At 33.1% G+C, this 72,089-nt stretch overlaps 2 protein-coding genes and 1 pseudogene across 7 annotated transcripts; 1 reads left to right on the top strand and 2 right to left on the bottom strand.

Annotated features, from left to right (window-relative positions):
- Positions 1-2,367: 2,367 nt before the first annotated feature.
- On the bottom strand, positions 2,368-3,800 carry LOC114756379 (transcription factor TCP9-like; annotated as a pseudogene).
- Positions 3,801-29,101: 25,301 nt separating this feature from the next.
- Positions 29,102-37,860, bottom strand: LOC114756384 (ATPase ARSA2-like). Its single transcript, XM_028945325.1, has 7 exons — positions 37,508-37,860; positions 36,905-37,026; positions 35,707-35,857; positions 34,979-35,089; positions 32,522-32,660; positions 32,314-32,429; positions 29,102-29,609 (listed from the first exon to the last, which is right to left on the bottom strand). The coding sequence occupies exons 1-7, from the start codon at positions 37,766-37,768 to the stop codon at positions 29,451-29,453; spliced, it is 1,059 nt and encodes a 352-aa protein (XP_028801158.1). The 5' UTR covers positions 37,769-37,860; the 3' UTR covers positions 29,102-29,450.
- A 1,851-nt stretch (positions 37,861-39,711) lies between these two features.
- LOC114756352 (lysine--tRNA ligase, cytoplasmic-like) lies at positions 39,712-66,072 on the top strand. Of its 6 annotated transcripts, XM_028945292.1 has the most exons (19): positions 39,712-39,722; positions 51,784-51,788; positions 60,448-60,573; positions 60,652-60,727; positions 61,037-61,105; positions 61,184-61,349; positions 61,442-61,535; positions 62,279-62,364; positions 63,008-63,126; positions 63,206-63,265; positions 63,438-63,563; positions 63,650-63,932; positions 64,033-64,132; positions 64,221-64,377; positions 64,945-65,088; positions 65,177-65,245; positions 65,363-65,506; positions 65,586-65,637; positions 65,805-66,072. In XM_028945292.1, the coding sequence occupies exons 3-18, from the start codon at positions 60,518-60,520 to the stop codon at positions 65,622-65,624; spliced, it is 1,788 nt and encodes a 595-aa protein (XP_028801125.1). In that variant the 5' UTR covers positions 39,712-39,722; positions 51,784-51,788; positions 60,448-60,517; the 3' UTR covers positions 65,625-65,637; positions 65,805-66,072. The 6 variants fall into 6 exon arrangements, with proteins under 6 accessions (XP_028801125.1, XP_028801121.1, XP_028801124.1 ...); XM_028945288.1 differs by lacking the exons at positions 39,712-39,722; positions 51,784-51,788 and adding an exon at positions 58,168-58,389 and having other exon boundaries at positions 60,399-60,573; XM_028945291.1 differs by lacking the exons at positions 39,712-39,722; positions 51,784-51,788 and adding an exon at positions 58,168-58,393 and having other exon boundaries at positions 60,443-60,573.
- Positions 66,073-72,089: the final 6,017 nt, after the last annotated feature.

Raw genomic sequence — 72,089 nt, 5'->3', positions numbered from 1 at the left:
CCTCCCAAAAATTGCATTGCATTTATTTAGTTTAATTTAATTTTCATATAGATTTTAGGATATTTGCATTTTCCATTTAGAATTAGAATTTTGCATTTTAGTCTAGGTCCAATTTATTGCATTTTTTATCACCTGAATTTTTACCTAAAGAAACCCATAACTTGCTCCTTGGAAGTAATGACCTAGGTCGACCCTAAACTAAAAATTAGTTGGGACCTAGTTTAATTGAGTGCTTTAACGACAGAGGCATCATCAATAATTGTATCACAAATATTGAAAAAAAATTCAATTTAAAAACCTGAAAAACACTTAGTAAATGGCATTAATGATATCGAGAGATTTATTAAAAGAACTGTCAATTACATTACAAGTGTTGAAAAAATCTTATAAGATTAGGCACTCACTAATTTCTCTAAGTTTAAAAACCAGTCATATAATGTGACTAATGACAATAATGAAGATGTGAATGTTGTTATAAAAGTTGGCAACCATGTTATAGATGTTAAAAAAATCTCAGTTTAAAACTTGAAAAATAAATAATAATGGCATTAATAGAGTTGCAAGACTCATTAAAAAGTTATCAATAACGTTACAAAATTTTAAGAAAATCGTTAAAAAAAATTGCCATCATCGACAAAGATTTGATAATCATTCAGCCAATAAAAATGACTTGAGTTTTTTTTTTTTGGAAAAAAATTAAAGGGCAACAAATAAAAGGTAACACTGTAAATCCATCAACATTTTAAAATTTTAATTAATTTATTTGAAATTTTGCAAATTCAAGTGGCTTTTGGGATTTTTGAAATTCAAATGTTATTTTTGTGAAATTTTCCATTTTGAAAAATAAGTTATATTTGTTTACATACTTTAATTAATTTTTTCTTTACTTAGTACGATTATTTGTATCTTGCAATACTGAGGAAATTGTAACCCTTATATGAAAACGTTGTCATGAGATCTTGCACTAATACTTTGATGGAAAAATACGGGTCATTAATATAAAAGTAGATAATTAATTTGGGAATATTAGGAAATTAATTAAGCTGGTTATTTGTCATAAATTAATGTTGATCTTCCTAAGCTATCTTCTTCAATTATGTGCATTGGATTATTAGAATTATTCCTTAGTAGGAATTCTTTGTATTTTGGGATAAGATAAGAGACAAAATAGATTTAGGTCATATATTTAAGACTAAATTTAACCCTCCAACCAATTCTTATATTAGAAACCGAAGGAGCTAATACTTTTCTTGTGAGCAAGTAGGTAAACATCTTAATGGAAAAATATATTACTACTTCCTGTTGTTAATATAATGTAAAAGATAATTAAGAACTAAATTTGATTATAAATATAAGATTTAATTCATTTTGTTTTTTAAATTTATAATTCATTATCTAAAATATCCATTTTGATTACACATATCAAGGAGTTTTCATCCAATGATAGTCAACTAGTCATGATTAAAATGATACTTAAAAAAATCAACTTATATTGTTTATAAATAACTAAGTTAACTAACTTTCTTAATATATGCAAATTAGTTAGGTACTCCCATCCTATTCTATAAGCGCTAACTGAAAATTAGATTTAGTTCTAAATATAAGAATTTAATCCATTTTGTATATCAAATTATAATACTACTTACCATCATTAATATATATAAGAGCTAGTTTGACTTCCAATTTGATTATAAATATAAGACTCCAATTCACTTTGTCTCCCATATATTTTTTTGAAATAATTCTTTTAGTAGTTGAGCATGTTAAATGTTTCATCAAATGGTATTCTTAATAATATACATTATGAATAAGAGTATTTTAAAAAATAATACATATTTATTATAAATAACTAAGTTAATTAATCTTATTAATTTATATAAATTGGTCAACTAGCTTTTATTTTAAGAATCAAATGTAATATTTTCTTTAAAATATCCATATTAATTTTAAAGGGTTTCCATCAACAGAGAGTTTTAATGCATATGATTAAAAAATATAGTTTAGAAAAGTCAAATTTTTTTAATTTTTGTAAATTAATTATCTAGTTTTTATATTAAACTAAGAGGTAGTAGCTTTTATGTTTTTTTTGGGGGGGCCAAAGTAGCTTTTATTTTAATTGTTAACAATCTAGAATATAGTCTTTAAAAAGAAAAAAAATAAAAATGTAATACACACACAGCTCTCTCATGGTCCACAAATCTAAATCACTTACATTATAACATGAAATTAATTTATTGCCAATCAGTCAGAAACATTTTAAGAAAATTAAAATAAAACCTCATATACAGTTTCTCCTCCTCTTATGAATCCCACTTTCCGCGGTCGACGCAGAAGCGAGCAAGAGTGTGTCCCCACCTTCGCGGGCCCCACCCTACCTTGCAATCCACTTCTCTACACGTGCACACGTGATCTCCTCTCCCCTACCCCCGCCCCCACCTCAAGTTGTTCCAGCTCCACAGTCGGCAAATCCTTCACTCACGTCATCAATGGCGAATTCCATGGTCACGAGAAACCCATCAACTACCCCCTTTGGTCTGGGAAATTCTCTTCCTGAGGGAACCGTTTCTACATGCTTCTCATTTCCTCTTCGTTTTCCTCACTGCTTTGAACAGCTGGACTTGAGCTGAAGCTTCTCCTTATCGTGAATCTCTAATGAGAATTTTCTCAGCCTCTGGGTTGTGCTTGTGGTAGGAGCAACAGATGTTGAGCTCGGTGCCGGAATCTTCGCTTCTTTCGGAGGTTTCAAGGACGGAGCAGTTGAACACCGAGGTATTGTTGTCGCTGCTTGGAACTGAACAGGGGCTACAATGTTCTCCATTAATGAAACAAAAGCCGATATAGGTCTCGCCGGAATGTTGATCAGAGGCGTAGCATTCACGGGGATGGCCAAAATCTGCGGCTGGCTTGTCGAAGTTCCGGCTATGGAATCCATCGGAGGGACTAAGAAGCACGTGCCCGCCGGAACGACGGCGTTTGACTGTATAGCCCACATGGGGACCAATCCTTGTGCTGACTGTACTTTTGCTTGTTGGGTATTAACTGTCGTGATGCTTGGCTTTGTCGTCACCGCCGTTGTTGATAGCGGGGCAAGGCCGACGGAAACCGAAACACCGTCGCTCAGCTCTGTGTACGAACTGTTCGTTGATCGCTTTTGCTTCTTCCTTTCAGGTGGGTCATCGGGTTCGGGCTTGTTGCGGGTGGATGGGGTAGTTGGAATTTGAGGGTGCCGTTAACGGACATGGCTATGGCGGGAACGGTGCCGGTGCCAGTGGCCGCGATGATGGCTGGCTCCGCATGTTCGAGAAGCCATCGGATGGTTTCACCGTCAGACTTGTGACCCAATTCACGGGTCAACTGGAAGATCCGAGCGGCGCACGTTGCGGGCATTCGGATCCTCCGGCCTCGCCCCTCGACCTTCGTGTGACGATCCTTCGTCAAAGCCTTCTTTCGCGGCACGTGCACCGCCACTGGCATAACCTGCATCGCCTCCGGAGAGACCTCCTCCGAAGCCGGCTCTTCTTTGGGTCCGTCTATCAGCGCCGTTGTGGGTTCTTCTTCTCCGCTGGCATAGCAACCACTGTGAAGCCTGAGATCAACGCTTCGTGGATCCTCCTTGAATTCGACAGCGTGTTTCTGAAGAGCAGCCATGTTTGAACGAAAAGAGAACCCAGAAGAATATATATGTCTAGAATCGGAAAACAAGGGAGAAGAATTCACGGTGGAAGTTTATGGAGGAAGAGAAGGAACTACGAACGAAGAAAGGAGGGGGAAGCTCGAACAGCTTTAGAAGAAGCCAACGGCAAGTTTAAAGCGGAAGAACGAGGAGAAATCCTTCGAACTTATGTTATTCATATTTTATAAATACTAAAATTAAAGAGCATTAAAAAAAAATTTTTTAAAAAAAATTAAACTAGTGAGGCTTATCATTTTTAAAGAAAAAATTAATCCTTAAATTCTTATAATTTTCCTTATGACGTAGTAATTCAGAATCAAAAGGGCTTTAGAATTAGTTTCTTAATACAACTTAGAAAAGGCTTTCTCTTTTTAAAACTCAACATATTTCCTTGCTTAGGCTTTGAAAAAATAACTCATACTCCTCCGATCCTTAATATAAGATCCATTTAACTGGTTTGATTAAATTAAGGAAGTTAGGTAAGTTAGTTAATTATAAGAAATATGACACATTTTTCTTAAAATACCATAATTGTCTTTGTTAATATCTCTCTCCTTTTTCTGTTTGATTATAGTTGAAGGAGTATTCATATGAGTAATTTAGAAAAAATTGATAAATAGAAGAAATGGGTCTTATATTTATGACTAAAACCAACTCAATAATTGAGTCCTATATTAAGAATTGGAAAAATATCATTTATGATTGAAATTAGGGTAAGCTACCCAGTTCTATTTCTCAGGTACATCTAACATTATTTTTTTTTTATACATTCAATAGCTGATGTTATTATTATTTTTTTTGGGGCCAACATTTGATTTTTTTTTCTAATTCATCCAACACTTTAATTTTTAAGATATTTAATACACTAAAAATAATATTAAGGTGTTAGATGCTTAAAAAATAATATGAAAATGCTGAACACACTATAAAAAATCATAATATTAATTACATTTAAAATAAAATTAGAATATCAGATGTAACTTATCTTTAAAAAATAAGATCTAAGGAAAAAAAGATAGTTTTCTGATAGAAAGAAAAGGGAGAAAAAGGAACAAAAGAGCGTTTGTAAGGTATGGCAGGTGGGGCCCGCATTCGGGTTGATGGAGTGGATTATTATACCACCTGCGGTTCTTTATACCTTATATGATTTTTATTTTGATATTTAATATAAGATCCTAATTTATTTTATTATAGTATTTCTAATAATAATAGTTTTAACTAATATACTTAATTAGTAAGAATATTTTAAGAAAGATAATATTTATTTATTATAAATAACTAATTTAATTTTTTTTAATTTATTTAAATTATTCAATTATTTTTATATGTAGACAAAAGAAGTATATATCATGAAGGAAATGGACGTGGAAGTTGCGGGAGCCATAGGAGACTCTTAACACGTGAGTGGTGTGGGTCCCCTTTGATTCCCATCTCAAGGTCCCCACCAGCACCAACGTTTGGAATTTTGAATTACTTTTAAGTCAACCTTGTAAATATTCATAATTACATCGTTTTTACTTATTAGTTAAATTTTTTAGAAACTCTATGCAGCTATGTATATTGTAAATATATGAAATGATTTTTTCAACAGCACCATATACTGACATGAATGGACGTTGTTGAGTATCTTTGAAGGACTGGATAAATGATTGAGATTAATTTAAAACTTAATTATATTCAATTAAGGATCTTTTGAAATAATAGGATGATTTTAAAAATATCAACTAATTTTTTTAATTTAAAGAAACTAATTAAAGATGATATGAAAAATTAGTAAGATTTTTTTTTTTTACTTATACCGACGTATTTTATTTGGTTAATAGCTCTTTCTTATTAAAAGGCGCATGTTATTCAACATAAGAAAACATATAGGCTTATAGGGCTAAAGTGCTGGATAAAACACCAAAACATTGACATGCGTTATGAAGCCTTTTCCCAGCACAGTAGGTGTAAGTGTGAATTGTCTTCTCCCGAACATTGGTCGTTGGCTTTAGTCCATAGCCATTTCTTAAATTCAAGAGAAAAAAGACATAAAAAATGTCTTCTGTTGACAAAGGAAAGAGTTAATAACATTTTCCTGCAAAAAGATGATGAGACAGCAGGAGATATAACCTCTTCTCTTGCCTTCTTTTTTCTCATTTAAATTGATAAATCTTGTATTGGCAAGCTACTAGCCATGGGAGGCTTTGAATGGAGAGTTTTAGAACCTCATAATGAATTGAACATCATTCGAAGATATAAAGATTTACCTTAAATTTGTTGAATGACTTTTTCCAGACTTAAAATTGTGCCTTCATGTACCAAATAGTATTCATAAAAATTATAATTTTCTTGACTGGTGAGGAAAGTAAATAAATAGGAAAAATAACAAATTTACCTGTTAAATTTCAAAATGACAATAAGTGATTTTGGTTGATTTTGATATGTCAAAACCATTATAAGAGTAGTCAAAGTTGTTATAAAAGTAGTAAGCATAATCTATTTATCTTTTCAAAATTTAACAGGTATTTTTTTTTGTCATTTTTCAATAAATATCTTTGTATTATTCAGTAAAATATCTAATTATTTTTAAATAATACGCTATAATAAAAACATGTTATTTAAAAATTATAAATGTTCGATGGCGTGGCTAATTAATGCAGTCGGAATTTTCAGCAAAGCGCATACGCTTCACGTTTTTTTTAAAAAAAAAAATTATATTCCTCGAAACTTGAGCTCATCAGCGCGTGCGCATTTAATCTTTTAATTTCATTTTGATTTTAAATGTTGACAAAAGACTCGTTAATACTAATACCTCCTATGCTTAATATAATACTTAGTTAACTAATTTAAAAAGATAAAAAAAATAGTTAAGTTAATTATTTGTTATAAATATGTGTTTTTTTCTAAAATTTTCTTATTAATCATGTATATTAGCTAGAATTATTATTTGAAACCTTTAATATGTGAAATTATTACAAGGACTACTTAAAAAAAGGAATAAATAAGAAAAACAAAATGGATTGGGATTTTATATTAAAAATCAGATTAAAAATCAAGCTCTTATATTAAGGACCAGAGGTAATAATATATTAATAATAAAAATTATCACTTGAAATTTATGATGTTAGAGAACTGAAATGCAAGATTAAAAGGCCAAATTAAAATCTTAAATAAAACTAAGACACTAAATGTAATATTTTTGACATAAACTAAATTAAAAGTCTTTTTGAATTCAGTCGAGCTACGCCCTAACGAGCCTGGCCTCTATGGGTTTAATCCATTAGGACTCATATCTAAAAACTTTGTTTCCTTGATTTCTCATTCTTGTGACCCTAAGGGTATGTTTGGCTCAATGAGAGGAAGGGGAGGGGAGGGATTTTAATGGAAGGAAGGGGAGGGGAGGGGAGTGGAAGGATTTTAATATTATCTTGTTTGGATTTATAAAAAAAGAGGGGAGGGGAGGGAAAAAAAACATTTTAATATGGATAATTTTGCTCTTATTTATTTAAGGTGTGGGCATAATGGTCACAACATGACAAAATATAGACATAATGGTTACAACATGACAAAATATGGGCATAATGGTCATAATATGACAAAATATTGCCCTTTCCCTCCAAATCCTCCCAATTTTGGAGGGGAGGTTAGGGAGGGGAGGGGAGGGGAAATTTTAAAAAATTTTCCCTCCCCTCCTAAAATTTGTGTGTTGCCAAACAAGGGAAAATGATTAAAACCCCTCCCCTTCCCTCCCCTCCCTCCCAAATCCCTCATACCAAACACACCCTAACTGCTAGCCTCGTAAGTTTGGATAACTTTTTTTTTTAAATTTATGTTTCACATTATTACATAATAAAAGTTCGAATGATCAAATGTTTGTTCTAAAGTCAAAATTATAATTCTTTAAAGAATAAATAATAATTCAACTCATCACAATTATTTTAAAATTTGATAACTTATATTTAAAAAATTACATAAGATAAATAAACTTATAAATTCATAAGAGTTCGGACTTCTTCGGCCTGAAATAAGAGTTCGGACTTAAAAGCCCCATATACCATTTTTGAATTGATTATTGAAGTACGGACCTTAACAACAATGGGGTCCGCCTAGAGGGTGGCCTGCGAAGGGGCTTCATACATTACTTTGTTTTTTAGCTGGTTATTTAATACTTAGGCGGTTCCCCCTCTTCCATGGTGCCACGTGTTCAGATCGTAGGATTCCCGGTCCCACAGGTAATGGCCCCATCTCTTTGCGTGGGTGCATAGCCAGGGGGGCCCACTTTATCTTGAAGGATCTCTTAACTGTGCAGCCGCACAACACAACTTGCAAAGTACGGCCAGGGGTAGGGGCCGGCCATATGTCAATCTGATGGTTGGTATTGCACTATCCCATTATTCTTAGTAGGCCCAACCCACTGGGCCCACTCTGGCAATCCCTAACTTTCCTAGTGGGTCCCACGCATGCCCTGCCCTCCCCTGGGGTGGACCGACCAGCGGCTTGTGGGAAGCATGCCGTGGGACCCACCATTTGCTTATCACAAGACGTTGATGTTGGGCTCCTGGGCCCCCCACATTAGGGTGGGCCATGCCGATCATGTGGAAAAATGGCATGACCATTAATACTTTTTGAATAGTTGGTCCTCATTCGTTTTTTTTAAGTAAGATTTTTTTTATAAAAAAAAAAAAAATCAAAGGTCCCTACTTGCCTTGTGAGTTGTGAGTGGAAGTTTCTAGATGGGGACCCTAAATCAGTGGGGCTTTAGTCTGGAGGGGGGAGGGCACCCCTGACCCCCACGGGGTGACGTTGCCCACGCCACAAGTTGTGTTTTCAAACTCGGTATTGATTAACAAACCAACCTTTCATTGTCATCGCGTGTTTTTTAATGCTTTTAGAATCAGATAAATTAGCTATAGAGGCAAAGCTAGTCAAGTCTCTCTCCTTAGTGGGAGCTTTTTCTCTCTCCTTTAGTGGGAGTTAGTTACGACGGTTATCGTCGCTTTTTGTGCCTTGCTGCTCCGTCGTTGTCTACGACGGTGAGGAGGGAGTTGAGTGACCTCTGTCGCCCACTGCGGCAGAGTTAAAGAGTGTGATCCTTTATTATTCCTTGTAATAAAGGATCAGGTGAGTGAGAAGTTGTGGAGGTTAGGATGGATCGGGGAGGAAAGAATGATGAAGGTGGATCGGGGAGAGGTCTGGAAGATTTGAATGTAGATTTGATTTGGAATGAATCAGAGGTAAAGAGATTGAATGGCGGAACTCTAGCCGGAAAGATGATAACAGAGAAGAACTTAAACTCCGCTACAGTGATCCAGATGATACGTAAAGGCTGGAATCTGGTGAACAGAGAAGATTTGGAGATTGTGGAAATTGATCGCAAGGCTTTTATCTTTAATTTCCGACGAAGAGATGAATTTTTAAGAATTTTACGCGGACGACCATGGTCAATCAATGGATGCCTGCTGAATGTGCAATGCTGGAATGAAAATATACTGTTTGATGAAATCGACTTTAATTTCTGTCCTTTTTGGATCCAGTTCCACGGTTTACCTCCTGCAGCAATTGAGGTAGAGAATGCGATACGACTAGGAGAGAAGATTGGTGAGGTGAAGCTGGTTGAGGATCCAAGGAGAAACAACTTGCTCGTTAGAAGTTTCTTAAGGGTAAGGGCTGTAGTGGATCTGAGGAAGCCATTGATTTCTGGTTTAAGAACTCCTAGGCCAGGAAAGGATCCAATCAAAATTAAAGTTAGATATGAGAGGCTACAGAATTTCTGTTTTGCTTGTGGTGTTATTGGACATGACCTTAGATCCTGTCTGGAGAAAAAGGAGGAAGAAACTGAGATAGAAATAGAATATGGTAGTTGGCTTGGTGTCCAAGCTGCGAGATGGATGGATGAATTAGTCAAAGTTTGTAAAGAAGACTGGGAGGAGCTAGGGGGAAACAGAGCAGGGAGAACTTATAAAAGAGTGGAAGCAATTGAAAATAAAAGTAGTAGAGAAGAAGTACTGAATAAAAACTCCAAGCCAGACTGTAACAATGAAAAAGCGGGTAAGGTGGAAGTAACTAATGGAAAAAGTCAGCAAGAAAGCAATAGTGAGGGCAATAAAAAACTGGATGTTCCTGTTGAAGAAAAACATGAAGGAAATGGAAAAGAACTTGTGATTGTGAATAGTTCTGATGGGAAGATGAAGGAAAATGAGGAAATTGTGGGGAAAGTTTGGAAAGAAGGAAAAAGAAAGACCACTGTGGATGAAAATCTTTCTAAAGCAGTCATAGTTTATGGTAGTATTTCCCCTATGTCTGAAGTAACGAAGGGTTTGGAGAAGGTTGGTCTAAAAAGAAGATTGGAGGAAAGTGGTTCTGATGTAGAAGTGAAGAAAAGAAGACTCGATTTTGACAATCTGGTAGAGGCTAATACAGGTCAACAAGAAACACTGAGTAAGGAAGGTAGCAGAAATGTTCGAATGGCTAAAAGACAGATAAGAAGAAAAGGCAGAATGAAAAAGGAAGGTCAACTAAAGGCAGTTGCTGAACTAAACTATTGCTTCGAGATAAACAATTTAGGCATGAATGAAGGTAACATGGTTGAATCTGATGAAATTACTGAGGGTTTTGGTGGCTGGCCTCAAACAGCCACCAAAACGCCATGAGTATATTATGCTGGAACTGTCAAGGGTTAGGGGTTCCCTTGACAGTTAGAAATCTTAAGCAAGTAGTGAAGAATAAAAAACCCCATATAATCTACTTAATGGAAACTAAACAGAAAAAGAAAGTGGTGGATAGATTGAAGAGACGCTGTGGAATGGAAAGTGGGTTGGAAGTTGATCCTGTGGGAAGAAGTGGAGGCCTATGTGTCTGGTGGTGTAAAGATATTATAGTGAAGGTGCTGTATGTTTCCAAAAATGTCATTCACCTGAAGGTGGATTCTGGGGTGATTGAAGTACCAGATTTCGTGACTTTTGTGTATGGTGCAGTGAAGGAGAAAGAGAGAGGCAGAATTTGGAATGTTATAAGGGAACTCTCTCAGGATATAAATGGTTCTTGGCTTTGCACAGGTGATTTCAATGATCTTGCTACTCAGGAGGAGAAGTGGGGAGGACGTCCAAGGGCAGTGAGGAAAATCCTGAACTTTCAGAATTTTATGACAGATTGTGAACTGATTGACATGGGGTTCCAAGGTCAGAATTTCACTTGGTGTAACAAGAGAAGGAATGAGGATCATATAAAAGAAAGAATCGATAGAGCTCTTGGTAATATTGAATTGAAAGAGCATTTTCCTAAGGCTCAGGTTTTCCACTTAGAACCAATTGGCTCTGATCATTGCCCTTTGGTGATTGACCTGTGCTTTAATGGAATAAAAACTCCTTGGAGTTTTAAATTTGAGAACAACTGGATTTCTCACCCAGATTATGAAGCAACTGTTATAAAAGGTTGGAAGGGGGTGGTAGATTTGGAGGATGATGGTATTAAAGATGTAATAAGAAGGTTGAAAAATTGTGAAAAAGAATTGATGATCTGGAAGAAGAAGGCTTTCCCAAACAGCAAAAAATTAATAGAGAAACTAGTTGATCAGTTGGCAGATTGTTACAAGGGCAATTTCACTGAAGAAGTGGCATTAAGGGTAAGGGAGATAGAGGTTGAACTAGACAAGCTTTGGCAGAACGAAGAGCAGTACTGGTGGCAGAGATCTAGAATCTCATGGCTACAAACTGGTGACATGAATTCCAGATTCTTTCATCTATCCACAGTTCAAAGAAGACAAAGGAATGCAATTCTGAAGATAAAAGGGAGTGAAGGACAGTGGCTAGAATCTGAAAGTGATATTGCCAAATGCTTTGCTGATTATTACTTGAATCTCTTTACACCATCTAATAAGAGAAACTTTGAGAAGGTGTTAGGAAGTGTGGATGGCTGTATTTCTGAGGACATAAATGGCGCACTGATCCGTCCTGTGACTAGATTGGAGGTCAAAGAGGCAGCTTTTCAATTAGGAGGTAGCAAGGCACCGGGACCTGATGGATTCAATGGTAAATTCTATCACTCATCATGGCAGGTGGTAGAAAATGAAATCTGGTTAATGGTTAAAGATTTCTTTGAAGGAAAAGGATGTATTGAGGAACTAAATGGGACTAATATTACTTTGATTCCGAAGGTTGATAAACCGAAGGATGTTAGTCAATTTAGACCCATTGGTTTATGTAATTTTGGTTACAAGATCATTTCTAAGGTGCTTGCAAATAGACTGAAACCTTGGTTGAATACTTGTATCTCTAAGAACCAGGGTGCTTTGTTCCGGAAGACTGATTCATGATAATGTAATAGTTGCACATGAAGTATTCCATTTTTTAAAAGGAAGAAAGAAAGCTAAAAGGGTTGATTTTGCCTTAAAAATGGATATGAGCAAGGCCTATGACAGAGTTGAGTGGGATTTTGTAGAAGCTGTGTGATGTTGAAATTTGGTTTCTGTGAAAGATGGGTAAGATTAGTGATGAGATGTATCAGCACGGTGACACTGAATCTGTGTCTTTCGGGAAGAAAGGTAGCTGTGATCAAACCCGGGAGGGGCCTAAGACAAGGAGACCCATTATCTCCTTATATATTCATTCTGGTTGTTGAAGTGATGTCAAGAATGATTTCTAAGAATGCTGAGGCTGGTCTATTGAAGGGGATTAGAATCACTAATAATTGTCCTATGTTAACACATAGCTTCTTTGCAGATGATGTGATGTTCTTCATGAATGCAACAGAAAATAATTGTAGAAACTTGGCAGCTATCCTAAAAGACTATTGTGAGGCTTCTGGTCAACAAGCCAACTTGGCAAAATCTGGAATTCTGTTTTCTAAAAATTCCAATGCAGAAGTTAGAGACTGGGTCTGCAGAATTCTAAATGTTAAGGATATTGATGAGCCAGGGAAATACTTGGGAGTTCCGAATGTGTGGGGGAAAAATAAACAACAAGCCTTAGCTTATATAAAAGAGAGGGTAGGGAGAAAGGTAGAAGGTTGGAGTAGCAAACTATTGACTCAAGCTGGTAGAGAAGTGATGATTAAGGCAGTTATCAGTGCAGTTCCTGTTTACCCCATGCATTGTTTTAAATTCCCAAGGAAACGTGCAGAGAATTGGATAGCATCATTGCTCGGTTCTGGTGGAATGGTGGGAAGGAAGGTAGAAAGATTCATTGGAGAAGTTGGAAGAGCATGACTAAGGCTAAATCTGATGGAGGAATGGGATTTAGAGATTTCGAAGTTATGAATGATGCCTTGCTAGCAAAGACTGCTTGGAGAGTCCTGAACAATCCTGATGATTTGTGGGTAAGGGTCTTGAAAGGAATTTACTTTCCAAATTCAAGTTTTCTTGAAGCAAAGAAGGGGGGAAAGCTTCCTGGATCTGGAGTAGCATTTTGACTGGGAGAGATTTGTTGAAAAAGGAAGTGTTTTGGAGAGTTGGGAATGGAGAAGTGGTAAATGTTTGGAAGGACAATTGGATTCAAGAAGCTAAGGGTTGCCTTGCAGAGTTGGTTAATGTGCCTGAACAGTGCAAACAATGGCATGTAGCTGATCTGATTCATAATGGCTATTGGAATCTGGAAGGAATGAGGGGGTTGGTCAGTGAGGAGATTATGGGATGGATCGTGAAAATCCCTCTGAACTTCATCAACAGAAGAGATGAACCAGTTTGGAAAGTTGCAAGAAGTGGTAAATATGAAGTCAAGAAAGGATACTATGCTGTCAAAAATATGGCAGCTACTACGGTTGACAGAGCAAGCTCGTCTATGATTCTAACTGGGGACCTATGGAAGAAGGTTTGGAGGATTAAAGTTCTACCAAAAATCATCCATTTTATATGGAGATGCTTGGTGAGAGCAGTACCTGTTAGAGAAGAGCTTGTAAGAAGAAAGTGTAGAACTTCAGTTATGTGTCCAATCTGTAAAGAGGAAGTTGAAACAATTGAACATGCCCTCTTTACCTGCCCATGGGTTAAGAGTGTGTGGTTTGGCAGTGAATTGGCCTTGAGATTTGAAAATGGAAATTTTGGTAAGTTTGAAAGCTGGTACATGCAAATAATGGTAGAAGAAAAGCCTTTTGATGACTTCCAATTAGCTTATGTAGCATGGCTAATGTGGTTAATATGGAAGGAAAGAAACAGTGCAGTATTTGAATTTAAAGAAGTGAATCCAGTCAAAGTGATCTGTGAAGCTGGCAGAGCTGTGAGGGAATTTTGGGAAGCTAAAGGGTGGAGCAAGGTAGTGGAGGGCAACTAATAGTGTTGCAACTGAGGTTGGTTGGAAGGCTCCTGAAGGTAATATGATGAAAATAAATTCTGACGGCTCCTTTGATGAGAATTCTGGATTAGCAGCAGTGGGTGTGGTGTGTAGAGATAAAGATGGTAAGTTGCAGTGGGGCTTTGCAGATAAAGTTGTGGCTAAGTCTGCCTTCGAAGCTGAGGTATTAGCCTTACAAAGAGCCATTTGCATTGCAAAAGAGCTAGAGTTAAGAAGTGCAGTTTTGGAGACTGATTGCTCAGAGCTTTTCTGGTTTTGCAAAAAAAGATCTTCTGATAATGCTGATTGGAGATGTAGATGGGAATTGCAGACGGTTATTTCTGAAATAGAAGACTGTGGAAGGTTTGAAATTGCCTTGACTCCCAGGAAAGGCAATGAAGCAGCAAATTGGATTGCTGTGTGTTGTAGAAAAGAGGTGTGCCCTGTGGGGTGGATTTTTAATCCAGCACCTGCTTTGAAACAAGTTCTGGACGTGGATTTTGGAAATAACTGGAAGTCTGCAAGGTCTGCCTTTGGGTCTGATAAGCTGAATTTTGACAGAAGTGGCATTGGTTGATCTGCTAGAGATTTTGTTAGTGCTTTTTAATCTGTTTCTGTCTTGCTTTTGTTTCTTTTTAGTTCCTGTAGGTTGTATGTTAGGTTTGTGTTTTTTGGTTTGAGCTGTGTGGTAGGTTGTAGGTTAGGCTTTTTTGAGTGTTTTGTTAGATATGATTAGTTTTGATGATGTCAAATAATAGAGCAAAAAGTTTACATAAATTATTTATCTCATATTTTGACTACCTATCATACTTAATATCCTATGTAGTTTCCTCAAGAAAAGAAAGGAGTTATTATGTTGAACTTTGAGTTGTGAAAAATGATCAAGAGGAAGAAGAAGAAGAGAGATTGAGAAAAGAAGAACTTGCAAGATCAAATGGAAATATCAAGATTCAAGTTCATAGATTTGATGTTAAAGGTTGCATACTCAATCAGAAGTTTGGATGGCTCAGTCGGAAGCTAAAATATACAACCGGGAAGTTATACCATCATATATTGAGTCACCCTTCATATAAACATGGAAAATAAGCTTCAGAGGTGATTTTCATGGGCAATTATCGATCACTTGATCGATCATCCATTTATCGATCAAGTTATCGATAAAATGCATCCTCTGTTATGCTCTGTTCTTCGTTCAGCTCTGACATAGGTTCGGTATTTCTTCAATATCTCTCAAACCACAAATCCGTTTGAGGTGAAACTTGATTCATATGAAACTAGACTCAGAACACGGTTCATGGACACTAAAATCAACTTCAAAGAGTTTCATATGAGGGAGATATGTTGCTCGAAACATTGCAGTAAGGATTAACGCCTTGATTCCGACCTTTAGTCATTGTGATGAAGATAACTTTCAACCACAACGAATTTTGGGGTGATTCTTGTTGCATTAGAAAGTAGACTCAAAGAGCTTTCTGGGGATAGGTCATTTGCAAAATTTGGAGTTGAATTGGAAGAGTTATGATCACTCAAAGTTGACCTTCGTTTTGCTGGAATCAGACTTCGAATTTATTGAGGCAAAGACCAGAAGTTCTACACTGAACGATTAAGTTCTCAAGCAACATGCTACTCAAACATGTTATTGAGTAAAAGCTCTAGAAGAGATGAAGAAATGAAAAGCCATTATCATATGTTACTCGAGCCTGATCAAGCGACTACATACTCATCGAGTTACTGGTACTATCTCCTCAATTCTTCTCTTTTATCTTCATACATATTATTAAGGTTTCATCAGTAACATGTTGGATAAATGATTTTTGGATACGTTATAGATGAATATGTTTATCGATCACTTGATCGATAACTGTCAAGTTTTATCGATCATGTGATAGATAATTTAGTCTGCTCAATAACTTGCTAGATTGATCGATCAACTAATCGATCATTGGTATAGCTGATTAATATAAGATGTTGCAGGAAATAATCGATCACTTAATCGATCAGACCTTTATCGATAACTTGTTCGAATATTACATGTCTTCTTACTCGATATAGTGCTCTGTCAAAACCATTCGTTTAAAATCTTTTATCGAGCAATTGATCGATCAAACATTTATCAATCAAATGATCGATTATTATCTTCACTGCATTAACTTATGTTGAATCATTTTTTCGATCACCTACTCGATCATTGATTTATCGATAAAATGATCGATCATTCAATTTCCTGAAACTCCTGTTTTCACATAACGTGATCGATAATCAGTTTCTTTACCTTACAAGATTAAATCTCTGTTTTTCATTTTATCGATCACTGGATCGAATATTCATTATCGATCACCTGTTCGATTAATCCACAGTCTGTGTTTTTCGCTGAATATATTCTTACTCATTGTTTATCGATAAGGTTATCCATCATCCATTTATCGATAATGTGTTCGATCATCAATGACTAAAGTTTCATTTCTGTAACACTTGGATTATCGATAATCTGTTCGATCAACAAGTGTTCGATCACTTGTTCGATCTTGGAACGTTTTCCGTTTAAACATCAGTCGACTATGATGATTCTTAAAATCAATGATCTATTTTCTTTAAAGCTTTTCTCAGCCTTCTTTTTACACATAACTCTCTATTAAAAGGATACGAAGGCAAACATAACTTGAAAAGGTTTATTCTTGCATAAATCATTTTGGGTCACTGTATTCATGTTTCATCATTTATCGATCATTTCTTCGATCATCATATGATCCATAATCTATTCGATAATTGCATATATCTGCTATATCTTTTCTTCATATAATTAATCGATAATATGATCGATCAAAGGATTATCGATCAAGGCATCGATTAAGTAAGTTTATCTTACTTTCTGAATATCTGAAGATCTGATGATTGATTCCATGTTTTCCAACTTATTGTTTCTAAGATTATCAGATACTTATCACTTGATCTGAGGAAGATTATTTCAGGTAAAGAGCCACAACGAATTTATGATGTGAAGAATCGACTTTCGTCAGAAGCTTCCAACGGCTAGTTTCAACGGTCATATTCTTCAAGCCAAACGGGAAGAAAGTGCTCAACGGTCAAGTACCCAACATCATCTATAAATAGAAGAGCATTCAAAACAAGAAAGAAGAAGAGTCTGAGCTTACAACATCAAATGCTAAAATGCCGAATCAACATATTCTCATTTAGAGCTCCGAAAGAAAACTCCCTGTCTCTGTGCTCCATAGACGAAAACATATGTATCCGTAAGATAGAGAGGAGAGTTTCCCAAACGTGCTTAAGATTCATCTATCACTTCTTTGAGAGAAGAAATATTCAATCTTCATTATCATTATTAGATTGTATCCTTACGGTGAGTAAGGGGGAGTATTACCTCGGTGTGAGGTTGTTGTTGAATTAGACTGGTTAGTCTAAGAATTGTAAGTGGCGTCACAAGTGCCCGGATCAAACTTGTGATTGTAGTGGTTCTCAAGTACCCGTGTTAAACTTGAGGGAGATAGTCGATTGAAAATCTCAGGGGGAGCCTGGGGACTGGACGTAGGTCAGTGAGGACCGAACCAGGATAAATCACTGTTTGCATCTTCTCTTCCCTTACCTCTTTATATTTCCAGCTAAACCATTTTACTACTGTGATTATACTTATGTCGATTCATTGTTTTTATACTCAGAATTTCTTATGAATTTCATTACATTGCGAAAAGGTTTTAATTTTAATAACACCCAATTCACCCCCCCTCTTGGGTGTTCAGCCATTCCAACATTTGGTATCAGAGCAGGTCACTTGTTTAAAGGATCTAACGATCTCAAGTGCAAAGATCATGGCTGACTTTGAAGGTTTTGATTATACAATTCCACCATTTCTCAAAGATATTGATTTTTGGTATTGGAAAGCTCGTATGATACGATTTTTGAAAACTATTGATTTTGATATGAGATATGTTTTTACAAATGATTTTGTTTTTAAACGAAGAAAGGATTGGACCGAAAAAGAAAAGAAAATGTTTTCTTTGAACATTCAAGCAATGAAAATTCTGTATAGTGCTTTAACTGAAACTGATTATGAGAAAATCAGATCTTGCTCTACTGCCAAGAATATTTTAGATACTCTTGACTCTTGTTATACTTCTAACACTTGTGTTGAAGCTAAATGTGAAGACAACTCACTTGAGACCGATCAAAAAAGGGATACACAATCATCCACTCTCAGTGAACAAATGGAAGTCGAGATCGAAGAAGGTGAAATCACACAATACTTCCATAAGTCTGTCAACAGAGAAGAAGCAAGAGGAAGATGAGCATCAAGAAGAGCTCAGTATGGATGAATATGATGAATCATTATTTGGAGCTCAAGATGCACTTAAGGTAAACGGTCCCAATTCTTCTCGTACATTACTTGTGCAAAATGATTTTGAAAGTTTGCATAAAACTGTTGATCAACCAGTCATTGATTCTGTTTTCAAAAGTAAAAATGTTTTTACTCATGCTGGAAAATTTACTGGGAAGAAAGAACTTACAAGGAGAAATCATTTAAGATTACATTCTTTTGACCAACGCAATATTTGCATAAAATCTCATAATGGATATCATTCTGTTATTTGCAATTATTGTGGTAAATAGGTCACATTTCTCACGCATGCTATTTTAGAAGAAATCTTAATGTGAGAAATAAATTTGTTTGGGTTCCCAAAGGACAAGTAAAGTCCAATGCTAACACTCAAGGACCCAAAGCAAAATGGGTACCAAAATGTCCTTCTAGTATTTTAATTTTGCAGGATATTTCTAAGAACGGACATATTGGCCTAAAGAAGAAGAAAGTGCCTAAGAGAGCTACTCACATGATCAATATGAGAACTCTTAGAGCACCCATTGCTGGAACTACAAAGTCCAATCATAGGAAGCAATGGATACAAGCCAAAGGAGTACGTTGCGCCTCAAGGATGGACTACCACAGTGTAAAATTCGATTACCTTGAGGAGAACAAGAAACGGAGGATCTCTCAAGCATTAAGCAGAAGACTTCTTGAGTCTACATTTTATGAGAGAATATTGCAAGCACCAAAGCAAGGAATCAAAAGTCTCAACCTCACAGAAAGGTGCATTGGGTATGCAAAAGCAATCCTCCAAGTACCTAAGAAAGAAGGGAGAAAGCCTTTCCTCAAGATTGTGACCACAAAGGAATTGATGAACAAATCTTGAGAAAGTTGATCTGGTATGGTTTTTGGTGCTGAACGTGGAAAGAAGAAAAATCAATGCTAATCCATCAAAATCAAGCAAGCTGTCACAAGGACAAGAGAAAATATGGTGATATCTAATCTTTACCCTTTACTGTGCTGATATGAAATTCATATTTGGGTAATGAATGCTTGTTCCTTGTTGCATTCCATTAGCAATCAATCTTTTATGATCTTCAAATTATTTTCCGATTGCTAAATGGACCGAAAATAGAATTGTGCATAATTTTCTATGTGTTTGTATTTTCAAATGCACAATCCAAATTTTTTTTTTAAAACTCATTGTGAAAGTGCATACAAATGATTTCAAAGATATTCATTTTCGTTTTGCATTCAAATGATTTTTAAAATTGGAAGTTAATATTTTGAGTGCTAAAAGTCAGAAATGCTTCAAATCCTTCTAACAGAGTTTTCTCCATCTCTAATGTGTTAATTCTTGATTTTAATGTGCTATCCTATACTTGAACTCCCAAATTCTATTCTTCAACAAGTTAGACCTTCGTCTAACAAGTTAACCATCCATATGAGTTTCAAGTCTATCCTTACAAAAAGATTCCAATACGTCAAAGCCTTATGCTTAATGTGTTTATCCTTATTGACTGAGTTATTCCAAGCACGATTATGTGATTAACCATTTCAATGGAATGACTCGTATAGCTTCTGGAATCTATTTAACCTACTAGTCATCTGGACTAATGAGTTAATGTACTTCATTATTCAAAAATCCAGTATTTGAGTGTGAGCAAAGTCTTTGAACCTCCATCGTGAAAAGCCTTTCGGGTAACATCTTATCCATATGACTTTTACTCTCAGAAAAACTCTCTAATGTGTTAATATTGTCATTTGACATGTTATCCGATATGATCTTACAATTTGAAGCTATATGATATTTTCCCTCAATTTGTTGACTTCCACATTTTTTTTAAAACAAAAGTATTTACTTTTAACAAGTTTTTTAAAAAACCTTTGTTTTCAACATTCATATTTTAAACAAGTGCGTTAAAAACCTTATTTCAAAGGAAGCATTATTTATCTTCTAGCTTCATGTGCATATTTTTACATAACGCTCATGATTTGAATAAATCATCGTTTTCAAATTCATGATCATTCATGGCTAACCTGTTTTCACGCAAGCTATTAGTTTTTCATAAAGTTGATCTAATCAAATCTGATTTCAAAAGAATTTATGATTGATGATCTTTTAGTTATAAAAATCTTTTGATACCTTCCTTGCTCAGAAATCATATGGTTTAATCCATATAAGAGCATATAAGAGCATAAGAGTCATTGTAGCTAACATGGTGTGGACCCAAGAGAGTTGGGTACCGAAGAACTAATATTTGTGTTGTAGGTATCCTAAAGAATTATAAGAAAAAATTCTATTGATGGAGATGTCAATTATGGGAGAATTGAATTTCTTCCTCGGGTTGCAAATCAAACAGAAGAAGAATGGGATCTTCATATCTCGAACAAAGTATCTCAGAGAACTTCTGAAGAAATATGGTTTGGAGTAAGCCAACAGTGCAAATACACCTATAAGCTCAACCATATCGTTGGACGCGGACGAGAATGGCAAGGATGTGAACTTGACTAAATATAGAGGGATGATTGGATCACTACTCTACCTCACGGCAAGCAGACCAAACATTCAGTTTAGCGTAGGAATGTGTGCCAGAGATCAATTAGCTCCCAAGCAATCATATGAAGAAGCCGTCAAGAGAATCCTCAGATATCTTGTCGGTATACAAAGTTTGGGAATCTAGTATCCAAAGAAAGGCGCAGAATATCTAATAGGATACTCAGATGCTGATCACGGAGGATACAAAACAGACAGAAAAAGCACCAGTGGACAATGCCAATTCCTAGGAGGCTGTCTTGTTCGTGGTCTAGTGAGAAACAAAACACTGTGGCCATATCTTCTACAGAATCAGAATACATTTCCACTGCCAGCTATTGTGCTCAGATTTTATGGTTAAAACAATAATTACAAGATTTGGGAATCAAGTTGAAGGAAATCCCAATCCTGTGTGACAACACAAGCACAATCAGCCTGTTTAAGAATCCAGTCAATCATACCCGAACCAAGCATATTGATGTTCAATATCACTTCATTCGGGACCATGTTCGAAAGAAAGATGTAGAAGTAGAACTCATTCCTACTGAATATCAAATAGCAGACATTTTCACAAAGCCTCTCGACCAGCAGAAGTCCAAATACTTCAGAAGAAAATTGGGAATGGTAAATCCCAATGAGCTGTAAGAAATTCTGCATTACTTCTTTATTTTGAGTATTTCGATTTAATGTTTTGATTATTAGAAGACTGATTTAAGCATCGAAGAGGATAGAAATTTGTTGTGTAGGAAAGCTCTGTTTTGACGTTGAAAAACAGAGGTGAACAGAGTATGGAATGATCGATGAAGACATCGATAATCATGCTACAAGGAAAGGTTAATTTATCGATCACTTGATCGATAAATGAAGTATGTAAGGCGAAAGAACGAAATTGGAGGGAGAATTATCGATAAGCTTATCGATAAGTCAATTATCGGTCAACACATCGATCAGGAGCAACAAGGATTTGAGACACATCACTCAATTTGGTAAGAATTATCGATTAATTGATCAAATAACTGTTAATCGATCACATGATCGATCAACTTAGACAGGTATGACTTCTCACTACAAAAATTATTCATAACATATTCGATCAATTGCTTTAACGTGATCTATAATTATGCATTGTGTTTCTACTATTCTTATTCGATCATCCTTAGTCTCCACCTCATCAATTTTCTAATTAAAGGGTTTACATGTATCTTATATCTTAAAAGCTCATCTCCTTCGTCAAAATAGTATACTCATCTGCATTCACTGTCAATTGATTAGTTTTGATGATGAGTTGCTTTCACATTTTCCTTTCATGATCCAATTCGAAAGCAATTTATAGAAAGGATTATGTATACATTTGATATTTGATTGTACTAACTATTCTCCTTGGAAGAAGTTGTTGAATTCATAACAGGAGAATTTGTGCTATGAAAGAAACTCCTCACTGGACTACAAGGATAAATTATCAAATTTGAGGATTGATAATTTAATGCGCAATCAGGATATGGGGAAAAGAGAAAGTGATTGAAGATAGAAAGATTATTGGCATCAACCTTCTAAGCATAATCACCAATGCCAATACGAATGAGCATTAAGCTTGGCAATGGACTTCATGGATCAATTTCTCAACTTGCCGAATTCAAATGAGCATTTCTAAACCCTCTCTCTTATATTTATGAACATTGATGCATTACATGGTTTGCATGCACTAAGAGACGAGAATGATATAGGGGAAGAGATTACCTCTCACGCCAGAGCTATGTCCTTTAAACTTTTTGCTGATGTCAAATAGGGGGAGAGATAGGCATGAAAAATATGTTGCATTGATTTGCTTTCATATCATCCATATTTTTCACAAAGGATTTGCCATCATCAAAAAGGGGGAGAATGTTAGATATGATTAGTTTTGATGATGTCAAATAATAGAGCAAAAAGTTTACATAAATTATTTATCTCATATTTTGACTACCTATCATACTTAATATCCTATGTAGTTTCCTCAAGAAAAGAAAGGAGTTATTATGTTGAACTTTGAGTTGTGAAAAATGATCAAGAGGAAGAAGAAGAAGAGAGATTGAGAAAAGAAGAACTTGCAAGATCAAATGGAAATATCAAGATTCAAGTTCATAGATTTGATGTTAAAGGTTGCAATGCTCAATCAGAAGTTTGGATGGCTCAGTCGGAAGCTAAAATATACAACCGGGAAGTTATACCATCATATATTGAGTCACCCTTCATATAAACATGGAAAATAAGCTTCAGAGGTGATTTTCATGGGCAATTATCGATCACTTGATCGATCATCCATTTATCGATCAAGTTATCGATAAAATGCATCCTCTGTTATGCTCTGTTCTTCGTTCAGCTCTGACATAGGTTCGGTATTTCTTCAATATCTCTCAAACCACAAATCCGTTTGAGGTGAAACTTAATTCATATGAAACTAGACTCAGAACACGGTTCATGGACACCAAAATCAACTTCAAAGAGTTTCATATGAGGGAGATATGTTGCTCGAAACATTGCAGTAAGGATTAACGCCTTGATTCCGACCTTTAGTCATTGTGATGAAGATAAATTTTCAACCACAACGAATTTTGGGGTGATTCTTGTTGCATTAGAAAGTAGACTCAAAGAGCTTTCTGGGGATAGGTCATTTGCAAAATTTGGAGCTGAATTGGAAGAGTTATGATCACTCAAAGATTGACCTTCGTTTTGCTGGAATCAGACTTCGAATTTATTGAGGCAAAGACCAGAAGTTCTACACTGAACGATTAAGTTCTCAAGCAACATGCTACTCAAACATGTTATTGAGTAAAAGCTCTAGAAGAGATGAAGAAATGAAAAGCCATTATCATATGTTACTCGAGCCTGATCAAGCGACTACATACTCATCGAGTTACTGGTATTATCTCCTCAATTCTTCTCTTTTATCTTCATACATATTATTAAGGTTTCATCAGTAACATGTTGGATAAATGATTTTTGGATAGCGTTATAGATGAATATGTTTATCGATCACTTGATCGATAACTGTCAAGTTTTATCGATCATGTGATAGATAATTTAGTCTGCTCAATAACTTGCTAGATTGATCGATCAACTAATCGATCATTGGTATAGCTGATTAATATAAGATGTTGCAGGAAATAATCGATCACTTAATCGATCAGACCTTTATCGATAACTTGTTCGAATATTACATGTCTTCTTACTCGATATAGTGCTCTGTCAAAACCATTCGTTTAAAATCTTTTATCGAGCAATTGATCGATCAAACATTTATCAATCAAATGATCGATTATTATCTTCACTGCATTAACTTATGTTGAATCATTTTTTCGATCACCTACTCGATCATTGATTTATCGATAAAATGATCGATCATTCAATTTCCTGAAACTCCTGTTTTCACATAACGTGATCGATAATCAGTTTCTTTACCTTACAAGATTAAATCTCTGTTTTTCATTTTATCGATCACTGGATCGAATATTCATTATCGATCACCTGTTCGATTAATCCACAGTCTGTGTTTTTCGCTGAATATATTCTTACTCATTGTTTATCGATAAGGTTATCCATCATTCATTTATCGATAATGTGTTCGATCATCAATGACTAAAGTTTCATTTCTGTAACACTTGGATTATCGATAATCTGTTCGATCAACAAGTGTTCGATCACTTGTTCGATCTTGGAACGTTTTCCGTTTTAAATATCAGTCGACTATGATGATTCTTAAAATCAATGATCTATTTTCTTTAAAGCTTTTCTCAGCCTTCTTTTTACACATAACTCTCTATTAAAAGGATACGAAGGCAAACATAACTTGAAAAGGTTTATTCTTGGATAAATCATTTTGGGTCACTGTACTCATGTTTCATCATTTATCGATCATTTCTTCGATCATCACATGATCCATAACCTATTCGATAATTGCATATATCTACTATATCTTTTCCTCATATAATTAATCGATAATATGATCGATCAAAGGATTATCGATCAAGGCATCGATTAAGTAAGTTTATCTTACTTTCTGAATATCTGAAGATCTGATGATTGATTCCATGTTTTCCAACTTATTGTTTCTAAGATTATCAGATACTTATCACTTGATCTGAGGAAGATTATTTCAGGTAAAGAGCCACAACGAGTTTATGAGGTAAAGAATCGACTTTCGTCAGAAGCTTCCAACGGCTAGTTTCAACGGTCATATTCTTCAAGCCAAACGGGAAGAAAGTGCTCAACGGTCAAGTACCCAATATCATCTATAAATAGAAGAGCATTCAAAACAAGAAAGAAGAAGAGTCTAAGCTTACAACATCAAATGCTAAAATGCCGAATCAACATATTCTCATTTAGAGCTCCGAAAGAAAACTCCCTGTCTCTGTGCTCCATAGACGAAAACATATGTATCCGTAAGATAGAGAGGAGAGTTTCCCAAACGTGCTTAAGATTCAACTATCACTTCTTTGAGAGAAGAAATATTCAATCTTCATTATCATTATTAGATTGTATCCTTACCGTGAGTAAGGGGGAGTATTACCTCGGTGTGAGGTTGTTGTTGAATTAGACTGGTTAGTCTAAGAATTGTAAGTGGCGTCACAAGTGCCCGGATCAAACTTGTGATTGTAGTGGTTCTCAAGTACCCGTGTTAAACTTGAGGGAGATAGTCGATTGAAAATCTCAGGGGGAGCCTGGGGACTGGACGTAGGTCAGTGAGGACCGAACCAGGATAAATCACTGTTTGCATCTTCTCTTCCCTTACCTCTTTATATTTCCAGCTAAACCATTTTACTACTGTGATTATACTTATGTCGATACATTGTTTTTATACTCAGAATTTCTCATGAATTTCATTACATTGCGAAAAGGTTTTAATTTTAACTAACACCCAATTCACCCCCCCTCTTGGGTGTTCAACCATTCCAACATGTTTTTCCTTTCCTGGCCTTAAATGGCTATTAGTGTGTGTACCTATTTGCTTTGTTGATTAATAAAATTGACTTGCTTTTGGCCAAAAAAAAAAAAAAAAAGAATCAGATAAATTATTTGATTAATTAAATAACCAAATTCATGATTAAACGAGTTATATATATTGTTATTATTTTTTTTGGTAATATTAGAGTATATTAACTATTATCAACATGGTTTTTAAAGGATTTTTTTTATTATTCTAAACAGAAATACTTATATAAGCAAAATATTCAAATGATCAAACAAATGCCAACCGTCAAAATTGTTTGAGTAAAGCCACCGCCTTATAGCTTTTTTCCTTTTTACTTTGTTAAGTTAAAGGTTACATTTTCTATTTCGTTTGTAATCTTAGATCATTTTCACAGTTTTTATGGGGAATATTTAGACTAGTTTTTTAAAAATAATTTTACAAATTCTAAAATAAGTAAATGTGTGAAGACAAATTGTTCTGACTAGTGTGAAAATATTTTCTTAATTAATTTTTAGAGTTTCCAAACACCCAGTAATTGACAAAACAAAACCTGCTTCATTTCTGCCTGGTAGTAATAGCTCCAAAATCTCCACACAAAAAAATTTATCCGTATCGGTCAGAATTATTTTGTGCATAATAGTGCTCATCCGGTCCTTAATATAAAACCTATTTAACTAATTTGATTAAATTAAGAAAGTTAGGTATGTTAGTTAATTATAAAAAAAGTGACACATTTTTCCGAAAATACCATAATCATCTTTCTTAATACCCCATCTCCCTTTTCTACTTGATTATGGTTGAGGGAATATCCATAGGAGTAATTTAGAGAAAATTGATAAATATGAGAAATGAGTTTTATATTTAGGACGGAAACCAATTCAAAAATTGGATTCTATATTAAGAATTAGAGAAGTATTTGAAATGATGATGATAATGCTCCCCCTCGGATGAAAATAACCCTACGGTTTTTGTCCTTAACTAATGGACCAATTATTTGAAAGCCTGGCCAGTCCTCCTGCTTATCAAAGTCTTTCAGCCGCTCGCTTCATATGGTTCAATCGTATACATTGATTTTTATTTTTAAATAAAAATAATACTTCAATTAAATAGAAAGATACAGCCTAGTAATAGTGTGTCCTCATTTTTCTTTTTGAAATTTGGCCCATTTAATACTGTTTTTACTTTTTACCTGAAACTTAAAAATCAAATTCATCTAATCTTTACACTGTTTTTACCTTAAAAATAAAATCTGAAACTAAAACAGTGCCTGAGAATGGGTAAATTTTTCTAAGATAATCAAGCTCAAACTGAGAAAATTGATTCGTGAATGTGTAGAAATTTAATTTTGCGATATTAAAATATTGTTGAAAAATTCGTTTGGAATGCTATATGATTTGTGATTTATTATTCTGTGTGCTTTGTTTACTCAAGAAATTAAACTATTTTATTTTATTTTATTTTAAAGTCATTTAATATTTTTGTTTTATTTTTATATATATTTTGGAGCTACCTATACTTTTTTTCAATTTTCAATTTGATACCTAGTATTTTTTAATTAAATATTTAATTTTATACTACTAACATCATTAACCATTATATAGAGACTAAAAATGTTAATAAAATAAAGTTACAAGAGTTAATGTTGCTAAAAAAATAAAATTAAATGATTTAATTAAGAGAAAAAATACATAGGTGTCAAATTAAAAATTGAGAGAAAATATAGGTACCTTTAATATGGTTTTTCTTAAATGATATTATTTTTATTTCTAATATTGCACATATTAATATTAAAAAAAAAGTTTCAGTAGATTAAAATCCTCACTCAATTGTTAGATCCAATTGCTTGATTGCAATTTGAATCCAAAGAAAAGACAGACATTATGGCTTTGAAACAGAAGATTCTGTACTTCCTAATCTTTTTGAAGTGAACATTAGCATATTTTCTCAACGAAACAAATTGAATATCTCCTCCTTGCTTCACTTCAAATCTAAGAAAATAATGCAGCACACCTAAATAAAAAAACAAATGTACTGTATAGTCATGCAAGTGGCAGCCATCTATAAAATACATTTGTTTTTTTGCCATCATATCTATAAAATACATGAAAGCAAGGAATTACATTTTTGAACAATCTTTATATTAGTTTAATACTTTTTCTAATGCAAGTTGCTAATTTGGTCTGAATCTCATATGCTGGTGCAAGGACCAAACTTTTTTTTTTTAAAAAAAAAAAAGAAATTGAAGGCTATGAAGAACTACATAAAAAAGAGAAAATTAATATGTAAATTCTTATGATTTTACCTCATTTTTAATTAAGCTATTGTAATTTCTTTATTGGGTTTATATATTTTTATTAATTATAGGTATTTATATCTATACTTATAATTGGTTACTTTATAAACCTAAATTAATTTTGTCACGAAGATCTAAATAAAATAAAAATAAACTATATTACAAATTATATATAGATACAAGGAGACAATTATGAGCACAACAATTTTTTTATATATATATTTGTGTTAATAATAAATGAATTTATTTCAACATATCCTTTAAAAAACTCTTTTTGTATCTTCTGTTAACTTACATGTGGCTTAGTTAATATCTACATCAGCCCTAATTAATAGATTTTAATTTATAAAATTGTAGGGATTCCATAAAAAAAATTACAGGGGCTCATTAACATTTAGGTGAAATTATAAACATTAATGAGTTAATTTTCCCTATAAAAATTTAGTTCGAGTGATAATTAGTTTTTTTTTTTGGTTACAAGTTCAAGCAATAATTAGTTTGAAACTAATAACTTTGTCAACATACAAAAGCTCTTTGTATTGTAGAGATGATTAAAAAAAAAAAAAACAATACATGAGAGTTGAGACGTTTCACTTGTCAATTTGCAATTCTATTTGCTTCTCGAAATATGTCAATCTAAGTATGTGCAAAACCAAACTGCATAACCAAGTTCACTCGTAATTACTCAATGCAAGATCCCATCAAGGATTGTTCGTGAACGATACAAACTAAACTAGGACTCATTAGCTAGCTGATAATTAATACCTTGATGTCATTGCCTGATTACACCTAACAATAAGTGCAAGTTAGGCTCATAGGAGGTACTATAAGAGTTAGTTAACTAATTTGATTATATTAAAAAAATTAGTTAAGTTAATAATTTGTAATAAATAAATGTTATCTTTCTTAAAATACCCTTGCTAATCAAGTGTATTAGTTAAAACTACTATTTGATGAAACATCTAATATGTGCAGTTACTATAAAGATTATTTTGGAAAAAACGGATAAATATAACTGATAAAGTAGATTGGTGTCTTGCAACTAGGATTAAATTGAATATCAAACTAATTCTTACATTAAAAACAGGAGGTAAAAATGTTCTGTTTCTAATGTTCAGTGTCAAGAAGATGGACATGTGGATTTTTTTAATTCTAATCTATAACGAAAGAATCAGAAGAAAATAAAGTATATCATGCATATACCAATACATAATTAGTTGGAAAGCACGCTAAATAAATAATGTGAAAAAATGAAGCTAGCCTCAATCTAAAATATGCAGAAGTTAACAAGAAAAAGGGGGGGAAAAAAGAGAGAAGAGAATTAGCTTTATATTGGCATGCCTTGCCTGGTTGTAAGGTTGAAAAGAATGCGAAAAAAAGAGGCTTTGAAATTGCAGAACTGATGATAATGGAATGTCATGAGAAACTTCAATGCTTTTCACTATTTGAGTCTCTCCAATGCTGCCTCAGCTTCACTTAATTCCTGCTTTAGTGCTGAAATTCTACGCCGTAATCGTTCCACTTCATCTTTACTGACCAATGATTGATATGGTGATAAAAAATGGCTAGAAAATGATTTCAGAGCCGCAACCCCAGTAACCTATCAAATTCAAATTCACAGTAGCTATGAATCAAAATGCTGGGGGAAAATCAGCAGCAAATGATACAACAATAGTGGAATCGGTGATGTGGATTGTATAGCATCAATCCATAGCTTAATTGTGCTTTACCAATAAGCCTTATCTTGATAGCAGTGAATGATTATGGTATTCAATTTTTTGAAGTCACTCTACAGGGAAGATGCAGTATTCATTTAAAAAAAAAAAGGAGCAAAAAAGTAAACTACATTCAGATCCGTGGCACAAGATAGGAACAGGAAAAGCAATGTGAATGAGAAACCTCTTTCCCATACATATGGGAAGCCTTCTTCCTAATAAAATCACTTTGTCATATAACAACAACAACAAAACTTTATCTCACAAGGTGGGGTTGGCTATATAGATTGCATAACACTATTGAGTTCTATTTAAGGCCAAATCTTTAGATATATTGTTAATTAAAAGATCTTGCTCAATAAATTCATAAAATGTTCTCTTTGCCTCCCCCTACCATTTTTCAAGAAACTCCACGCTGTTTTATCAACTTTTCTCACTGACACATTTAAAAGCCTTCTTTGCATGTGACCAAACTGGCTTAAGTGGTTTTGTACCATTTTCTCATTGACAATAAGCACTTTAATTTTTCTACGGATATATTCATTAGGAATCCTATCTTTTTTGTATGACAACAGATCCATTTCACTTTATGTTCATGCTATCCTTTCAAAGACCAGCAATGCTATATAGCAAGTGTCTAAACATATTAGGTACTTTCTCATCACAAACAGCTCCTGTTGCTTTTCTCCATTTAAACTACTTAGCTTAAATTTTATGATTAACATTACCATCAGTTTTACCATCTTTTTGTATAATTAATCCCAAATATCTAAATCTTTTCACTTGCGGGTTCACTTTGCCATATACCGAACAGAATAAATTTAAGAATGCTTTTCTTTACATTTTTCATTTCTTCAAATAATTTTTGCATGAACCAAATGCACCCTTAATGGTGTTTTGGATGGTCGGGGACAAAATTAAGAAAAATTATAAGAAAGATACATTAAAATTTCTTTTAAAGGCCATAGAAATAAATTATTCTTGGTGTTTTCTAAAGTCATCACTCATGTTCTTTGAATCTTCAATCTAATCTTTTAGATGCTAAAAGAATGTTTTTTTTCCTCCTTTAAATATTTTTGTAAAAATCAAATTATTGGATCTTTTGGAGGCTTTTTTTTTTTTAACCATCAAAGCAAGGTAGGACCCACTTTAACACCCTTCTCTTTTTTCATGGTCATTTTATTTTCTCCCTCCACAGTGAAGAAGTGAAAAGCCGCTTCATTTTGGTCTGTGCTTTTAAGCAGTTGTTGCCCCAAAAGTCAAATGGGCCAAAAGCTGATCCAAACATACGTGAATGTACCACCACACATTTTCAGCTCTTCATCGCACGTTTTGGCATAAAACGTACGTCCAAACATGCACTTAAAGAGCATGAGTGATGGCTTTAATAGTCCATTTGGTACGAGAGAAATGAAGGGAAGGGGAAGAGAGGAAAAGCTTTAATAAGCTCAATTTAAAAATTTAAGTGGAGTGAAAAGGTTTCAATTAATTTTTCTTACTCTTTTAGCTTACAACTAGAAATTTCTCCTGTGCGATGCACAGATTAACCTATTTGATTATATTTAAAAGTTTAATAAATTGCATTATCTAAGATAGTTTAAAATTTACTTCTAATAGGAATATATTTTTTTATTCATTTTAATGGAATTTGAATTAGAGATACAGAATTTATGGCAAATATATGAAAATTTGAAATTAATTATTCATTTCTCTATTTAAGCCTCTTATTGACATGCTATTTAATTATGATACCCCCCATTTAATTTAATATATTCAAATTTCAATTAAGATATTATTCAAATTGAAAGTTAATTATTAATTTCTTCATTTGAATCTCTATTTGAAATTGCATTTATTTATAATATTTCATATTTAACTTAATATATTCAAATCTCAATTAAGATGTTATTTAAATCTCATTAATTAAAGATATTCGGATCATATAATCTCATATCCGATCCATTTGTAAACGAATCAGGTATTACAAGTTTTCAAGAATATAATTGATTGATTTCTCTTTATCAAAGTTTTATAACCTCATTTTTCCAATTTTTCAAATCGAGCTCATTAAAATTTTTCCTCCCCTCCCCTCCAATTTCCTCATACCAGACATAGGTTAGGAATCATAAGTGATTCTCCATGGTGAGGGGCAAAAGCAGCTTCATTTTGGCTTATGCTTTTAAACATCTTTTGTCCCAAAAGTTAAATGGGTCAAAAGCTGATTCAAACCTGTGTAAATGTACCACCACACATTTTCGGCCTTGCACTGCACGTTTTGGGATCAAAATGCAGATCCAAACATGCACTTAAAGAGCATGAGTGATGACTCTAAGAATCATAAATGATAACTTATTCTATGGTTCTCAGCAAATTCTGGTTTTTAAGCATTTTAACTGTCATCTTTTCAAGAAAACTATCCCTAGTGGCATCATTTGCCCACACATATCTTGTGATTTCTACCCCAGTAAACAATAACCTGCTCAACATTCCTCATAAATATTCACAAGATATTTTTCAGGTCACCATAATCATGACAGTTTGTTATTGTGCGTGGGTATCTTCTCTATAAATTTAAATACAGTGACTTACCTCTTCTGGGAGCAGTGGCAGTTTTGTGATGTTAAAGTCGTCATACAACATGTAAAACTGGTCTAGGTACTTCTGTTGCATCTTCATTCTTGCCTTAAGTAATTTGGATTCAATATCTATAAGGATAATCAGATGAACATGCAAAATAAATAAGCTACGACAATGGATAAACAAATACATTACATTAACAAAATGTATGGGAGGCTACCTTCATCATCAAAGATTACTTGGTTAATTATGATATTGTGTGTGTCAATCTCAAACTTTGTGAGTTCTTGAACCAATCTCTCTGTTTCATACAGAGAGAGGAACTCCGGAATGCAAACACAGACAAAAGTTGTCATGTCCTGTGAATAGAAAAATACAATAGAATTACATTTAATAAAGTGAAGGAAATCTGCAACTTAATTACCTAGACATTAGTTCAGCTCAAAAGGGTTAACGTTCAGGCACATTGTTGTACTTCATGTTGACCAAAGACGGCATGGTTTAAAACGATTGTGGAGGAATAGGAAAGAAACAAAGAAAATCACCTGGGATGATCATACGATGAAAATATAATGATAAATATAATTTTAACTACCAATGAAAAGGTTTCAAAATTTCATTTTAAATCCATCAGCCACCTCACTAATTAATTCAACAGACTTCCAGCTCGATTTTATTTGACAAGTCCCACCGAATAGAAAACAATAATAAAGATAAAAAATAAAGCAGAGAGGCAGGAACAATAACTTAAACAGGACAAACCATTCAAAAGCAAAGAGAAAAAGTCGATGAATAGTGTATAGATCCTTTAAAAGTTTGTCTATACTGAAGGCAATCAATATACACAAATAAAGCAAAAATTAGAAGGACATGACAAATACAATTAAGAAAAGTTCAGAGGGTGAGATTATTTTACTTGCAGTACTAATCAAAGGCAGATATAACATTGAAGGTTCTGATTGTTTTGGAATACTCCTTATCAATATTTGAAATACTATCCATAGATTCAAGATTTCCTTTAAAATTCCATTTGGGCAAACAAATATTATATATAAAGTGATCTCAGGAATTGAGGAAACTAAAAACATAGGAGAATGGAAAACTAGCCTAGATAACACATATTGCAATGACCAGTAATATCTGACCATTGAAAGTTGAAACTTACGCTTTTGCATTGAATGATACAAAAAATAATTTGTTTGTCAAGCAAGCCATATTCATGATATTCGGGTTTAACATCAGCAATGCATCAAACATAAGAGAAGACATTTGCAGTGTGTTAGTGTATTCTTGCTTCTCCAGAGGCTACTTTTGCAATTCTTAAGGATTGCAAGGTCAAATTCATTCATAAATATGCAAATGTACGTTAACATCTTTTGATCAATTTCTTCAGGAAAAGAAAGGCTTTTCCCAAAGTAAAGGCTCTTGTTTGGACTGCTACATTTAACAGAATTAATAAAAATGATCTGCTAAGGACTTGAACGTCCCGCAAACTATTTCAGCGGATTTCTGAGTGATGCATTGTCACAAGGTAAAGTCATCTTTTTTTCATATTTAGTGGCAGGGCAGGATTTTGGAGTATTTCTGGTCAGAACAAAAAGTGGAGGTTTTTAATCAGAAGTTCCTTCCTTCTTTCACATTTTCCAAAATTTTGATTGACAGTAGAAAAAATAACTTGTCGTTAATTTGGCTTTTGAAAAAGTTAGATTGGCTAATGTGGTTTATGTTGAATTGTCTTTTATAAATAAGTTTGTAAAAGTGAAGTTGTTTGGATTATTATTGAAAAAGTAAGTTTGGTTGTACAATGACTAAAAAAGAAGGCATGAATTTTATTAAATAATACATATAATTCATCATCTCTCATCTGCTATACTCTTTAGTTACATTTCCCCATATATTTTCGTTTATTTTTTTCTCATTTATTATAAGGGAACATTTGAAAGCGAGAATGACCAAAAAGGAAGTTGAAAATTACTAAATCCCAAATCAGGTTTAGTAACAACACTTTATTTGGTGTTGACAACATTGGATTTACAAATGACAACAAATTTTTGTTGATATTTCTTATTTGGCATTTACAACTTTGCAACTTCATTTTTTGTCATTTTTCCTATTTGAAATCAAAAGTATATTTATAATCTATTTATTACTTTCAATTAATTTTACCTAATTATTTGTTATCCACAAATTAGTTATTTGAAACTTATAATAAGAACTGGAAAGAGTAGTAAATTTCTTAAAGATGGGACCTGGCTCTTTTTTAAGTTTTTGTCTCTCCACTTTTCAAAAGCCAAAAGTCATGAGTACCAAATTTCTATTTAGAGCTTATTGTGGCTTTTTATACAAAAACCAAATTGCCCTATCATCAATCCAAACACCACAATTACAGCCCAATCGTGCTTAAACTCCACAAGCAGCTTAACAAGTTCACTATGGGTTTTGTGGGCTTCAGTAAAAGGAATTTTTTCGCTCTGGCTGGCAGATCCACAATGGATATACAAAGGGATTAGAAAACTCTTTTGTGTTTAAAAAGGAAGAGGATATCTTATCCTCTATATTTGTTTCATTCTTTCTGCTCATCAATCATACAATGTGATAAAAGGAAAAATAAGGATACACAAGACAATATAGAAAAGGATAAACAAGAACAAGTATCATTTTCAAAACAAAGTCTTACCGGATCCTTGAACTGCTTATTAACTTGTTCAATCACCTCCTTCATGCCTTCAAGCCTCACAAGAAGCGCATCATCACCAAAGTCATCCTCCACACCAAACATACGGGTCATCTGCAATAGACAATTGGGAAAGGGAAAAAAAAGCTTCCAACTGAGCCTGGTATTTAATAAATATGCCAAGTTGCCATCTGCTGATCAGCCTAGAGTTTGGAGTCTCATGTAGGATGGTCAATAATCCATAAAGTTACTCAGAATAAATCATTGCTGATGTGATGGGGAAAAGAGAAATGCGAATAGTATGCAGAGACTGAGCATGATACGCAGAAAAGAACTCAGCCATACCTTCTTCGATCAAGGTTAAGTAAATGAAGAAAGAAAACAAAACTCTTGAATGAAATATATAGTGAACTTAGACAAACATGAGACTGTTTCTATACTTTACAGGATAGCATATTACAAGACATGCCAGTGACTGCTCATAAATACAGAATAGTATTCCACTAATTATGTAATTGTAACCTACCTAATATGGAAATAAATACATTGCTAAACTTGTTAATACGCTAGCTGACTACTCTTCATATTTACATGCCAACAAAGATATAGTTAAATAGTTAAACAACATTGATTTTTGTTTTGAGGCATAACTTATGGTGAAAATTGAACCATCTTCACTTTTGAATAGACTATAATGCAAGAAAAGACAACCATCAATCTAAAGTTCACACCTGATTAATCAAACCGCCAAATTTACTTTTCAAGGACAATACTTTTGCAATACCCTTCTCCAAAACTGCTGGGAACTGCAAAAGTCTGAGTGTATGGCCGGTGGGTGCAGTATCAAATACTATAACAGAATAATCCATTGTTTGCACCAATCTGTAAAAGAACTATAATCAATCAAATCACAAGGAGGGACAAATGAAATGAACAAAATGATACGTGACTTTGGAAATAGAATCCAGAAACATTAAAGACTTGATATACTATAGTCACAAATATGCAGATTTCTTTCATTGAAGACCTGAATGAGACTATATTCAGAAATATGCAGATTTCTCTCACCAGTGCACTTAATGCTTTCCAAATGTGAAGTTAACTTGCATTAAACCCTGTTAGACCCATTACTGAGTATCAATGACTCTAAAACATGCAATGAGAAGTGCACCCTGTAATGAGCCTTGTGCCTAGAGTTTGCAAAATTTTAACTCCTAATACAGAGCATTAAATGGATGATATATTTGTGCTGATATAATCTAGAGATAAGCCTCATCTGCACTCAATTCATCATAAAATCGTTCCTTACCAAACATATTCAATTGCGTTTCTTCAATATAGTCATACATTTAATTGTTGACATGCATATTGTTTTTTCTTTTGGTTTAGAACATTCTGACCGCAGAAGCCATATCCAAAGATCATTGAGATAATGTAAGCAACAAAGGAATAAAGCAATGCACACTTGAAAAGCAAAAGAACAATAATTATGGCCAAAGTACTTAGAGTCGGTAACCGAAGATGCCTAAGGGGGCAGGTGTGATGTTTTGCAAAGAATACCAAAACATGGTAAAATTAAACACCTAGATATTTATCTCTGAATTGAAATTTTCTGTAAAATTGTTTTAACCAAGGTATCATAACTACAGACCTAACCCGTTGGATAATAACACCAAATAAGTATCAAGCATCATTTACTTAACCAGTGAATGTCCAGCATATAGAAGACATCACAATTCTCTGTTTTGAGGGACTCTTATTCTCATGTACCTTGAAATTAATAAGTACTGTCACAAGCACAACATGACACAGATGACTTTCAAATTTAGGCACACAGTACGTAATTTGTTCCATACTGTGTGCCTGAATTTCTCGCTTCACCATATATTTCAGAAAAACAGAATCAATAAGACAACACATATTTCTTACTTCAACATCTCAGCAAAGCTCATTGCCTCGTCAATTCCAGGTATAGCACCTGCTAGCTCTGAAAACAAAGAATCCATTCCCTCAGAACTCGTTTCCTCTTGTTCAACAGTAGGATCCACCTCCTGCAAAGTAGGGATAATGATAAAGAATGAGAAAAAATACTTTGCAAAATTATCATAGTGAATATCATAAGGACCTTGATTACATACTATGACAAGAGATGAAGGAAACAGTATAAAACAAAAAAGTTTCCGCCAATTATTTCTAGAGATAACCATTTGGCAAAAATTCAGATGATGTACATGCCACCGATGCATGAAAGGCTTTACACTTACATATGCTTACCAATTCTTCATAAAGCTACCCAAACAACTTAGAAAATATGTGAAATTCTACAACTGATAAAAAGCAATCCCCTTATTTTACAGAGAGTGTGTAAGAACCCGATTCTCCATTTAAAATCCATAAATAATGAAATCGATTACTTGGGCATGCTCAGATTTAATCAGAAAGGGAAAATTACAGATAAGAGACAATCCACCTATCCAAAAGTAAATCACAAGGATACAACGTAAAACAAATGATCAAGAAATGGAGTTTTACCAACGCATAGAGATTGGTAAATCCATTAACCAAAGTGGGTGTCTTCGTGAAGCGCTGCTGAAAAGCATCACTGAGATTGTGAGCAGGATCGGTGGAGATGATCAGAACCGAGCTTCGAACGCCGGCTAGAAGGATCGAAAGAATGGAGCTACAGGTAGTCTTGCCAACGCCTCCTTTGCCTCCGACGAAAATCCACTTGAGAGTCTCTTGGCTCAGTATGTTCTGCACGGTCCCCTCCGGCACCTCATCCTGATCCGCCATGGACACAGCTTCTCTTCGCTCTTTCTATCAATCTCCGATGCTTTTACAGCTGATCAAAGACCGAGAAATCTGGAAAATGCCACTGGTATGTGAGTACCCAGAAAAAACGAACGGGAAATTCAGTTCAAGACAGAGAATAGAAATCGATATTAATACAAAGAAGTTTTTGCTTGCTAGAGTTTGTTTCCAAATTAGCCGAACCAGGAAGGCAAGAAGGAGGTTCCTTACGTGAGATGTGGTTGATCCTGCATGGGGCTTGGGAGTGGCGTCTTTTTTTCATTAGTTTTGTCTGCCTCCTTGTTTTCTTTTATCTAACTATTTTCCCCCGCTAATGTTTCAACAAAGGCAAAACTTGGTGGCCAAAAAAACAAAAAGGGAAAAATATTAAAGTAACTATGTAACCGAAACTATCATGGTCTTAATGGTGAACCCTTGTGTACTTTTATAACAATAAAAATTAGTATAAAAGGGTGGAAATGAGAGCTTGCATATGTCAGGCCAAAAAACCCCACTTGCAGATGATTTGACTTTTGGCTAATCTAAGCCCCTCCATGATAGACTGACAAGTTAGCCCACTATTATTTTTTTTAAAAAATAGTTTATTGAAAGCACTAAATAAAATATGACATATAATAATATAATTATAATAATTAATAAAATTGAAAAAAAAATAATTCACGTTAGCCTATGAGTTGGTAATCTAAAATGATCTATTTTCAAGCGAGCAGCTTTTAGTGAACTTGAACCTGCAATTTTTAGCAGGTTGAACCCATAACCTGTGCAATGAGTCATATAAAACAATAGTTGAATAAAATGATATATTATAAATCTTAAGGCGCATATATATACTAATTAGTATACATTCAAGTTATTGAAATGGAGGAAGTATGAGTGCAATGATAGCAATCACAACTCAGTGAAAATAAAGCAAAGAATCAATTTGGAATGTTCGTGACAATTTGAGGTGTGTTTTGTTTGTGGTCTGAAATTTCATACTTGACATATAAATTTATTCATTCATAATTGTTGGAAAATGTCGAGTCTTGACCAATTAACATTTTGAATTCATATATCTGCAGATGATGCATGATCAAATATCACTTTGGTTATGTGCTTGTAACTCTTTATAGTTATCTGTCCTGTGACAAATTGTGAGAAGAAAACGTGTTAGTTTAGATGTTCTTTGGGAGATTAAATTTGTTGGAGTTTAGATGTTATTTAGGAAATTATATTTGTTGTAAATTTCATACTTGACATATAAATTTGTTCATTCACAATTTGTTGGAAAATGCTGACAATCTTGACCAATGAACATTTTGAATTCATATATCCGCTAGTGATACATGATCAAATCTAACTTATAGTTATTTGTCCTGTGACAAATTATGAGAAGTGATTGTGTTAGTTTAGATGTTCTCTAAGAGATTAAATGACGGAATATTTACAAATCTCCCATATTTATATTACTCTTAATTTCAATTTTCAAACAATACTCTTTCTTGTTCCATAATTTAAGATGGATTTTCTTGTCTTATAACTTGCAGATCTTAACAATAGATACTTTTGATCAAGGTAACCTTATATTATATCATAAATTTTTTTTCGATAGTATTACCAAGTAATTTAGTATATATTTCTTAGTGTTATAAATATATATATATTTATATAGAGACTAGACTTGAAAGCCTTCACCCCTTTTTTAACAAAATGCTCTCAATACACACTCAGTGGAGGGGAATAAAAATACTGATGGGCAATGGCTGAGAGATGAAAAATGGGGTCGTATAGGGCTAAGTGGAGGAAAATGGAGAGAACAACAAGTGGAAGGCCTCTGCAGTGCTGTCCACACGTGTATACATCCATAGTCCCTCCTCATAGTTGTATCATTCTGTACGTTTTTTCGTTGCTAATCCTTACCTGTTACACCTACTTTTCTCTCATTGTGCTTACCTCTGTTCATCTCTCTCACAAAAATGCTTTGATCTTTTGCTTTGACAACCAAAAAATAGAATTGTCCCAATGAATACTATAAAAATAACATCGAGAAGTTTAAACCATTCTCAATATTTGTTCTTGATAGGCAATCCCTAGAGTTCAGCACTCCAACAAACAATGGTGGGATGTATCATTCCAAATTCAACTATCTTGCTCTCAAGCTATAGTTTCTCTACTACAAACCACAACCCTGGCAATACCAAATAAATGATGACAGCTCTTATGAAGAGAAATCATCGTCTCTAATTTATCAACCTCTTTGAATGTAGAAGAGATCCAGTTGGTCTCGAGACTACTTTTTGATAGGATGTCCCTAGAGTCCAACACTCCAGTTGACACATATCATCCCAAATGGAATTATCTTGCTTCGAGGCCATATCCCATCAATACGAGTTAGATGATGATAGCTCTTCAAAAGAGAAACTCACCATCTTTGGTGTACCAATGATGGGTCAGAAGAGGAACTCTTCGATAACTGGTCAAAAGAGAAAATTGAGTCAAGATTTTCATATACCTAAGAGAAATTCGATGGGCTAAGCTGCAAAGATATAGAATGATGTCTTTCTTATCAGTGCCAAATAGGCATTAGGGTCAAACAAGGTTTATCAAAATGATGTTGGTCACCTTTTCTTATATTGCTTGCTTGGTTATCAATTTTGTTTAATTCGTCAATATTTTTGTCAGAAAACAACTTCCATTATCTTTCTAAAAATTTACTTCATTCCCATATTGAAAAGTCTAATGAAAGCACTGATTTTGTATATAGAGGGGAACTCTAAGGACAACTCTCCATATCCTTATAACTCAGTGAACAAACAACAGGACAAGATAGAACTAGTCACATTGGTACAGAAAAATATTGATGACGTTGTCAGAAACATTGATATTGAGGTTGTAATCACCAAATCTACAACATTTAGAGAACTTCACACTAATAATCAGTTGGGTCACCCTCCCACAGCTAAAATTTGATGCTATTCTTATTGAAGATCCACCAAACTTGAATTCTAATATTGCAAGACTACACATTGATCATTTTTCAAATTTGAAGGATAAACTTGCAGATATTGTGTAACATCTTAGATTTTAATTTCAAGGTTTAGTATTAATTAAGTGATAATTGGTGTGAGAAAATGACCATGAAAGTATTTCAATTTGGAAGTTTGAGCCTTAGAAACCTTAAGGATGATAATTAGAGGTTATATCTATCTGTGTTTATAAAGAAGTCTTGGTATTGGAGCATTTTAAATGGTCAAATAATAATATTTTTCAATGATTCTTTTGGTATTTGAAAGTAGACATTTCAATATTTTCAATGAACGTAATTTGCAAATTTTGAAAATGTATAGAGTGAATTGTGAATTTTTGAAGTTAGGCCACCTTACTACCTATAAATTTTTAAATAGTCTTGGTAAATCATTATTTTCAGGGTCCAATTGATAATATTTTTGAATAATTTTTTTTTCATTGAAAACTAGACATCTCAAGCTTTCCAAATTAATTATGAATTTTTAAAGTTGGGTCACTGTTGTTGTGTCATTGGCTACAATGGACACATCAAACCTGTATAATAGTCACAATTTTGAGCTAAAAAATATAAGTTTTGAAGAAGAGGTCGTGGTGGGTGCTCTTGGCTCTGCTAGGCCTTGATATTTTTGACATCTAGGAGTTTTTTTTTAGCTTTTAAACGTTAAAATAAGTATTCTTAACCTCATTTCTATCCTTTCATCTTAGATTTCTCATATTTGAGATAGTTGAAATATAGGGTTTATGATGATTTTTGAATGGGCTGAGGTTTCCAGTGAATTTTCTAAGTTCAAATGACTTATATGGACTAGATTAAAAGTTTAATCGGTTTAGTTTTATTGGATTTGAAGTTATATAGGGTTTTGAGCTAGGGTTTAATTTTTGAGTTAGGTTTTGTTAAGTTATGATAATATAGCAGTTTGATTTGATTTAATGGTTGGTTTATGCTATTTTTTGAGTTTTGAGCTAGGGCCTAATTTTTCAGTTAGAATTGATGTTTAATTAGTTTGGATTGTTGATAGAGCTTAAAATTCTCAAATGTAATTTTAAGGCTTAGAACCTAAGTGTGAAATTGATGAGGATTTTGATAAATTATGTAATTTGAGATTAATGGATGATTAAAATGAGTTAATTGATGGTTTGAGAAGTTAAGTTTAATGTTGTAATAGTTGGGTTATGGTTATCTTGAGGTTTTGGTTGTTAGAGGTTAAAGCTTCAGTTTTGCTTTGCTTAACCACTTGATTAGTTAAAGTGTTAATGTGGTTATATTATTGTGTAGATCACCATTTATGATTTGTTGGTTTGAGCACAGGGTCTGGCTTGCTTGTGGTAATATATAACTTTGGTGAAAGGTAACTACTTACCACTTGTTATGCATGCTTGTATGATGTTTGTGAGTGATTTTGAATTACATGAGATTTTCGAAATACCATTGACCTATGATTGAGCAATGAGATACATTGTTGTTTAAACTGCCTTGAGATACATTATATTATTGAAATATAGTTATGAAATTATGATTGTATAAACTTGTCTTGTGGAACATAATTTTATTGGGAAATAGTTTTGAAGATTAATGTTAATGAATGACATTAGAAATCTTGATTTTGGCAAAGTGAAAAGTTATTGCCTTATTGATAAATGATTATTATACAAAACTCATGAGTACAAATATAAGAGATGATGGTGAATTTTGATTGATGGAAGGTATATTATAGAGAAAATAAATGGGTGAATTTTATACATACTATGAAGGTAATAAGATGGTAGGACGTCAGATGCACACTAGTTGATCCTTTGGCCCCTTTTTTTTGTGTATTTTAGGACACATGACACCTTGCTAGTGAACTAGAGAGGGAGCCCATAATCCATTCTTGTAATTGTGGATTTTGGTTGGTTCATATCACTTGATTAGTAAGGTTGTTGTATTGAGTTACCAGTCACATTAGTAAGTACTGGTCCATGGATTCAATTAGAGTAAATCAAGTCAAGTTAAGATTAAAATACTATATATTGATATGTGTGTAACTATGTGACAAACGTGAATGTTATGTTCTTTTGTAATTATCCCACTTGACACCTCAACTTTACTTACTTGTATGCTTGATGAGTAAGATTGTTGATTACTAAGGCTTTTGTCTTACCCCCCAGTTTAACATTTTTAGGTGATAGCTCTGGGACTAGTCCGTTAGGGAAGGTGCCAGAGGCTTAGCCATCAAGTTATTCTTATATAGCCTTCTTTTTATTAAATGATGGATATTTGTATATTGCTATATATGGCTCATTTTGCATACTCTAATTTATTTAAGATTGGTTGTATTAGCTACATACTTTTTAGATTGCATGCTAGTAGAAAGCCAAAGGCCTCTAGGTGCTTGCTTGTATTTGTAAGTTATGGATCCACAGACCACAATAACTTTTAAAACTAGTTAACTAAAAGCTTGTGGTTGAATATAACATTTCGGGCTTCAAAGTGCTCAAGACCTTGTAATGTGAAATATTGTTAATTGTGGTTTTCATACAATTTGTTTAGTAAAGCTCTTATAACCATGACAGACATGTTGAATAATTAGTTTAACTCTTTTCTATCATGGTTAATATTTCTTGTAAATCAAGTTTCTTTTTATAAGCATGGTAGTTTTTATAAAGTTTATACTAAGTTTCTTTTCTACATAGTTAATATTATTAAATTATGATTTAAAAATGTTAGTAGCTAGTTTAGGAGAACCATTGTTACACATTGTTGATGTTCATACTAATAGGGAGCTGATTATGAGCTGTCAAGTCAATGAAATTCAACTTGTATTGCCAAAGTGGTTGAAATTCTTAAAAAATAAACTCCAAACTTTCAAATACTCTGTCAAATTTAAGCTCTCATGTTACTCAAAATCATACAGATGATCTGCCAATTTTGAATTCACAAGTTGTTATATTTGTGTATGTTTTGTTACACATAATTGTAAGTATATATGCTTACATTGAAATGTCTCAGGAATGGATCTTCAAAACTGAATTTTCTTAAGAGTCGTCCCCTTCAAATTATATTGTCTTTCTCTTCTCTTCAAACTGCATGAGTAGTTCGGCTTTTTATGGAAGTTTTATCACAGATGAGGAAATGTCAAGCAAGCATGCAAGGTTTCTTGGGTATATAAGGAGAGTGTGCTTTGAAAAAAGAAACAGAAGAAAACATGGTGCTAGTGTTAGACAAAATTGAAGAATTGTTGCTCAAATACCACTGATATAGAAGCATAATCTAGACAAGGGGAAAAGGAGAGAAAGATAGGGAAATTAGAGGAAACAGTTACAATAAGTGGAGAGATAGAGGATAGATGAGAGAGGAGGCGATCATGATAGGGAGAAATTTATTCTATTAAACCCTTTAGTATTATCATAACCTACTTACACACTACCAAACTCCTCTTATTCAACTTCATTAACCTTATTCAACTCTCTTCCTAATTACAACTATTTATTCTTGTCTTTTAGAAACTACTATTGTCATTATGGACCATAAGGGTAAACTAGATTTGAAACTTCCAATGTGATGTGGAATTAGAATAACATTGAATGCTACTAAAAAATGCTTAAAGGTGCTGAATGAACATTCACTTAACAGACATTTTATGGAATTAATGACAAGATTAAAATTGCTCATAAAAATATAACAAAATTGCTCCTAAAAAAATTTTAAAGACAAATTCGTACCATAAATTACTTTAAAATTCTCATTGCTACTGTGAAAATAATTAGTACGCTAAATGTACTTTAATTCTACATTATATATATATGTGTGTGTGTGTGTGTGTGTGTGAGTGGGTGTGTATAAATTCTCTACTGCAAACTTTGCATTGCCTTGTGCCCATCACATCCCATTAGGTCCCCTTCTTGTATGTGTAGAGCAAAGGCTGTCCCTTTGCAAAAGTTGCCTTGCGTATAAATGCAAATGGTTAAAATACATTTTGTATTAATTTTAATAGTTCAAAAATGAAATTGAATAAGGTATTCTTTTTATCTTAATTCACATTAGTCTCTATGCATATAAGTCATAACGGATGGCATTACTCTTAACATACATTTAAATTAAATTTTTCACACGAATTTAAATAAAACTAAAATGAATTAGATTATAAATTATATATAAATGCAAGCAGACATTTAATTTATTAGCACACTTTTTTATTTTTATGTTAGCAAAAAATATTTCATCTCATCATTTTATTTTTTAAAAATTTATTTTTATTTTATAATTTTATGAAAACTTAACATAACTTGGTTAGCATTCACATAAGTTCTAATTAACATATTATGAGTATGCTACTATTTATTTACTGCTACTTCTTCTGATCCTTTTTACAAGAGATAGTTGTAGAGTATGGCTTATTCTCTTTTATAAGAGATATTCAGAACTTGTCTTAATTTGTTGATTTTTCATTTTAACCCCATTTAATGTCTCACATTACTCGATAATTGTATTTAATTCGCACACATTCTCTCTTCACCATATATTCTTTCTCTTCCACATAAATGAAGGTATTTTGGCTAAAAGATTATTTCTTTAACATATTTATTATATTCAACTAATTTTAACCAACATTTTTAATACAAAAGGCCCGTTTGGTTAATTGTCTCTTATAAAAAGAAAACAGAAGAATACAAAGGGCCCGTTTGGTAGAAAGAATTGGTTTGAATGGAAAGAATGAAAAGAATAGACTAAATGGAATAGAAAATTTCCGGCCAAGGGCTTGTTTGATAGGTATTGGAATAAAAAATGAGCAGATGAAAAATTTTATGTTTGGTTAGATGAAAATAAGTTAGAAAATTGTGCAATTTATCATGCTACCCTTAATGATAGAATACCATGTTATTAAATACAGATTAAATCATATAGTATTCTTTAAAGGTCAATTTTTAGTGGATATGTCTTTCTTAATTTAAATACAAATTAGGCAAATGATATATTGTTGTAAATAGTGTTCTTTAAAGGTCAATTTTTAGTGGATGTTTCTTTCTTAATTTAAATACAAATTAGGCAAATGATATATCATTGTAAAATTCACAGAGCCTTGTTTCTAATGCCATAAGATCCATTCAAAAAATCATTTTATTTTTAAAGTTATGTCTGGTGAAATTTAAACTTTAATATAATAAGAAAAAGAGCAAGCTGATTTAAATTTGATGCAACAAATTCAAATTTTCTTGCATCAAATTTGAATTGCTTTTTTGAATTTTCTAAAGCAATTCAAATATTCTTACATCACATTTGAATTTGCTCAAACATATTTCTCTTCTATGCAGGAAATAATTCGATTATCACATGGGCAAATTCGCATTTTTTGCAGCAAGTTCAAATATCATCCTATCAAGTTTAAATTTATTTGCCTCTGTCTACCTCTGTTTCTCTTAACTGAAAGCATAGCAAATCAAAAGAAGATCAGCACCATAAATACATATTATAAGTAGTTCTTTGACCACCATATATACTATTTTAGTATTAATAGTTGAGCAGCATGCCAAAATCATTTTGCAAACCTCACTATTTATTGTATTTGCTTCTCATCATTCTCATTTGTGTTTGCTAACATAAAATCAAAAGGAGGCGACATGCACTATGCGAGTTTGTTTGGGCAGTAGATTTGTTCTACCATGTTGATTTCAAATTTCCAACTATTCCTACAGAAATTTAAAATTCAATTTCTCAAGAACGATGAAGAATTTTTGGGAAAAAAAGGAAATTGTAGACCTATACTTACTTATTTTGATCTCAATGTTTTTTGTCATTGTTGCACGGACTCCATTTTACAATATATTAACGACATACTTAACAGATTCAAATAGCAGTAAAGAAAATATTATACCTCATTGCTAATAGAACTCTCCATACAAATTTCACATATAACACTTCCCAACTATCACTTTGGAAGGGATATGACCAGCTTTCATGTTTTTCATGGAGGTTATGGAACAATTGCCTAGGGTTTTATTCAAATTTCAAGGATAATGTGGTCTTTGGCATTTTCCTGCGTGTGATGAAAGCTCGGTTCCCTCCAAAATTGGTGGAAGCTCATCTTCCATTATACGCTGAAAAATCTACTGCCACTGGAAATTGGATTATATCACAGGAAAATGTTACAGCCAAACAGTCATGATTGATGGAAAATCAATATTTTTCTTTTCTATCGTGAGATTTTCAGCATATCAAATAGGCTTTAAGTATTTAGCTTCACCGCGTGGTGTAGTTTCTTTCTGTTAAAAATCATTTTATCTCTTCCCCTCTTTCTAAAACAAAAATCATCTTATCTGAAAACTAAAAGTCTTTTTAATAAATGTCTCCTTCTCGTTTTGTGTATTCTTAGACATATTATACTTTGAGAATTACAATATTCATATTCTTACTCAAAAATACAAAACAACAAAGTGAATAATAAACCACTTTTTATTATGAATACTGTAAGAGTGGATGCCCATAACCCCTAACTCTAGGGATTCTTTTAGGATTCCTTACTCTCAAGTGTCATAAATTATATAACCTCTTTAATGAATGACTTGGGAGGGGTTTCTCATTGTTAATATCATTATGATATTCTTTATTTCTTTGTAACCCTAGTATAGGACTTCAATGCTTAGAGGCCTATATATAAATGCTATGTATAAGGCATTTACACCATGAGACAAAGTGAATAAGCAAAAAGCCATGGTCTTTCATATCTCTTGTTTTTCCTTTTACTCTATGGTTTTTCTTATTCCTTCTCATTTTATAATACATTATCAATACGACTTCGCTTTAAAAGTTTGAGGTCTAAACTCTTTATAAAATAATGTATTCTTCCCATCATCCACTTATCTCCTTAATCATCATGTATAATTTTAATTTTCTATACATTTGCTACACATTAATTTTCTATTATCTTCTTACTCAATTATCATGTTTTATATTTTGTTGTTGTTTTATGTTATTCTATTGTTCTTTTCTATACATTTTAATTTTGCTATTACATTATATATTTTATCTTTTATTTAATGTTATATTATTTTTCCTTCCTTTGTGTTTTATATTATGCTATCATTCTATTTTTATTTTAAGTCACTTTATTTTGTTCTATTGTAAAATATTATGTTATTTATGTTCTTTTATAATTGACATAATTTGTGTATCATCTTCACTTGGTGTATACGTTGTTATTTTATATTCTTTTATTTGTGTTGTTTTAACTCTCATGTATATGTGTGTATAATTTATACTTTTTTTATATTTTTTCTCCCCCATTATATTTTTTTATATTTATTTATGCTGTTTATATAATTTATTTATAATAATGCCTAATAGTAATGTATATGATTATATCATGTAATTTATATAATTAAATGTTTATTTATTATTTATATTTCATTGTGAATTTGCATTTATTTAATTTATTTCATTGCAGTATTTTTTTTTGTTTTAACTCAAAACGTCAATATTTATATACAATAAATGTATATTTATTTATATTAGTTAGTTTACTATAATACTTATATGTTTATTTATATTACAGCATCCCCATGTATATTTATATACATTGGCTCTATATTATATTACTCAATCTCTTATTATAAGATCCTTTTAATTAAATTATGCAGTTTAAAAAAATAATTAAAATTAGTTAAAAGCAATTAATATGTAGCAAATATAATTTTTTTTCAAATATACCCCATATATAAATGGGTAAATGTGAGAGAGTAATAGTGAGATAAATAAGAAAAGAGAATGTATTAATGCATTAAACTAGGTGTAAAACAGGTAATAGAGCATTAAATGTTCAGACAAACTTAAAAAGAATCTTATAAAAAGAGACAAACCTATTCAGAAAATGGGATATTATAATAAGGGATGGAGGGAGTACATTGTAACTCATTATTTGTGTTGTTTCTCTTGTCCATCTTCATGTGTGTTTATTTATTATTCTTCATGATTTATTTATTTTTGTTTATAATTTTAAAGGTATAATTTATTTATGGGCGACGCATGAATCCTAATATTTTATTTATTATGTTTCATTGTTAATCAATTTTGTCATAATCCTAATTTTTGTTATTATCATTTTAGTTTGATTCATGGTCAATCTTACCAAATTTCAGTTTATAGCCCTTCATACCATAGGGAAAAATTATTTATCTTGGGTCTTAGATGTTGAAATCCATTTAGACACTAAGAGTCTAGGAAATGCTATTTCACTAAAAAAATGAAGCAACTACCCAAGACAAAGCTAAGGTCATGATTTTCTTTAGCCACCATTTGTATGAAGGGTTGAAAGCTAAATATCTAATGGTAAAAGATTCATTAGAATTGTGAAATAATTTGAAAAAAAGTTATAATCACAAAAAAAACAATAATTTTGCTGAAAACTCGTTATAAATGGATGCATTTGAGGATCTAAGATTTTAAGACTGTGATTGAATATAATTTAGTGGTTTCTAAAATAAGTTTTTGACTGAAATTATGTGGTGAGAAAATAACCAATGAGGACTTAATAGAAAAGTCTTTTTCAACTTTTCATGCTTTAAATTTGCTCCTGTAAAAGCAGTATTGTGAAAAGAGTTTTAATAGATATTCTAAATTGATCTCATGTCTTCTTGTGGATGAACAAAATAATGAGCTATTAATGAAAAATCATGAGATTGTCCCACTGGATCAACTCCATTCCTTAAAGTGAAAATGACTATACACAATAATTATTATGTGTGTGCACATCGTCATGTGTTGGTTGCAGCTGCAGTCATGGCAGTGGATGCATTAATTTTCGTTATTATAGTGGTGGTAACAATTAATAATCTAAATAACTGCCAGAAGAAGAAACTTGGTGATGGGCAGATAAAAAGACAAGAATAACCAAAGTTGTTGAAAATTAACGTCACTGGTGTGGTATGAAAGGATATTAGTTATGTACCTGTTATATGTCTCAGCATCTAGCAAAACTTTCTCAAGCCTCTATAAAAAGTAGTTCAAATAATGTGAAAGCAAATTTGACTTTTCAAATTGATGATGTGAAGGCAAATTTTGCATATACGAATGATGATGTTAACGAGCTAGATGATGTTAATGGTCTTGATGCTCCTTGGAGGTGGCTGATTTCTTTGAGAATCATAATTAATTTTGCATACATGAACGATGATATCAATAAGCTAGATGATGTTAATGGCCTTCATGCTACTTGGAGGTGGCCAATTTATTTGAGAATCATGATTAGAAGAGTTTGGATAAAGAAAATGTTTTAGTTTTCTTTATTTATGCTTTTGTAATTTAGTTTATGCTTTACTTATGATTACTTCCTTTTCTTCTTTTAAAAGCATTATTGCTCATGGTATACAAGGAATTTATTTTAATGTAATTCTTTTCTTTTGGTAAAGAATATGAATGTTTCTTTTCCTTTTGTTAGGCACAAGAATGAAGATATATGCCCCATAAATAGTGCTACAGCACACACCATACTGGAAGATAAAAAAAAAATTTCTTATCTAGCAATAAATAGTACAAGCATCAATACTATATAGTGAGTAATACAAAACTAATTGAAGGTTCTAAAAGAACAATTATAATATTACCTAGAGGAACAAAATTTGTTATTTGTAATGCTTTATATTCTTTTAAGTCTCAAAAAAAATTATTAAGTTTTAAAGATATCCACCAAAATAGATGTTATGCTGAGACTATAAATGAGAAGAATATTGAATATCTACATGTTACAATGGTAAGAAATGGAGAAAAATGTGTCATAAGAAAATTACCAACACTTTCTTTTGGTTTGTACTATACAAATATTAGTACAATTAAAACAAATGCTATAGTATATCAGACGTTTACTAATAAAATACATTTATTGTGTGGCATAACCGGTTGGGGTCATCCCTGATTAATAATGATGTGAAGAATTACTGAAAATTTATGTGGATACTCATTAAAAAACCAGAAGATTCTTCAATTTAAAGATTTGTCATGTGTTACTTGTTCTTAAAACAAATTAATTACAAGGCCTTCATTGATAAAAGTTGGGGTTGAATCCTCCACATTTTTAAAGCATATCCAAGGGGATATTTTATCAATACTTAATTTAAATATGTTGACCTATTCATCTACTATGTTGACCATTCAGATATTTTATGGGTTTAATAGCTACATCTACAAGATGGTCACATGTGTGTTTGTTATCAACACCTAATTTACCATTTGCTAGATTACTTGCTCAAATAATTTGATTAAAAGCATAGTTTCCAAACCAAATAATTAAGACGATTTGTCTTGATAATAGTAGTGAGTTTTCATCTCAAATTTTTAATCACTATTGCATGGCAATTGAAATAATAGTAGAAAAATTTATTGCTTATGTGCACCCTCAAAATTGCCTAGTAGAGTCATTCTTAAACACCTCCAATTAATTGCTAGATCAATGCTTTTGAGAACAAAACTTCTCATTTTAGCTTAGGAACATGCAATTTTACATGCAACAGTAATTATGTGCATCAAGCCAACAAGTTATCATGAATTCTCCCTTTATAATTATTTTTTGGTCAAGAACCAAATATTTTCCATCTTAAAATTTTTGGATATGTGTTATTTGTCCCTATTTCTCCACCATATCATACAAAGATAGGAGCCCAAACAAGCTTAGGGATATATATTGGCTGTGAATCTCTTTTTATAATTAAGTATTCAGAACCATTGATAGGAGATTTGTTTACGACATGTTTCGATGATTGTCATTCAATGAGACAATTCTTCTAACATTAAGGGAAGATAATAAGTAGCTAGATAAATTAATTACATGGAGAATATTATCATTATCTCATCAAGATCCTTATACACAATAATGTGAGCTTGAAGTTTAAAACATAATTCATTTCCAAAATATTCCAAATCAACTGTCAAATGCATTTACTAAGCCTAAGAGAATTACCAAATCTTATATTCCAGTTGAAAATGCTCTGATTAGAATTGGTGTTGTAGTATAACAACTAGAAAGTACAAGTGAAACCAAGCTATGCATGAAGTGGGATAGGGCAATTAGTTTCAAAAATAAAACTCCTAGAAAAAAAAGGAAGCAAATAATTACAATAGTCAAATTGAGGAGGCAGGTCTTATAGGAGATGACCAAGACGTAACTAATCAAAAGACTCTAGAAGAGGCTCAGGTACTTGAAAATAATGAAGAGATCTCGATAAGTTATGTTACTAGAGGAAAAAGATGGAACCAAAAAAAATATAATTGTTGATAACATTTTTCATAATATGTTGCTATTGAAATAATTATTTAAAATGAGAATCTTGAATCTACATCAATTGAAGAATATAGGCACAAAGATGATTAGCTAAAATGGAAAGACGCAATCCAAATAGAGTTAAATTCACTTTCAAAATATGAAGTTTTTGGACCTGACCAAGTGGTGTAAAACAAGTTGGGTACATATAGGTCTTTGAGCACAAATGAAATGGGAAAAATGAAACCATTAGATATAAAGCACGGCTTATAGCACAAAAGTTTTTAGAAGGATCCAATATTGATTATGAAGAGACATATTCTCCTATAGTGAATGCGATCACTTTAAGATATATAATTAGTTTGGCAGTACACATAAAACTTAAAATGCGTCTAATTGATGTTGTTATATCATATTTGTATGGTTCTTTAGATACTAAGATTTATATGAAAATCCCTAAAGAATTTAAATTTCCAAAAACATGTAAGAATTCTCAAGAAAATTAAGCAATTCATTTGCATAAATCCTTATCCGGATTGAAACAATTTAGAAAAATGTGGTATAACTGACTTTATGAGTATATGTTGAAAGAAGGTTATAAAAATGATCCAATTTGTTAATGTGTTTTTATAAAAAGATATGGATAAAAGTTTGTCATAATTGTTGCCTATATAAATGATTTAAATATAATCAGAACTTCTTAAGAGCTTCAAAAAGCAGTTGATTGTGTAAAGAAAGAATTTGAAATAAAAGATCTTAGAAAAACAAAGCATTGTCTCAGCTTGCAAATTGAGCATTTAGCAAATGAAATTTTTCTTCATCAATTAACTTATACTGAAAAATATTAAAGTAATTTTATATGGATAAAAGGCATCCATTGCCTCCTCCGATGGTTGTAAGATCACTTGATGAGGATAAAGATCCTTTTCGCTCTCAAGAGGATGAGAAAGAACTTTGTGGTCTTGAAGTACCATGTCGTAGTGCCGTAGGTGTATTAATATATCTAGCTAATTTAACACGACCTTATATTACATTTACCATAAGTTCCTTGGCAAGATTTAGTTTTTCCCCAACAAAAAGGCATTAGAATAGAATTAAGCATATGATATCTCCAAGGGATAATTGATGTGGGATTATTTTATTCTAATAAATCACAATCACAACTAATTGGCTATGCAGATGTAGGATTTTTATTAGATCCACATAAAGGCAAGTCTCAAACAAGTAGGATATGTATTGATTTGTTGGGATATAGCTATCTCATAGTGTTCAACAAAACAAATTTTATAAGCTACCTCATCATATCATACGAAAATAATTGTAATTCACAAGGCATGTTAAGAATGTGTTTAGCTGAGGTTAGAAATTCAACATATTCAAAAAAAATGTGTCATTTTTCCCTGGAACAACAAATTCCAACAGTATTACATAAAGATAATATAGCTTGTATAGCTCAATTAAAAGGATGGTGTATCAAAGGAGAGAGAACAAAACATATTTCTCCAAAGTTCTTTTTCACTCAACAGTCTTTTAAAGAGTAGTGATATAGATGTTTAGCAAATTTGGTAATGTGACAACCTTGCTTATTTGTTTACTAAGATATTGTCGACTAGAACATTTAAGAAGTTAGTGTACAGTATTGAAATATGCAAACTTAAAGACATAAAATTATGTTATCATTAAGGGAAGTAAATATTATGTACTCCTTTTTTTTTTCAACTAGTTTTTGGTCCTAATAGATTTTTTTCAAGTAAGATTTTAATGAGGCACAATATTCATTGTAGAATCCAAGGGGGAGTATTATGAATATTACATAATTGGATGCCCATAACCCCTACTCTAGGATTCTTTTAGGATTCCTCATCTTCAAATGTCATAAACTACATAACCTCCCTAAAGAATGACCTAGGGGAGTTGCAATGGAGACTGATATACATATATTACTACGTGGTTTGTCTCCATAGCATGCACTATGGTTGGCCTCTTAGAAAGGGTAAGATCCTTTCATTTGCAACGCTCCAAGAGTATTCCGAGATAGTATCCTACGAGGTCAGCATCCCCACTAAGACACTGAGCAAGTAAACCTATTGGGGCAGCATCCTCCTTTTCTAGAGGAACTTGTGGCCAGCGTGTGCTTTGCCAACTTTGGTTAGTTGGCATCACATGTGTGGAAAGCTTGTGAGAGTCAGTAGTCATATGATTAGGACTGAACCCATGGATTCAAGTTGGCATGTATAAGGAGGATATAAGTCGAGAATTGAATGATTAGTAATGGATAATGAATGATGATTAAAGCATGCATATATGCTGATATTGCCTTTAGCTTATATGTTTGTGATATTTGTTTCCTGTTATGTGATAGTAATATGTTAATGATTGTTTAAATTGTTACTCCCACCTAACACCTTCGAGTGATGCTAGTAGGTGAGATGGGTAGGAGTTTTTGTTACTAAGATAGTAGTCTCACTCCGTTACTTCTAACATTTTTTGGTAAGAGCAGTAGAGGAGTCATGGTGGGGAAGGAATTGAAGACGTGAGGTCAACTTCATGGGTGATTGCACCTCAAACTCTAGATATGTTTAATTATTATTTATTTGCCACCTAGGACTTCGTTATGCATCTCTTTTTATATTTTTCATGTTAAAACTATTAATATGTCCTTAATTATAAATTTTCTTTTGAGAGCTTTGCAGGCCATAGATCCATGATTGAACATTTCTGAGGAGTTTTTGGAAATAAGTTAAATTTTGTTTTGTTATATTACTTGTCACGTACAAATTGTGTCAATCAGGTTCATGAAAGACTTTTTATAACCATGTTAGAAGTATAATACTTTCCTAACATGGTTATATACTTCTAACATGGTTATGCACAACTAGTAGTTATGATTCTTTTGTAACCATGATATATCGTATTGCTAGCTGGTTGTCTTATTTTTTTATATCATAGTTATGTGGCAAAGAGTAAAGAAGTTTGGAACAATTTTTATAACCTGTTTTCTTTTATTAACATGGTAATGATGTTGATATTGTGTTAAATGTGGCAAGTTTCTAAATAAAGTGTTACAATACTATTCAATTTTGAAGAAGTATCCATTAGACTTGATTGATAGCTATTTATTGAAGCATTTGAGCATCTTCTTGCTTGGTTGGATTGGAGTACAAGTTTTTTTTTTTCAATAGGTGTTGGAGTTTTAAAGAGAGTGAGTGAGTGAGAGTGAGGACCTATACTTAATACTGAAAACTACAGCAATTAGATAAAAAACAAAAAATAAAAGTGATGAGTGTGAGTCGGGAGGGGATAAAGGAATGAAGGGAAGGTCTAAGAAGAAGAGGTGGGGTAGAGTCAGGGGTGTTCACGGGACGGGACAAAACTTTTGTCCTGTTTCCCCCTTTTTTTACAAAAAAACACTATAATTTTTTATATGAAATTTTTATGTTATAATATTTATTTTTCATTGAACTTCTAAAGATAAAAACATTATTAAAAAAATATTATGTACAAAGTTCAATTATATAGTATAAAAAAAAGTATAAAAACAATACTGTAAAAAGAATACCATAAAAAAAACACTATGTAATGGTTTTATAAATTATTTTATTGAGGAAGGAGATTTTGTTGAGATAATACTACAACTTAAGAGTTAAAAATCACTATAAAAATAATAATAATTATTATTAATAAGTAAATTGCATAATTTAATAATAATTATTAATAAATAAATTTTTTTAAAAAAAGCCTGGGACAGGACGGGGTCGGAAGATCCTGTCCCACATCCCATCCTGTCACGTCCTAAACTCATCGAGACTGGGATCGGGACCGGGATTATGACGGGACAGGATGGGCAAATTGAACACCTCTAGGTAAAGTTGAACGAGTATAGGATAAAGAAGTAAACGCAGACACGCAGTGGGCACAGAATGAACTATTCTTTTGCCTTTTACTAAAGAAGTGAAGATGAGAAAGATGATGCTGAAGCGGCATAATATGTGATAATACATGGCATTAAATTTTAGGCAAAAAAGGAGAGGCTAAAATCATGATTTCTCAATTTAGGAAGTTAAGAGTAGAAATGATAGAGATGGAAGTAAACTCAAATTGAAATTTTGAAATTCAAGAAAAATGACAAAAATGCCATTTTGTTTTTTTAAAAAGGTTTAACCCCTCACAAACCCTGCTGGTTTTCTTTTCCTGATTGAATTTTTTTTTTTGCCATGAGAAATCATTTGAGAAAAGTGGTGGGGTGGGATTTGATCCCACCACCCCATGGTCATTACTCATTTGGGCTAACCAAAAAAAAAAAAAAACAAATGACCATTAGGCTACCAATTGTTTCTTAACTTATCAATGCAAAAACATATATAAGTTAACAATTCGTGATGACAATATATTTAGGAATAACAAGTCTTGATTGAGAAGTGATAAGTTTAAATTTCAGATTAGCAGGAAGTTTTTCCTGATACATAACAGGAAATAACATGTAAATTAATTAAAAATGATAACAATTTATATGAGAATGATAAGTCTTGATTGAAAAATAATAAGTTTAAACTTGAGATTAACAAGGTGTTTTTTTTTCTTGATATATAATAGGAAATAACAAGTGAATTAATTAAAAATGATAACAATTTATTGGGGAATAACAAGTCTAAAATTAAGATTAACAAGACATTTTCTTTATACATAACCTGAAATAACATGTGAATTAATTACAAATGACAACAATTTATCTAACAATGATAAGTTTTGATTAGGAAATGGCAAGTATAAACTTGAAACTAACAGGGTGTTTTATATATATATATATATATAAAACAGGAAATAACATGTGGATTGATTAAAAATGATAACAAGTTATCTGGGAATGACAAGTCTTGATTGAGAAATGACAATTCTAAACTTGAGGTTAAAAATGTGTTTTTTCCTGATACATAACGTGAAATAACATGTGAATTAATTAAAAATGACAAAAATTTATCTAAGAATGACAAGTGTTGATTGTGGAATGACAAGTTTAGATTTGAGGTTAATAATATTATTTTTAATTGATTCACATGTTATTTTATGTTATGTATAAGGAAAAAAATATCTTGTTAATCTTAACTTTAGACTTGTTATTTCATAATCAAGACTAATCATTTCTAGATAAATTGTTGTCATTTTTAATTAATTTACATGTTATTTTTTATTATGTATCAGAAAAACACTTTATTAATCTTAGGTTTAGATTTGTTATTTCCTAATCAAGACTTGTCATTCTCAAAATAAATTGTTGATATGAGTTAGAGTCCGAATAAATAAGTTAACTTATATATATATTTTTTGGCATGATAAGATTAACAAATCATTGGTGGCCCAAGGGTCATTTTTTTCTTTTGTTAGCTCAAATGACTATGGGGTGGTGGGATCAAATTCCATCTCATCACTTTCCCTAAAATAATTTCCAACGAAAAAAAAAACTCTGCCAGCAACCACGGTGGCGTATGGCAAAGGATTGAATTTCTTTTTTTTAAAGAAAAGGAAGTCAACTTGGTTTTACTTCTTTTCTTGTTATTTTCAACCCTTAGCTTTCTAAAATGAGAAATCACAATTTCAGCCTTCCTTTTTTGTTGTTGTCATTTTTCCTAAATTTTATGTGTCAAAGCCAACTCAACCAAATTGGGTCAACTATCAGCCCAAATTAACTTTGCTAATGGGTGGGGCGACATTGTTATATTTTCAACACTTTCCGGACAAAATTATTCTTAAAAAAAACTTTTAAATGTCCACAGCACCTAAAGAAATACTTTTAGAGCTAACTGATCCAAATTGGGTCAACTATTAGTCTGAATTAACTTTGTTAATGAGTGGCGCAATATTGTTATATTTTTAATGTTTTTGGGATAACATTATTCTTACAAAAACTTTTGAAAGTCCACAGCTCTTAAAAAATACTTTTAGAATTAAATTGGACCTTATCCCGTGAAAAAAAAAATTTGAGAAAGCAAAAACAAACGAAAAAATTGAAGTCAATTCCGTTTTTTCAGTGTGTTTGTTTGTTTTGTTTTCCCGTTTTCCCGTTTTTGGATAGTACAGCGGAGCAGTACTAATTCCCGTTAAAACTGAAAACAAATTTACCCCAAGTCCAAAGCGCTGCCGTATTGCCCTCTGTGTCTAGGCCCTGCACTGCGTAGTCGCTGCGCCTCGCAACCCTCAACTGTGAACTCTCAGGTCGCTCCCGCCCTCTCGACTCTGTCTTCGCTCGAGCCTCTGGGTCCTTTGTCCTCGTCCTCGTCCTCACTCTTCGGTCTCCACACGCCGTCGGGGTCACTGCAGCTGTCGCCTCTGCTCTCTCCCGTCGGCTTCACTCTCTGCCCCTATCCTTCTCTCCTGGTAGGTAGAATAACTTTTACCCCCTTTGCATTTCTTTATTTTTTTCCCGTTTATGCTAGGATTTCACGGTAGATTATACAACTCTTTACGTTTCATCAGTGAATGAATATTTTAGTTTGTTTAAGTTGATAGGCTCGATTCCGTCAGTTCATGCTTGGATCGAATTTTTCATCTTTGTTAAAAGTTTGCGCGCCTATGGAGCTCGATGAATTCCCCGATTGACAATGTGTATAGGTTTCTTCAGGAGTGCTTAATTCTGGTTTTGGTTTACTTATTTATATGGTATTCTGCGAACTGACACATTTGTTAGATTGCTAGTAGGTTAGCTAGTGGCATAACTTTCCTCTTTGATGCTTGATTTTTGTTGAATGATTAAAAAACACAGGGTTGTTTGAACTTTTATTAAGCTTCTTTGATCTGAAATCGTCTTGAATAATAAATATTAGTAATCGATGGCTGTAACTGTGTGTTTTTCTATAGTCCTTTGGGAACAGAATGGCTTCGTTCACCTTGTAAAGGTTTGACTATATTGAGTTTCTCTGAAGAACTTCGCAATTTTGATCTATTTGTTCGATGCAATAAATGAGCTTTTGTTTTTCATTTAGCGACTTATTTGTGTAGAGCAGATTCTGTATACTCTTTCTTTCACCCTCAATCCTTGATTATTTGTTATTATTCTGCAAGTTAGAGAATTAGTCATCTTTGTGGTTTGGATGAAACAGGAGCTTTTTGATGGCATTATTTGTTGGGATATGGTGTGTGGTTACTTGGATATCTAATTGAAACTTGAAAAAGTCACTTATATAAAATCCTTTTTGTATTTTTTTTTTTTTTTTGCATATACTTGTGGTTTGGCATCTATATATGCCTTGCATCAGAAAACACCCTAAAAGAGGCCTAATAACCGGGTTAACTGACTAACCTAACTAAAATATTTTAGCTAATTCGGTTCCGGTTCATTTGGTAAATTGGTTTCAGCTAGTGTTTAAAATTGGCTCTGTTTGGTTTTTCGATCAATTCGTTTTTCATTAGATCTACAAATCCACATATCTGCTGATCCTTTTGAATAGGGAGGGATTGAAACCTGTGGGAGGGAGATCGGAGATGCTATGAGTTTTGAAGAATGGAGATTGATAGTGATTGGGGTAATTGGAAAAGGTGTAGCATAGCGAGGTTGTGAGATAGAAGTTAGAGAGTCAAGGTGATGACCACTATGATGACAACAACGAGTGGAGACATGGGGTAAGAAGGACAGTGAGAGTTTGTTTGATTTTTGAAGATGGAGACGGAAGATTGAAGGCACAGAGCAAGAGATGAGCAAACTCCATTGAGTATAATCTAAATTGTGAACCTTGACTCTTTTAGTCTCTTACTCCTCTAGTCATCCAGTTGCTGCAGTCGCTCTTGTCTCTTGCACTGTGTCTTTACCCTTTAGTCTCCATCATCAAAAATCAAACTAACTGTTGCCTCTTCCTTACTCTCCTCTCTCCACTTGCCATTGTCATCATAATGGCCGTTGCTTGTGATCTCTGACCTTTGTCTCATGGTGTTGCTGCACTTCGCCTTGTGTAACTACCTCGATTGCTTGCTCACTTTCATTCTCTGTCTTTAGAAATCACAGCATCTTCAGTGTCCCTCTCATAGGTTTCAATCATTCCTCGTTCAAAAGGATATGTAGATATGTGGATTTGTAGATTTATTGGTTCACTAGTTGTGATTTGTAGATTTGGGGACTGTGGTTGGTTTTTTTTGAGTGTTTTCTTTTATCCTGAGATTGGTTTTGTTTGTAACATTAATTTTTGTGACCATAGGGATTTCTGGACTAGACTAGATGTTTTGTACAATGTGCATTTGTCTAAAGTGGAAAGTAACAAAATGCATGTTTCCCCAATAATCAAATTAACTGATCAAAATGTAACTAGATTTTAAAATTTCGCATCCAATAAGTTATTAGCCCTTACAATTTTTTAGCTACGTGTCTCATCTATGTTTATTTGTTTTCTGAACAGGTGAAGGCAGTTTCCACTTAAACCCTAGTTGTCAGTTGTAACAGGTAAGCTGATATTGCTGTGGAGCACACTCTCGTTCCTTGTTATCACAGAATTGTTTTGGCGTCTCAGACTCGACTATGGCAACCTCATCGGAACAGCCGATCCCCTCCTCTGGTGAAACCATTAGCAAAAAGTGAGTATACTGAACCCTGCCTCTGCATATTTTGGATTTATGGTCTTGCTTGATGTGTTTTTGTGGCTTTCCTCACAGTGCACTGAAGCGGGAACTCAAGAACAAGCAGAGGGAAGAGGAAAGAAAGCGCAAGGAGGAGGAGAAGGCCAAGAAGGTACTCCTTCTTCTGAAATGCCAGAAATATGTATTTATTTCTCTGTTTCTGGATGGTTTTTATTACTGCTTCTGTGAGATGCGCTTGTAGCATGAGTCTTTGGCAGTTGCTTCGACTGTATTCTTGGAGTTATCCTACAATAGATATGGGTTATCCGTTTGATTTTATGCCACATAACCCTTTTTCCCTTTACGGGGTGGGGATTGATAAAAAGGCTTTTCTCTCTGACATGTCAGGATCATGCCTCTGCATTTCAATAGCAGATCAGTTAATTAGGACATCTTAAATAAATTTATGTTCTATTTTCAGGCAGCTGAAATGCAAAGTTCTGCATCTAATAAAGCTGCGACTGCTGATGATGAAGATATGGACCCAACGGTAAAATTCAGCTCTTGTCATTATGGTATTTCCAAATGCACTATCATATGAAGAAACCTTCATTTATTTTCCTGGCAGCAATACCTTGAGAATCGGCTGAAGTATCTTGCAGCTGAGAAGGCTGAAGGAAAAAACCCTTATCCCCACAAATTTTCTGTCTCTATGTGTATTAGTGAGTACATTGATAAATATGGGGGGATGGGCAATGGGGAGCATCTTGAGGATATCTCTGTGTCTTTCGCTGGTAATGACATTTTTTTATTCATTGTCATTTTTCTATGCGTCTTTTATGATTTATGTATTGATGTATTGATTCTACATATTCTGCTATTCCAGGGCGAATCATGCAGAAACGGTCTTCAGGTGCAAAGCTAGTCTTCTATGATCTGCATGCTGGTGGTTCCAAGGTTCAGGTTATGGCTGATGCAAGGCATGTAACGTTTTGCCCTTTACTTGAGATCAGATATTTTGAGAGGGGAGAATTGCATAAAATAATGAATTCTTGATAGCCATCCTTGATTTCTGAGCGCATATGTTGATGACTCATCTTGGGATGAAGGTAGAGTAACGTACTGAATGGGAGTGTACCTGGCCCAGTGAAAAATGGAAGCGTCCTTCATTTTAGGGGTTCAATTCCCTGGCCTATGAATGAAAGAAAAACTATTTTAACATTGGTGTGCAATTTTCAGTTGTTTGATATGTTGTTGTTGAACCATGTGAACTAGCTTCTTTACAACCACTGCGCATGTTAAATGATATATTGTGTGAAAAATATTAAATCATATGTCACGGAAGTCCGTGGCTATTTGGACATGTAAACTGTAGTAAGCCTCTTGTCAGTTTGAGTGTTAGTGTTTCCCTTGGGACAATCGTATTTTTATTTCTTAATATACTTTTTATGTCAATTCAATTCTTGTTAGTATTTATTTCTCTGGCAAATTAGACATCAGACAATAGATCAATAAAGCAAGTTGGTGGCAGTATGGTGCTGTCTTGATAGTAGTAACTATTTTTCTAGATTTAGATGAAAAATTGCATGATCTTTTAGTTGACAGAGTTTCGGTTTTTAATTCACTTGGTGCACAATTTTCTTATTTGAGGGCTCTGTTTTTTCTCTCTCACATTTTTTAATGTCTTAACAGGACTAAAACAGTGCGTGTTACTGTGGTGCAGGAACTCTGACATGGATGAGGCTGAATTTTCCAAGTTCCATTCTAACGTGAAGCGTGGTGATATTGTTGGTGTCACTGGCTTTCCAGGTTTGGGACGCAACATCTGAGTTGTTCTCTTTCTTTCTTTCTTTCCTTTTTTTTTTTTTGGGGGGGGTATTGTTTTTCCTTTTTGGTTTATTGATTCCCTTAATTTTGAGGTATAAATCCAGTGAATTGCCTTTATTTCTTTTTACCAGTATGGTTTTTTTTTTTCTGATAATATTCTCCTCCTCTTTATCCCCCCTCTAGCAAATATACTTACTTTGGGGGGAGAAAGTTTCCTATTAATTTTCTTGCTTCATTAACATGAGATGGTTTCGTTTGATTTCATGCCTTGTAATTCCCTGTTATTCCTTCTTAGTAATATGCATAATTACATATTAAATAGTGTTTTTTTTTTTTAAAAAGAAAGTAAATAGTGTCAATCTAACGATAGGAAAGTTATGCTTGGGCATTACTGTTAAGACATCTTCAAGATCATGTCAAGTGTAACAATTGCTCTGAAAGTATTTCCTATTTAGCGAACGTGGAATGGCATGATATCTGTCCTTGTGTGTAATAAAGAGGAGTAGATGCTTGTGGCAAGTCTTATTTTTTTTGTTGTTGTTGTTTTTTTTTTTCCAAATTAAAATTCACTTAACCCGATTGCACTCTGAATAAATTCTCATGCTTCCCTTTTCTTGTGTTCCAGGGAAAAGTAAGAAGGGAGAACTAAGTATTTTCCCCAGGACTTTTATATTGTTGTCCCATTGTCTCCACATGATGCCAAGGCAAAAATCTGCAGCTGCTGCTGATAATGCAAATTTGAAGGTGAATGTAATTTCCTTAGATCTATAATGCTGCTGAGGCTCATATATATTCACATCATTACTTCTTTAATGATATGCAGAAACATGTATGGACGCCTGGAAGTCCCAGGAATCCTGAAGCCTACATTTTAAAGGATCAGGTTTTTTTTTTTTTTTTTTTTAATTTTCAAGCTCTTACTTTGTTGTTTTATCTCCTTTATGTGCCAAATACTAGTGGGCAGGAAATCATCCTTGTCTGTGTGGCCCCTTTTACAAGTGTTATATAGGTGGCTATGTAGTAATTTGACTATATTTTATATGTCTCATTTGTAGGAAACAAGATATCGACTACGCCATTTGGATTTGATGTTGAATAATGAGGTTCGAGAAATATTCAAGACCAGGAGTAAAATAATTTCTTATATTAGGAGGTTCCTCGATGACCTTGATTTCTTGGAGGTTTGTTTCACTCGCGGCGTGCTTAGGCCAACTTCCTTTTGCTGTTTTTGGCCCTTTCATTTACCCGCTTTGCCTTCCTCTTCAAGGTTGAAACACCAATGATGAACATGATTGCTGGTGGAGCAGCAGCCCGTCCATTTGTAACTCATCACAATGACCTTAACATGAGATTGTTTATGCGAATTGCACCTGAACTCTATCTTAAGGAGCTAGTTGTTGGTGGTTTGGACCGTGTTTATGAAATTGGAAAACAATTTAGAAATGAGGGAATAGATTTGACGCATAATCCTGAGTTCACTACATGTGAGTTCTATATGGCTTATGCAGACTATAATGACTTAATGGAGATTACAGAGCAAATGTTGAGTGGTAAATTTTTTTTTTTTTTTTTCCTTTTATCATTCCCTAATTGTGGAACATTCTCTTCAAGTGACCGGGTTGATCTCCTGACGTTGAAACCTTCAAATAGGTATGGTTAAGGAGCTTACAAAGGGAAGCTATAGAATCAAATACCATGCAAATGGGATAGATAACGATCCAATTGAGATTGACTTCACTCCACCTTTCAGGTAGGTCTTGTATATTGATGGTCAACAATTGTGGCAATAAATTGTATTTTTTATTAATTGATTCATTTGGATGTTTTGATATTTGCAGAAGGATTGACATGATAGAGGAGTTGGAGAAGTTGGCAGGCCTAAGTATCCCCAAGGACTTATCCAGTGAGGAAGCTAATAAATATCTGAGGGATGCTTGTTTAAAGTTTGACATCAAATGCCCTCCACCTGAAACAACAGCACGTTTATTGGATAAAGTGATGTCCTTGTCATTATTGGATGAATGTTGATTTCCCAATCCCTTTCGGGCCAAAATTTTTATGATGATATTACGCATCAATAGTATTTTACATGTGTCCAAGTGGTAGTTTTATGGCTTGATGCTGATAAATCCCACAATTAAAGAACATGATAAGAACTCAAATATTGGAAAGTATATTTCTTCTACTGTATTTTGGATCTGAATAATGAGGTTATATATTTTTCCGCAAGGAGCCAATACATTCTTTCCTACCACAAAGAAAAATAAAAGAAAACAAAAATAGGGGATAAAAAGTGTATGTGTATTTCACTTTAGTCTGTGAAACAATTGGTTGTTGCCCTAATAAAATATAATAATTTTATTAAATAGTTTTTTCGATCATTAAGCTGTAGCATCTCTATAAGTTAGAATTGTGACATCAATGACTCTGCGAGATTGGAAACTGAATGTCTACTCTGTTATTTGATTATTCGCGTTTTTACCTGTATGCACTGTTCTGGATATCTTAATCCATATTGAACTGTATCTTAATTCTTATGCGACTATGAATATCATATTGTAGCTTGTGGGGCACTTCTTGGAGGAAACATGTGTGAATCCTGCATTCATCATCAACCACCCAGAGATAATGAGTCCTTTGGCAAAGTGGCACAGATCAAAGCCTGGCCTAACTGAGCGTTTTGAATTGTTTGTTAATAAACATGAAGTTAGTCCCTGAACTTTTGGTGAATAATTCTGAATTTAACATGTTAGCTGCAATACAATTAATGCTACATGTGACTCTTGCATTTCAGCTATGCAATGCATACACGGAATTGAATGACCCCGTAGTACAACGCCAGCGATTTGCTGAGCAGCTCAAGGTATTGAGATATGATATACTAATGTGTTGTATGGAATTGTCTCTTTAGAATGTTTGGCGTTTTCCTTCCCCAAATTATACTGAAAAAATTATTCAAAATATGTGCTTTGAATTCCAGGATCGGCAATCAGGTGATGATGAAGCAATGGCCTTGGATGAAACATTTTGTACTGCTTTGGAGTACGGTTTGCCTCCAACCGGTGGTTGGGGTTTGGGCATTGATCGGCTGACCATGCTGCTGACTGATTCACAGAATATTAAGGTTCTTGTTTCCCTCTCCCCCTACTTTTGTCTTTGCGATCACTCATTGCTTAAAGTTTTTGATGTTTTTGGGTAAACAGGAGGTTCTTCTCTTCCCTGCCATGAAACCTCAAGAATGAATACTCTAATCTGGTTTGGTTCCCTCACTTCATCTGAGTGAAAAATTCTTTTATGATATCATGCTTATAAAACCTAGCCGCGAAGCATGCGTTTTTACTGCATTAGTAGCTTTTTCTTCCAGTGAATTAAGGATTTCACGCTAGCATGTCCGCTGAATACCTTTTCGTTTTTGGTTTCAGTTTTGACTTGATTTTTGGAAATGACGGTGAAGAAAATGATATGGACAGAGATAGGAGAAATGAAAATGACGAATTAAAAGTTATGTTCACTATTATTTATTTAAATTCACATACTGAGGCGATCCTAATTTTTTGAGACTTTCAACGAGTGTATGTAAAAATTACTTGACGTTGCCATTTGGTGTTTAATTTATTGATACAAGTGAGTTTTAGTTGTGCTCCTGCTTGTTAACAAGGTATAATTTGAATAGAACATATTGCTTGGTTTTCCTTTTTGCCAGAAATATATCGTGATTTTTATTTCCATCTTCACGAAGCTGAAGTTACCTTTTCTTTTTTTTGGCGTGGGGGGGGGGGTGGGGGGGGGGGGGACGAAATAATGTTTCTCTGGTAGTCAGGTCAATAGCAGCTAGCGCCAACTCACAGTTGTCTAATGATATAAGAGAGAAGGTTCTGTTCCTAATTATGGGGTGAAGTTTTCAGGCTCTATTTGGTTCTAAACATAGATGTGCTTTGTTTTTTCATTGTAAAAGATCTCACTCTTCTTTAATTGCAACAAACTGACATGCTTTTGGTTCCTGGATATTGTGATTATTAGTTTTAGGGAAGGGAAAAGTTTAAAAATTATGCGGCTTTCTGCAAGTTTAATGATAAAAATTACCACACTTTAAGAATGGTGAAATTAGTTAACTTTGTACTGTGATAGGGATGTGAGGGAGTATGGATAGGGTGGTTGCGTAAAATTGAGGAATGAATCGTGAATCTTACTGTTGAACACATGAATGGCATACATGCATGTGTATCATTACTGAGATGATAAGTGGTGGTACAGGCATTAAAAGTCACTCTGTACGGTCAAGATTTACGCGCTCTCCATTTTTTCCGTTGAGTTACCATTTTCATCAGAGACTTCCCAATCTAGAAGATGGAAGGTGGGAGAGATGGAGAAAAGAAATTAAAAGAGGAAATAGAGATGAGGAGATTGTGGGCGGAGACTATTTGAAGACTTCGAAATGGGATCTATTGAAGGGTAATATTTTCGCAGATTATATAGAGCCAGAGAGAGAGAGAGAGAGAAGGTGGGGGGTTATCTTATCCTTACTCAGTGATCAGTGATGAACAGTTCTTATGGGATTTTAATATACTTTTCTAATCCTAAATATAAAACTCATTTTGTAGTATAATTAAATATAAAACCTATTTTGTAGTGTAAATTACATTACAAAATGCGTTTTATATTTAGGACCTGGGGGAGTATATTTTTTTGGAGCCTGGTTTGCCTTTTCGGAGTTGTGTGAGAGGGAGGAGTAGAAACCGAAGTGAGAAGATACCATGTAGAGGTGGGGAAGAAGTGAAGAACACGGTGGGGTTGGGAGAATAATTGGGAAGGTGAAAATGTAACTGCAGATTTTTAACAGTGTTCGCTCCTATTTAACAGTAAGGACTCACGGATTTAACGGCACACAATTGAAGAATTTAATAAAAAGGGATTAAGGACTTGATGTAAAACTGAATGGAAACGTAAGAACATTCAAATTAACTTTCCCTAATTATAATAAGTGTTTTACATTGTAATTATTTAAGTGTTTTTTGGACCTCAAATGTAATTATTTAAGTACTTGTAATTGTGTTGTGCATTTTCATTTTACTTCTGAGCCCCTTGCTGTATAGTCCAGTCACTAGCTGCTTGTGTAAACGGGCCTAAACGTGAGCCCATATTGAAGTACTTGTAGGAGAAACTGAATAAACTCTTCACTGAATGAAGAATGAATTACGCCACCATCTAAGCCTGAAATCCAGGATTTGTACAAGTTTAAAAGGGCTTAACAGCCCGAGAAACTCCAGAAGAAACAAATAAAATAACGCCCTGGAAATATTGCAAATTATCATATTAAAACAAATATATTCTTATTTTCTAGAACTTGCTTGTCAAATTTTCTTGTGAGAAGGTAAGTGAGTTGGAGAAACGATTAGGTGCTGAATTACATTCGTGGTTATTTTTGGATAATTGTGGCATATAGTCTCTAACATTTGATTTACAAAACTATGAAAGATGAACTGCAAGTGAATGAAAGATACTCCTTGGTTATTTCTTTCAGCACAACTGTTTTTTTTTTTTTTCAACCAAAGCACAATTGAATTGAATGTTTGAAATTGGTTGTTTAGCGACATGTGACGAAATTGATAAAAATTAATTCACACAATAAGAAATATTTGATTTTTTTTCAATTTAAATTAATCAAGACTTGGCCTAAAAGAGAAATAAATTATAATACAGATAAGTTAAAATACTTTCTTTTTCAAAATACACGGATATAGAATAGTAGAGTCCATGGAGAGAATCCCCACTGAGAAGAAAGAAATACCATGGTAAAGAGAAAAAGGAAACGTGATGAGAAAAAAACTTTTAAATAGAAGCACTGATTATGGTACCATCAGCCCTTTTTGAAATGATAATGGGCATTTTTGTATTTTTACCTTTTTTTAAATTGGTATTGTTTTTATTATTACATTAATACTCATTATTACTTATGAATTATGACAACTAATTAATGAATTTAAAATATTAATATAAAAGTAATATTTAAATAAGTTTAACCGGAACATTCTCATTTTTGGCACAGACGAATGAGTTGATGAATGGTGAAAGTAACATATATTGACCCAATGTGTCTTCAAAATTCGTTATATAATTTCGGGGCAAGTTGCTCTTTCCATTAATTATGAAGTGATTTTTTTTGTCATTTTATATTTTATTAGGTAAATAGCATCATGCACTCTAATGTTATTTTTCAGTAGCATCCAGCACCTTAATTTTACTTATGTGCATCCATCATTTTTATGTTATTTTTTTTAGTGCATCTAATACCTTAATGTTATTTTCCAATTACATTTAGGATCATAATTTTATTTATGGTTTATGTTGGTTAGATGTACTATAAATAAAAGAGTAAAATACTTTAATCTTTCTTACATTTTATTTTAGGTACGTGTAGCTCCCTCTATTTTACAAACATACGCTTAAGTTTAAACTGCTAATTTTGTTAAGAATATTCTTAAAAAAATTTAAATAAATTTTTTTCCTAATCTTGCCTTCATCAAACAAAATCCCTAATTTTGGCTAAAACTACGTTGAAGAATTTATTACTTTTATTTTTATTTTCTTTAATTTTATTTTATTTTATTTTTCAAATAATTATTTGTTTATTTTTTATCATACTGGGACAGAAGTTCAAGTAATTTAGGTAGTATATATGAAAAATGTAATTAGTTCTATTAATAAATATATAAATTAGATTAAATATGTTTATAAATGGTTGTAGCAAAAATGTGTTTGAAATATTCTTGTTATATCATGATTTGTATTATACGATAAAATATGTATTTGAAATATTCTTTCAGTCATTTAAAAGAAACCTAAAGAAATAAGTTTCAATACATGTGATAAAAAATCAAAATTATAAATTTTATAATATAATAATAATTAATAAATTTTAGTGCACATTAGAAAGTTTGAAAATATATGCCTTATAATTATTTTTATGTTGCATAACAAAGTTTTGAAAATGTTTAAATAATTCTTATGTTAAAGAGCGGTATTTTAGTCAAAACAAAAATTTTGGAGTCAAACTTAATGGTTAACTAATGATTTGACTGGATGAGGAAAAAAATTAAGATGTTAGAAATAGTAGAAAAATAATATGAAGGTGCTGAATATAAATAAGATCAAAATGTTAGATGTAACAAAAAAAAACCAACTTTACTCTATTTTGTTTGATTGATAATTCATAAAGAACAAAAGTTTGTGTGTTGTGTGTTTTCAAATTATAAATCGAGTAACCACCAGGGCCTTCCCCTTTTTTGCCTTCACAACCAGCCAACCAGTATGGGCTTAGTTGAGCTACAAAACCCCAGCAAGGACCTTAATTAATAAAGAGAAAGGAGATAACCATGTGCTGGCGGAGAGGTAGCAGAGAGGATATATGATAAAATGGAAAGAATGGGGAATAAGAGAAGGAAACGCTATGTACATGGAAGGTCACATTAAATATATATAAAGAATAGAGAGCTATCTGCTATGTTCATTGGGGCACTTTCACTTGTGCTCAACTTTTAAATGAAAGATTAACTTTTATGCATTTTATAGCCAAACAAGATGAAATGGTTCAATGGTCAATCCATGTAAGGTTTGACATCTCTGCTACATCGTGGCTCAATTAAGTGATCAAGATGAGATTATACGTTAACAAAGGCAAGAATCCAGGATGCCGCCAAAAAGTTGTAAAATTTCTTCAATCTGTCATATGATGGGAATTAAATTTCCAGCTCCGAGAAATTTAAACAAAGGAAAAAAGGAAGTACGGGAATCTTTTGCTGTCATATATTGTTGTCAATCAGTGATTGATTTGATAAATTTCAGAATAAAGTTTATTTATTGTTTTTTTTCTTTTCTTTTTGGAATTACTTCACCTGGTATTTCAAAGTAGACCTCGTATAACGGGAAAATTCAGGTTTAAACTAATTCGGATTCGGCTGTGGTAGGACCCCGAGGGCGGCTGTGGTAGGATCCTAATGGCGCTTAGCTTCCACCAAATATTTAACACTGCTGCATGTCCAAGACTCAAACTCGAGACTTTTGATTAAACTAGAATGCTTGCCACTTAATCTAAGTGCTTGATGGTTGTTTCTTCCTTTTCTTAGGAGTGATGAAAGCACACTGCCCGCCAAACTCTTTTTCCCTCTTAGCAAAAATATGGGAAATGGTAATGCTCAATGTTCATTGTGTTTACGGGTCATAAAAGCACAGCGCAAAATTTAATGCGCTTGCTCGTATATTTTGCAAGATGAGCAGTGAAGGGCATCCAAAAATGACAAAAGTGCTTTGTGGTCATTTATGAGGATTTGGTGTGGAGGGCATTATTGTTTGTCAAGGAATGTTGGATTCATCCCAATGAATAAACCCTAAATCCAAACTAAAAGTCTTACTCCCAATGGGCTCCATTGTGTTACTACAGTACGTGTGAGTAGGATTTTTTTTTTTGACATGTTTCTTTGTGTTTAAATTACAGTTAAGGTGCAAATTTATAGATAAAGTATTTTGTCATGGGCATCTAACATTATAAAAAAATTTTAGGCATAAAAGTACACATGAAGTATTCAACATAGTAAAAAAAAAAAAAAAACACTATTGCTAAGTTAACTAACGCTTATCATTTAACAAAATGTAGGTCAAGATAATAGTGCAAAAACATAAAATTTTCAACAGCTGTGGTGTTTTTGCACCATTTTAAAAATTTTATGTATACTTTTATGTCATTTTTTTGTTCACATGTTTGTTGCCAATGACATTTTTGTACAATTTTGAATACTTTATATGTACTTTTTTTTATCCAAGAAAATTTTATAGTATTTGATACTCTTCGCAAAATACTCTATTGATAAATTTTCATCTTTGCCTTTTAAATTATTATATATTGGTATTTCACTAAAAACAATTAGATCTGACAGATAATTTTTTTTTAATTAAACTAAGTGTTTGAAACTTGAGCCATTAATATTGATCAATATGTTATTAAATCCTGCTCACTTGCGTTGTTAACATACACTTATTAAACTTTTGAGACATTTATGTTTCATTTCAGAACACTATGGCTATGTCTGTAAATCTAGTAGTGCCGGTTGACCTCCTCGCTATGGGCCAGCTTGCTGTGAGTGGGAGCCCATGTCGGCTGGTCCTAAAAAGATTTAGCTAACCTGAGCCTGTCAAGGGTGGATTGGCGGGTTATGGGCTGGAGAAAAAAAATACACATCAAAATGAGCTCACACTATTTCAACCCAACCTTGCTGCTTTTGGCGGGTTAACCCAGTTGGATTTACGAGCTCAATTCATATTACCACACCACATCTATACGTGTGTGAATGATAATTGCATGCAATACCGGAAAACCCGCCATATTAATATACTTTTTCTTTTTATTTTTTTTCCAATTACATGTTGATATACTAAATTCAAATTACAAGTTTCGATAGACTAAATTCAAATTACTTTTATACCTTCGTTGAATTATATAATTATATTAATCCCAAAACTTGCAAATATAGAAGTATAATCTATTTCACATGATTGTTCTATTAATATAAAAATAATAGATTAACAAAAAATTGAAAAAATAAATATAAAATCAAGTACTTAACATAAAATAGAGCTATGTTTCTAATTATGAGCAGCACATTAAATTTTTTATTAAGAGTAATTAAATAATAAGGTTATAAAAAGCTTTTAAA

This window comes from Neltuma alba, unplaced genomic scaffold (assembly GCF_004799145.2).
Source record: "Neltuma alba isolate B1F8T4 unplaced genomic scaffold, ASM479914v2 tig00010389_pilon, whole genome shotgun sequence".
In the NCBI taxonomy this organism is placed as follows: domain Eukaryota; kingdom Viridiplantae; phylum Streptophyta; class Magnoliopsida; order Fabales; family Fabaceae; genus Neltuma; species Neltuma alba.
This window is presented reverse-complemented; position numbering and strand designations above follow the sequence as displayed.

Bases quoted from the DNA above. Each gene is read 5' to 3' on its own strand.
- LOC114756384 (XM_028945325.1), bottom strand. From the start codon at position 37,768: ATGGCGGATCAGGATGAGGTGCCGGAGGGGACCGTGCAGAACATACTG. The intron at 32,661-34,978 runs GTAAGACTTTGT...TTCTATTCACAG, and splicing joins ATAAGCAGTTCAAGGATCCG to GACATGACAACTTTTGTCTG. The intron at 29,610-32,313 runs GTAAGTCACTGT...TGAATTTGATAG, and splicing joins TGCCACTGCTCCCAGAAGAG to GTTACTGGGGTTGCGGCTCT.
- LOC114756352 (XM_028945292.1), top strand. From the start codon at position 60,518: ATGGCAACCTCATCGGAACAGCCGATCCCCTCCTCTGGTGAAACCATT. The intron at 60,728-61,036 runs GTACTCCTTCTT...TTCTATTTTCAG, and splicing joins AGGAGGAGAAGGCCAAGAAG to GCAGCTGAAATGCAAAGTTC. The intron at 64,378-64,944 runs GTGATGTCCTTG...ATCATATTGTAG, and splicing joins CAGCACGTTTATTGGATAAA to CTTGTGGGGCACTTCTTGGA.